The sequence below is a fragment of the Calonectris borealis genome, unplaced genomic scaffold (assembly GCF_964195595.1).
Source record: "Calonectris borealis unplaced genomic scaffold, bCalBor7.hap1.2 HAP1_SCAFFOLD_180, whole genome shotgun sequence".
In the NCBI taxonomy this organism is placed as follows: domain Eukaryota; kingdom Metazoa; phylum Chordata; class Aves; order Procellariiformes; family Procellariidae; genus Calonectris; species Calonectris borealis.
Genome location: NW_027441565.1, coordinates 1 through 68,685, shown reverse-complemented (window position 1 = coordinate 68,685; position 68,685 = coordinate 1). Strand labels below are relative to the sequence as shown.

The window sequence follows — 68,685 nt, the reverse complement described above, 5'->3', positions numbered from 1 at the left end:
GCAAAAGCTGGTCCCAGCCAGCTCGCCTCTGCTCCCCCGGCACCGGGATCGGACCTTTCAGCCCCGTTTCTGCCAGAAGCATCACACAAGCGCTTGCCCTCCCCGGGGGCATCTTTGGGCCTTGAGAACAGGCGCAGCAGCTGGGTTTTTGGGCTCAGAAATGGGTGCCAAGTGAGCTGGTTTGGGGGCCCAAAGCAGAAGCCGGTTTGGCCGTTTGTGCGGGGGGCTGGGAGGGCATTGGGGGCTGCGGGGGAAAGCAGGGGGTGGGCAGGGTGCGTGGACCCTCCCCGGGGGGAGGGGCTCTGGTCCTGCTGGACCCCGAAGTGCGGGAGGCCGGCACGCACCAGGCCCAACTCAACGTCTGCGGTGGTCTCTGGGGGGAAGAGGTGGTCTCTGCTTTTCAGACCCCGCACGCCCTCTTCGAGTCCAGCTCTTGCTTGTCGACTGCTTCGAATAGTTATTAACTGATTAGTCGTACAAACTAATTAATGTTTATACAATGTCCAACTATGATATTTAATCCTAATAGTCGAGTTTTGACGGCGATTGGTTTACGACCTTGTCAAAAGCCCAGGCTGTTGCAAATAGCTGGAGCTTGTAAGGAGAAGGAGCTGAAATCAACGGTGCAGAGCTGGAGCTTCAATTAGCCAGAACCGTCGCAAGCAGGAGCTGGAACGAGACGGAGTGTCCGCTGTCTGGGGCATGCCTTAGCCAGAGGCAAAATTACCAGCAGCTGTAACGAGCGGGAGCTGCGATTCGCTGCAGTGTCTGTTTGCCGGAGCATCCGTCGGCCAGACTGCACTCCCAGCACGGCTGAAGAGCAGCCAGGCGCAGGCAGGGCTGTCCCCGGCAAGGCGCTCCGAGCGGCAGGGAGGCGAGTTGTCCTTCTGCTAGCGGGGAGCCCGGCCTCTTCCCTCAGGGATTAAATCCACGCCACGCGTGGATCCGCTCTCTTTGCGTGGAGGGTCTCTCCCGGTCCCGTTCCCGAGGGCTGAAGCGAGGTCCCCCGGGGGGCAGGCGGCAGCACGAGGCGGCGGTGTCTCCCCGGTACCCGGCAAAGGGGAGCGAAACCGGCCGGCTGGAGCTCCCGGGGTGCACAGCCCGGCCCCGCACGGCAGAATCCTTCCCTGGGTTTTCGCCGTTGGCTGGGTGTGACAAACAGGTTCATTTTGTGCCTCCTCTTTTCCCAGCGTCACCTTCTGCGTCACGTGAAGAAAATCCTGCGTGGTTGACGCCGCTTGCTGCTCAGGTGATGGCACGTGTGGGGCCGGGGGAGCCGGGAGAAACATTGGCGCGTCCAAGGTCGCTGCAGATGCTCCACGTCAAACCCAGGGAAAAGGCAAATTTGCTGCCGGTGCAGAAAAGCTGATGAACAATTGCCGTGAACAGAGCGTGCCTACGTACCCTCGTTAGCGTAACTAACCCTGGGTAGTTACGAGTGTTTTCCTTTCAGGGAAAAGAATGAGCTTTCATCTACGAAAAATTAAGAGCTGCCTGTGTCCTTCTTTAAGTTCAAGTGTTTCTCTTCTGTTTGTTCATACTGATTTTATGGGCAGGTTGGAAATAGCCTTTTATTTTTATAGGCATAACTCAATTTGTAGTACTACGTGGTGTCAGGAGAGTGAATTTTGGAGCACCCAGGTATCACTAGAAACGGAATGAATGAGACACGATGGAAACTGATATTTAAACTTGATTTTTACTTGATATTTTTTTTTTCCTGAGAGTGTTGACGGCACGTTGTCCTGTGGCTCAATCCACGTTCTGTTCAGTGGAGTCTTCAGTCTAGGACTTTTAAGGAAAAAAGTTGGTCCTTCCAAAAAAGGGCTAGTCATTCATAGGCTCGAGGCATAGACTTGGAGAGCCGCTTAAGTACGTGATCAGAATTAAAGCCAAATGTCGCTTCGTGTTGCTGCTGTTGGCCTTCACTTTCGTTAATTTCCCCGCTGCTCCGTCATGGTTGGGAGCTCTGAATCATCATTTTTTTCACTCCCTAACGCATTTTTCTGCCCAAGGAGAGGCTACGTTTAAAAGTTACTTAGTTTCCTCGCAAATGCATCGGTCAATAAAACGGAGTTATGATTATTAAAACCACACAAATGACACCGGTCTTACAGATCTGGACTATTTCTGAACACGTGTTCATCGCGTGCAGATGTCATCGGGATACGGATTACCTGCATTTCATGCTCTGACGAGACAATCTGCTGAGACAGGGACGAGCTCCAAAAGAAAAAAAAGGTACAACGTCAAGGTTTTGTTTTGTTGTTGGTTTTTGTGGGCTTTTTGTGTTTGTGTTATTTTTTGGTTTGTGTTTTTTTTTTTTTTAAAAGAGTGCGATGTTGACTGGTGGCAGCCTGCAGAGCTCTCTTGCTGCCTGACCTCTCCTTTTCTTCTCTATCACTCCTCTTTCGTGGCTGTAATTTTCACTCGGGTAGTTTTAGAAGAGCGATTTAGTTCCTCGCCTGTGTAGATGTGCTGGTAATACCTGGAAGGTAAATGCTTGAACCGGTAGCGAATAACTTGGCTACAAGTAGAATTTCTGAAGGAAGAACAACAACAGCAGGAAGCAAGTAGCGAGTTACCCCAAATCTGTGTGTGTCAAACACATCAAAGTTTTATTGCCAAACATTGTTTGGCAATGTGTTCCAAATGGCTCGTTTTGGTAAACATAAATTTTCAGGAAGTTCAGGGTTGTGTGTGGAAAAACGTGCCCCTCTGTCTAGGTGTCCTGCTACGTAAATAGCCTCAGTCAGTAGCACATCCAGCGGCAGGGCTGCTGTTCCCTGCTCTCGATATTGCCGTAGTAGTGTTGTGATATTTCGACCTAAGAGGCGGGTTTAGGAATGGAAGGAGAATGCCTGCGTCCTGCAAGGGCTACGAATGCCGACCCTTTTCTCTGCCTGCTGCTTTCCTGTGCGTGAGATGAAACTGTATTTTTTTTTTCTCCCTTGTTCCCGGTAGAAATATTTCTGAAGCTGTCGCTGCTGTGGGTTTGCAATGTGCGTTACTGCGTTTTTGTAGAGTTCTAGTTACGGATCGTTTCTGCCGCGGCAAAGTGTCAAGATACGGTTTTCAGTTTAAAGCTTCAGAAGCTGCATTCGCTGAAATCGGCGTAGGTGAAGCTGGTTGTTGTGGTTTAACCCGGCAGGCAGCTAAACACCACGCAGCTGCCCGCTCGCTCCCCCTGCCCCCAAAGTGGGGTGGGGGAGAGAATCGGAAAAAAAAGTGAAGTTCGTGGGGTGAGGTAAAGACAGTTTAATGGGACAGAACAGGAAGGGGAAACAATCGTAACGATAAAAGAATATACAAAATAAGCGGCGCACAATGCGATTGCTCACCGCCCGCCGACTGATGCCCAGCCGGTCCCCGAGCGGCAGTCGCCGCCGCCCGGCCAACTCCCCCAGCTTATGTACTGAGCGTGACGTCATATGGTACGGACTGTCCCTTTGGCCGGTTTGGGTCATCTGTCCTGGCTAAGGTCCCTCCCAGCTTCTCGCTGGCAGGGCATGAGAAGCTGAAAAGTCCCCGACTAGCGTAAGCGCTACTTAGCCACAACTAAAACATCAGCGTGTTATCCACGTTTTTCTCGTCCTAAATCTAAAACACAGCGCTATACCAGTTACCAGGAAGAGAATTAACTCTATCCCAGCCGAAACCAGGACGCTGGTCTTGCGCATGATCCCGCTGTGCTCGCAGGGGTGCTCAGTGGCTCCTCATCAAAACAGCGAGGTGTGTGTGGACGTCCGTAGGGTTGCGCTAGGGGTCTGGGGGCGTTATGTATTTTTGCTGTTGGAAGACGGAATAGAGCGTGTGCCTGTTAAATCTAACGATGGTCGAAGGTTGGGAGGGACCCTGAGCAGGTTTGGTGGCACAACTGCAGTTTTCAAAGATCTTGACCGTTTGGAGAAACGGCCTGGAAAAAAGGATTCCTCTTTTGCAGCGAGTTCGCGAGGACAGACGGGTTGCTGTACTCTTTAACAAAAATACTCAACTTGGGACGTATCGGGTGAGGAAATCGCGGCTCTACTTAGGCTTGAGAAAACGTACGTAGGTGTCTGTGCCTGTCACCTGCGCGTCTCTAGGCAAGTGAGTTCTAAAGCTGCCGATGAGCCAAAAGAAAAGGCACGGTTGTCTAAAACATGCATAAGCTCTAGTGGCCTGTCTCAACAACTGCACCAAAGATGATGCAAAATACTTTCTCCTCCACTCAGTTGTAGTCTTCACAGAAAAGGAAGCTTTGTGCTAAACGTTTTTTTTTTGGTTTTTTTTTTGCCTTTCCTCTCAGCAGAATGTCAACTGCCGTGAAAGTACGAGACGGATGGAAAGGATCCATAGTGGTCTGCAAGTACAAGGTATGCCTGTGATATGTGTCTGCATTTTTCCTAAGATGCTTGTAGTGTGGACTTTACAGTCAACACGAAGAATGTGGCAACTCTCCTTCTATCTGATTTTTTAACATGAAATATTTTAACACAAATACTAAAAATAAAGGTCTGTTCTGGAGCGTGGTACGCCTATTCAAGGCTTGCTTTCCTTCGTCTATTTTCTCTTCCTGAAAGCAGAGTCTTCTGTTTCTGTGTGCTTGCTATTAAAGGGTGCTGTGAAAATAATGTTGGACTAGAAGAGGAAAGGAACCGTTTGTAAGAGTTCGGACGTTCGGGAGAAACAGGCTTTGTTTTCACGATAAAAGCTTTATGCTTTTTCAGTCAGTCAGTGTTTAAAATACCTTACAGGAGCACTCGAAAACCTTACTGAGATACTGGCATCTGTGCTAAAAGCAATCAAGGTCAAAGAAGAGGCGTGGACAACACGGGACAAATCGGCGTCGCTTCGGTGTGTTTTCCAGGCTTTCCCGAGAAGCGGTAGCAGCCTCGTAACTAGCGACAGAGAGTCCTGATGTGTTTTCGGTGAGTTACTGATTCTCTAATGTCCTTTTTCCTAACCTGCAGCGCGTAATTTTGACTTCGGTTGGAAAGAGATTTTCCAGAATGGAAATCTTTTTCATTCAAAGGAGTTGCCTTTTACAAACTTCCCATCAGAATGGATCTTCAGAGATGACGTGCTTGGCAGTAGAAGTCATCCGCAAGGAGACTTTTCACTCTCTCTGGAAAAAAAAAAAGGAGTTAAGTCGATTTCCTTGCAAGGACCCAAGCGCAGCACATCTTCCAGTAGTCGACGTACGGCTGATCTTTGGTTCTCGGGTGTAACGGTCGAGAGATCGTAAAGACGCGTTCCTCCGCACGCTTGGGTACAGCCAACAGCGTTAGCAAACCTGCCAGTCCTTTTTGGTAGCCTGATGTATTGCAGCACCGGGGATTTGATATTCCCCACCGCCCCCCTCCCCCCCCCCCCCCCCCCCCCCAAAAAAGTAAAACCGTATGGGAGATCTCTTATCTCACTGATTTTTCTCTCATAAATGAAATTTTAAAAAGAAAGTTAAAATTGTCTAATTTCCAAACTGACTTGCATTGTTTAAACTGCAGCTGCCAAATAGCTGTAGTGTATAATTTATTAGGTGTGCTTAAGCAGTTGGGTAGTTGCTCTAAACGTTTAAAAAGAGAGGCAACTGAACGTTAGGGGCTTTTTTCCCGATCTTTTGGCAGAGTGCTCTGAAGCACTTTATTTCTGTCTCGCTTTCGACGGCGCGTTTCCCCGGCAGTTCGGTAGCATCGGTCTCGGCGCAGCTGGCCAGGCGTCCCTCCTAGTCATGTCACACACGCAAAACCCCTGGTCAAACGATAGCTGTGTAGCTTGGAGGTAGATAATTTAACGGTATGAATTCACAGCTACGCAATTTCAATGAACGCAAAAGGAAAATCAAATATTTTTATAGTACGAGTCTTCTCATTGTACGTATGTAAGCGTGCGCACGCCTTTTTAGCATAAAATGAATTGCTGAGATTTGTTCTTTCTTTTTCATTTTACTCTTCAAAGTTTTACGCTTCACTTTCAGCTTTATCGGCCAAGCGAGCGAGATGCGCAGCAGCAGCAGCAGCAGCGCAAGGGCTGGAGCTGCGGCGGTGGATCCGTGAGCGTAGATGCTGATTACGGCGCGCCCTTGTCCTGCAGCCTCACGGGGTTATCTCCCGGCAGCGGTGCTGTAAGGAAGGGACGAGGCGTTTTCCGACACCAGCGAGAGCGTTTACTTCTCTGCGAAGGACGCGTTCAGAATCGTGTCAATTAGTCCTCACGCGGATTTTAAGCGTTCGAATCGCTCGAGCTTTTAAAGGCGGCGTTGTATTTCGAGCTGACCCGTTTGCCTGGCACCCTCCTTTAGCTCGACTGCTACCCTCTCCCTTATCCTGACCGAATTCCTCTGGTGCCTTCGGTGCTGTTTTTTTAACGTGCTGAAATATCCGTTGGGATTTTTGTTTTTCAGATGCCTCGCTGTGAGCGTCCCGTGGTGCTCAGGAGAGACCCCCGGCCCAGGTTTGCCTGCCGGTCGTTGGGCGTGCTGAGGGTGAGGGGCCGGCTGGCAGCCTGCGGGACGGGGGCTGGGGGGGGCTGCAAGCATTTGGGGGGGCCGCCCCTCCTTTATCTTTCTAGCAGAGCCCCCCTTTTTGGCGGGGGTGCGTGCGTACATACGTAAACGGCATTATTAAAGTAACGAGCTGCCGGTTGGGGCCGTTTCCCTCGTTTTGTGTCTTTTTGGGGGGGTGAATAAAAAGGGGGGGTTGGGGGGCCTGGAGGGGTGATGTTGTCATTTGGGGCACCCCAGCATCACCACGGGGGTGATGATGCCGTGGAGGAGCAGGTGAGTGGGGAATGGGGGGTCATGGGGGTCCGTGTCCCCCCCTCCCCCCCCCCCCAAAGGGGGTCACAGCCCAAATTGCCTGAAAATTCATGGGGGGGGTTTCAAAAATTTTTAAAAACTGTAAATATATCTGTGAGGCCTCGAAATAGAAAAAAATCTCTCCTTGTTACATATATTGAAAAATAATATTAATTTATACGTACAAAAGGATTTCAAAATAAGGACCTATATCTGCCCTATTATATAAAGGATTTTAGAGTATAAAAAAATTCGAAAGATGTATATAGGGTTTTAAGATACAAAAATAACTCACGTCTCTATAAATCAAAAAATAAAGAACTTCCAAATGCAAAAAGGATGATACATTTTATACATGAAGGAATTTAAAATAGAAAAAGGTCTGAATAGATACCGCTATCTACACTTACTACGTGTTACATAGAGAGTCTACATAGACATTATACGTAATCTAAGAGATTATGTACAAGTGTAAATAGACATCTAAGTCTAAAACCTAAGTCTATAAAGATATAGGTGTAAATATATGTAAGTGTAAATAGAGAAGTCTATAAAGACATTTAAGTGTTCAAAATATGTAAGTCAACAGATCCCTAGTCTGAGCAGGTATTATATATAAGAAGTGGGAAATAGGGGGGTATAAGTGAAACATAAATATATTCACTAAATATATATAGAGAGATATGTGTAAATACATTAAGTGTAAATGTCTCTGATAATAAGGTTTTTAAAATGCAAAGAAACCCTGTTTATAGAAAGGATTTTAAAACTCGACACAACCCCCCCCCCGCCCCAAAACACCTCTCTATTGAAGATACAAAAGCGCTTTCAAAAGCTGCCTCTTCCCTGTTCTCCTTTTCCGCCTGTTCCCATCCTGATTGGGGGCCAGTTCGCCCAACAGGGACTTTCCCCTGCAGGGCTGCGCACGCAGAGCGGGACCTGCCGCCATGGCCTAAAAATACCACAAAACCCCTAATTCGGGGCCTGCAAGGGGTGGGGAAAAAAAAGCCCGCAATTTTGGGGGAAAAATACCCAACTTGGAGCTCCCGGGAAAGCCAAATCCGCCTGGATTTGGGCAGCCGGAAAGCAAAAAAAACCCCATTTTCACGCACAAAACGAAAAAGCAAAAACCACCAATTTTTGTTGTGAAAAAGCGTTGAAAAACCTCCAAATGGTGGAATGTTTTGGAAAAGGAAAAAACCCCAATTTTGATATTATGGAAAAGCAAAAAACCCCCCCATTTGGGGAAGATTTGGGGTGAAACACCAGCCACTTGAGGGGCATCGCTCGTGGTTATCCAGCGAGGGTCAGTCAGTCATCGGGAACGGATTATCTGTTGCGGGTCATCCCAGGCGAGTTTTCTGCTGTGGGTGGTCCCGGGTGGACCCCCTGGCGTAGGTCACCCCCACGCATGTCCCCCCCCGCCCCTCCCGGTGTCCGCCCCGCCTTTCCCGTGCGAGGTTTTTCCCCCCGTGCGAGGTTTTCCCCGTGACGCGCCCCCCGTATCCCCTGCCCTCCTACCTCGTGCCCGCACTGCCCTCCTCTCTCCTCTCCCTCCTCCCACCCCCCGTGTTCCGCACTGCCTCCCCGTAACCCCTCTGCCCCGGACCCCTGGGGTGCTGCCTGCCCCGCCAACCTGCCCGTTGCCCCCCGCCCAAACTCTGGCACCCCCCTCCCGCTCCCCCGCACCCCACTCCCACCCCGCTCTCCCTCCTCCTGCGTTTTGGGTTTGTGCTGCAAACGGCGTCGGTGACGCGGGGCTGCGTGAGTTCCCGCTGCGCAGCGCTTGCACCGCGCCGGGGGCTGTGCTGCTCCTCGCCCCGCCCTGCCGGCGAGCGGGCTGGGGGTGCGCGAGGGCCTGGGAGGGGGCACCGCTGGGAGAGCTGACCCCGGCGGACCCAGGGGGTGTTCCAGGCCCTGTGACGTCAGGAAATAAAACTCGGGGGGCGGTTGGCGGGGGGGCCGCTGCTGGGCTGCGGCTGGCTGGGCATCCGTCGGTTGGCGGTGAGCCGTTGTTTTCATTTGTACCGCTTGTCTGTCTGGGGTTTTTCGCTCTGTTGTTTGGGGTTTTTTTCCCCCCTTTTCCTTACAAGTGGAGTTTTTTCACTTTTGCCCTTCCAGTTCTCTCCCCCCTCCCACTGAGGGGGGAGCGAGTGAGCGGTTGTGTGGTGCTGAGTTGCCAGCTGGGATTAAACCACGGCACAAGGTGAGTTGCAAGCCCTGCTGGCTAAACGCTTTAGGCTCTCCGTGTTATTCCTGCCATCTTGCCCTCCTTGTTCTTTCCTGCTGCTTTCAAGTGCCTTGTGCTCCAGCAGCAGGCTGGGAAGGAGGGTTGTGGCAGGAGCTGCAGCACCCTGTGACTCCTTCTCAGGCTGCTAGCTTCGCCCTTTGTATGGGCTGCCGAGGTCGTCGGCTCCGCAGGGGCCACAGGCAGCCCGCAGAGCTTGAGGCCAAGCCATTCCTTTCCCCTCTGCGCAGCAGCGGTTCTGCCGCTGCTACAGGCAGCCGCTTGCTCGAGGGCGAGGGGCTGGGATGACGACAGGCTGCTGCACGCTTCAGTCGAACTGAGACGCCGTTCTCTGAGGAGCCGGTGCAAGGAGAGCTCAGGTCCGTTCTGTACTGCCGATGGCTCTTCACAAGGGAAGCGTGCTCTGGTTTTAGCAGAAAAAGGTGTCGGTCACAGGCAGCCGCCTATCACTGCGCACAGCTCAGCTATTTGGCAGGGGTCTTGCTTGTTCAAGTAGAGGCGTATTCCTCGCCTTGCAGTCTCGATGGCAAAACAATCGGGGGTTCAAGCTACAAAAGCACAGAGCAAGGATGGAACCTGCCGGGCTCTACGGTCAACTGCTGAGGACGCCTAATACACCAGCAGGCCTCTTGGCTTTCCCTGCCTCATTTCTAATTCCTTTGCACGCTGGAGGGCAGGGTGGTAAGTGACGTCGTGCAGTGTCTCTCCTCCAAGTGGCAAGCCCTGCGTGTGTGCAGGATGAGGAGAGCAGAGTGCTGATAGCACAGAGGCGAGGAAAGGTGCAAACACCGCAACACAGCCCCAGGACCACCAGCGTATCGCTCGTTGTTTGCAGGTCAGCCGCTGGCACCGGGTCTGCTCAGAAGCGCGGTTTCCTGATGGACATAGCTGCCCCTCCCCTGCTCTCAGGGGTGTCACCCGTGTGGCCTTATGTTTTTTAAGTCTCTCTCCAGCATCTGTTGAGTCGCCGCTGTCACTCCCACAACCCCGATGCCACCTGCCGACCGAGACAGCGATCCCTGGGGCTTCCTCCGGGTTAGAAAGAAACCTGTTCCACAGGTTCCCCGTGCTGCTTCTCCTCCCCGGGTAATGGGCTGGGGGGCACGGGCAGAAACAACCACGGGACTTGTAAAGCGGCCAGAGGGAAAGGACTGAAATGCTGGAGCCACCGGGTGCTTTTTGGTACAGAGGCGATGAAGATTAGTGCCCGGGCCGCGAGTGGGAAAAGGGCAGGGAAATCTAAGCCCAGTACCGCCAGTAAGCAGTTACCGTCTTTCGATGGTACGAACTGGGCGGAGAGAAGGGGAAAGGGCCGGTGAGGCGACGGTGGCACCCGGCGGGCGGAATTGGGTACTGCAGCTCTTGAGCCGCGCATGCGCGGTGGGGCGCTCTCCTCTGCTCGCTGCTGCCACCGAGCGATCAAAGCTGGGTACTGCAGCTCTTGAGCCGCGCATGCGCGGTGGCGCGCTTTTCTTTGCTCGCTGCTGCCACCCTGTGACCAAAACTGGGTACTGCAGCTCTTGAGCCGCGCATGCGCAGTGGCGCGCTCTCCTTTGCTCGCTGCTGCCACCGAGCGACCAGAATTCGGTACTGCAGCTCCTGAGCCGCGCATGCGCGGTGGGGCGCTTTTCTTTGCTCGCTGCTGCCACCGAGCGACCAAAGCTGGGTACTGCAGCTCTTGAGCGGCGCATGCGCGGAGGCGCGCCTTTCTTTGCTCGCTGCTGCCACCGAGCGACCAGAATTCGGTACTGCAGCTCTTGAGCCGCGCATGCGCAGTGGCGCGCCTTTCTTTGCTCGCTGCTGCCACCGAGCGACCAGAATTCGGTACTGCAGTGCTTCAGCCGCGCATGCGCAGTGGCGCGCTCTCCTTTGTTCGCTGCTGCCACCGAGCGACCAAAACTGGGTACTGCAGCTCTTGAGCCGCGCATGCGCGGTGGCGCCCCCTTTCTCCGCGCTGCCGTCCGCCGGTAACGGCAATGCCGTACTGTGGTGCCTGCGGGGTGATGCCGCCGCGTTCGTTGGTTCGTTCCGGTAAGGAAACGCCGCTGCCGCCCCACGTGCGCGGTGCCGGCGGGCGCTGGGCCTGCAAAGCGCGGACCTGCAGCGCCGGTGCCGCCCCCGTGCACGCGCCGCCCGGCGGCTGCTCGCTGCTGCCGCCCCGTGGCCGAATCGCGGTACTGCAGCGCCGGCACCGCTCAGGTGCGCAGCAGCGCCGCCGCCGCCGCCGCCTTCGCTGCTGCCGCCCCGAAGCCGAAGCGTGGTCCTGCAGCCCGGCGTTCGCGCGCCGGCTCTGGCCCCTCCATGCGCCGTCCCCATCCCGGTGCCTCCCTCATCCCGGTGCATTCGTCATCCCGGGCGGCAATGGTTAGGGTGCCCCCCCCCCCGCATGCCAGCACCCCCAAGAGTATCGGCGTGTCCCGGTGCTGTCCCCATCCCTGGGGCAGCTCCCCGTCCCCTGTCCCTGCGGCTGGTCGTTGGGCTCTGTGTTCCCCCAATAAAACACGGGGACAGAGGGGACCCCTGAGGACAGGGGGTGGGGACCCCCAGAGAGTAGGCTGTGCTGCCGTCGCTCCTCGGTGCTGGCCCTGCTTGTCCCCTGTCCCCCCGGTGGTGACGAACTCCGGGCCACTGGCGGGGACCCTCACTGTCACCTTCCCCCCATGCCGGTTGCCACCAGCGACAGGGACAGCGACGCACCCCCGGGGGTGTTTGGGGTCCCCAGGGTGGGAGCGGAGGTGCAGGATGCCGGGTCCCCCCTGCCCGAGCCCTGCAGACCCAGGTGGAGCGCAGGCAACCCCGGCCCTGTCCCCAGCCCTGTCTCCGCGTGGCCGTGGGTCGGTGCTGCCATTGCGTGGCCAACGGCTGGGAGGACACAGCTCCCGCCGGCTGGGGCCAGAGGAGCCCGGCAGCCTGGGGACCCCCGGGAAGGGCCGGCTGTCATGGGGACTCGGCGCCCAGGGCCCAGGGCACCCCAGAGACCCTACAACAGGGTGCAGCATGAACTATTTTATTACCTGTGCAGTATCCATGAGTGAGTCCCCATCGTTCCCATCCTGGTCCCCCAGTGGGTCGGGGTCCCAGCTGCCCCTGGGGGTGGCTGCAGGTGTCGGGGGTGGGATCCCTTCTCCCCGCGGTGCCCCCCACCTCCCCAGGGTCATCCCTCCCAGTCTCAACTCCCCACATGGTGTCCTCAATCTCCCGAGAGACACCTCTGTCCCCCAATGTCCCCCTACCTACCCCACTCCCAGGGTCCCTCCCGGACCCCAGGATTCCCCCCCTGCCCCATCCTGAGGCCACCCCCCCCCCCATCCCCATGGTCATGAGACACACACACGCACACACCCTCCAGCACTGGGGAGACACTGGGAAGAGCCGGCACTGCCATCTCGGGGACCTGCTAGCCCTCATCCTCCCTAAAGTCTTGCACCATGCTCTGCTCCGTGGGGGGAGTGCCCACAGTCAGGGGGGTGGGGGCTCCCCTCCTCCCCAGGGAACCCCCCCAACCTGTCCAGGGCACCCTCTGCCACCTCCCCAGGGTCCAATCACCGTAAGAGGGTCTGACCCTGGGATCCCGCTGGTTAACGTCAGGTGCAAGAGAAGGTTCCTCATTACTCCTTGATTAGTTCTTAGGTGCCAGCTCGAGCTGGGTGCCTCCAGAGAGGGACCCCTACCCCGGATCACCCTCCTTGCACACCTGCACCCGTTGCAGGAGGGTCCACGCGCACCATGGGAGCCATGTGGGAACCAGAGGCGGCCTCGAGGCTGCTCAGCAGCAGTTAAAACACCCCAGTGGTTTCAGGCACCGGCTGTTTTGCTCCCGAACCCAAGGGTACTGCCGAGAAAAATAACCACCACTGTCACACGAGGGTCCTGCACAATCCCCACCATCGCACAAGGGTCCCCGTGCACCTGCCCGCCATTGCACGAGGGTCCCCTGCACACCAACCAATTGCATAAGGGTCTTCCTGCACTGCCCCCCCCATTGCATGGGCGTCTCCACACACCGACCCCCCGCTGCGCAAAGGTCCCTGCACAATCCCCACCGTTGCAGGGGGGTCCCTGCGCAGGCACCCGCAGTGCACAAGGCGCCGTGCGCATGCGCACTTCCGGGGCGGGGACTACAACTCCCGGCGTGCCCCCCGCGGGCGGCCCGGAGGAGCCGCGCGCTGATTGGCTGCGGAGGATATTTCAACGGGGCGCGCGGCGGGCTCTGCACCCAGGCGGCGGCGGCGGCGGCGGCGGCGGCGGCGGCGGCGGCGGCGGCGGCGGCGGCGGCGGCGGCGGCGGCGGCGGCGGCGGCGGCAGTCTGAGGTGCCGCGGGCACGGCGGGCTGGCGGGAGGCTGGGGACCCCCCGGGGGACTGAGGAGGGGGGCTGTGCGTCTCGGGGGGACCGGGGAGGGGGGCCGGGGGGGGCTGTGCGTCCCGGAGGGGGCCGGGGGGGGGCTGTGCGTCCCGGAGGGGGCCGGGGAGGGGGGCCGGGGGGGGCTGTGCGTCCCGGAGGGGGCCGGGGAGGGGGGCCGGGGGGGGCTGTGCGTCCCGGAGGGGGCCGGGGAGGGGGGCCGGGGGGGGGCTGTGCGTCCCGGAGGGGGCCGGGGAGGGGGCCGGGGGGGGGCTGTGCGTCCCGGAGGGGGCCGGGGGGGGGGGGCTGGGGGGGGCTGTGCGTCCCGGAGGGGGCCGGGAAGGGGGGGCTGTTCGTCCTAGGGGGGCTGGGGAGTGGGGCTGGGGGCGGGGGCTGCAGTCCCCCAAGGAGCTGGGGAGTGGGGCTGTGGGTCCTGGCGGGGCTTGAGAGTGGGGCTTGGGGCTCCCACGGGGCTGGAAAATGGTGTGGTCGGGTGCTGTGAGCACCGGGGTTCCTGGGGCTGGGAGGCGCTTGCAAACACCGGGGAGGGGCTGCGAGCATGGGGGGCACAAGGGTTGCACCAGGGTCGGTGCACGATCACCTCCATTGTACGGGTGTCGATGTAGAGGCAGCCGGGCTGCACGAGGCGCCGTGCGCATGCGCGGGGCGGGGACTACAACTCCCGGCGTGCCCCGCGCGGGCGGTCCGGTGGAGTCGCGCGCTGATTGGCTGCGGAGGGTATTTCAACGGGGCGCGCGGCGGGCTCTGCACCGAGGCGGCGGCGCAGCGTGAGTGTGAGGGGCCGCGGGCCCGGGGAGCCGAGGAGTGGGGCTGTGGCGGGGGGGCGGGGCGGTCCTGCAGGCTCCGGGGACGGGGGCTGGGGGGGCTCCAGGCGGAGGAGGGGCTGTGAGCATCTGGGGAGTGGGGCTGGGGGGCGGGGCTGTGTGCCCTAGGGGGGCCGCGCAGTGGGGCCGGGGCGGGGGGGCGGGGTGGGCGCTGTGTGCAAACAGACCCTCCCTGCGAGTCCCCACTGTCGCCCCGTGGGGCCGGGCACCCCCCAGCCCTCCCTGCAGGCAGACGGGCAGCCTGTAGGCAATGGAGGCCGCCCGCCCCAGCGAGGTGCTCGAGCCTGGGGGCTTCACGGGCCGAGTCGAGGGAGGAGCTGCTGGAGAGAGGGCTTAGAAACGGCCTTCTGCCCCCGAAACTGCTGGAGCATTTGAAGGGGAGGGACAGGTCCACCCCAGGGCCCCAAGGGGAAGCCCTCGGAGCAGGGACTTGGGGTCGTTCCAGGAGCAAAAGCTGGTCCCAGCCAGCTCGCCTCTGCTCCCCCGGCACCGGGATCGGACCTTTCAGCCCCGTTTCTGCCCGAAGCATCACACAAGCGCTTGCCCTCCCCGGGGGCATCTTTGGGCCTTGAGAACAGGCGCAGCAGCTGGGTTTTTGGGCTCAGAAATGGGTGCCAAGTGAGCTGGTTTGGGGGCCCAAAGCAGAAGCCGGTTTGGCCGTTTGTGCGGGGGGCTGGGAGGGCATTGGGGGCTGCGGGGGAAAGCAGGGGGTGGGCAGGGTGCGTGGACCCTCCCCGGGGGGAGGGGCTCTGGTCCTGCTGGACCCCGAAGTGCGGGAGGCCGGCACGCACCAGGCCCAACTCAACGTCTGCGGTGGTCTCTGGGGGGAAGAGGTGGTCTCTGCTTTTCAGACCCCGCACGCCCTCTTCGAGTCCAGCTCTTGCTTGTCGACTGCTTCGAATAGTTATTAACTGATTAGTCGTACAAACTAATTAATGTTTATACAATGTCCAACTATGATATTTAATCCTAATAGTCGAGTTTTGACGGCGATTGGTTTACGACCTTGTCAAAAGCCCAGGCTGTTGCAAATAGCTGGAGCTTGTAAGGAGAAGGAGCTGAAATCAACGGTGCAGAGCTGGAGCTTCAATTAGCCAGAACCGTCGCAAGCAGGAGCTGGAACGAGACGGGGTGTCCGCTGTCTGGGGCATGCCTTAGCCAGAGGCAAAATTACCAGCAGCTGTAACGAGCGGGAGCTGCGATTCGCTGCAGTGTCTGTTTGCCGGAGCATCCGTCGGCCAGACTGCACTCCCAGCACGGCTGAAGAGCAGCCAGGCGCAGGCAGGGCTGTCCCCGGCAAGGCGCTCCGAGCGGCAGGGAGGCGAGTTGTCCTTCTGCTAGCGGGGAGCCCGGCCTCTTCCCTCAGGGATTAAATCCACGCCACGCGTGGATCCGCTCTCTTTGCGTGGAGGGTCTCTCCCGGTCCCGTTCCCGAGGGCTGAAGCGAGGTCCCCCGGGGGGCAGGCGGCAGCACGAGGCGGCGGTGTCTCCCCGGTACCCGGCAAAGGGGAGCGAAACCGGCCGGCTGGAGCTCCCGGGGTGCACAGCCCGGCCCCGCACGGCAGAATCCTTCCCTGGGTTTTCGCCGTTGGCTGGGTGTGACAAACAGGTTCATTTTGTGCCTCCTCTTTTCCCAGCGTCACCTTCTGCGTCATGTGAAGAAAATCCTGCGTGGTTGACGCCGCTTGCTGCTCAGGTGATGGCACGTGTGGGGCCGGGGGAGCCGGGAGAAACATTGGCGCGTCCAAGGTCGCTGCAGATGCTCCACGTCAAACCCAGGGAAAAGGCAAATTTGCTGCCGGTGCAGAAAAGCTGATGAACAATTGCCATGAACAGAGCGTGCCTACGTACCCTCGTTAGCGTAACTAACCCTGGGTAGTTACGAGTGTTTTCCTTTCAGGGAAAAGAATGAGCTTTCATCTACGAAAAATTAAGAGCTGCCTGTGTCCTTCTTTAAGTTCAAGTGTTTCTCTTCTGTTCATACTGATTTTATGGGCAGGTTGGAAATAGCCTTTTATTTTTATAGGCATAACTCAATTTGTAGTACTACGTGGTGTCAGGAGAGTGAATTTTGGAGCACCCAGGTATCACTAGAAACGGAATGAATGAGACACGATGGAAACTGATATTTAAACTTGATTTTTACTTGATATTTTTTTTTTCCTGAGAGTGTTGACGGCACGTTGTCCTGTGGCTCAATCCACGTTCTGTTCAGTGGAGTCTTCAGTCTAGGACTTTTAAGGAAAAAAGTTGGTCCTTCCAAAAAAGGGCTAGTCATTCATAGGCTCGAGGCATAGACTTGGAGAGCTGCTTAAGTACGTGATCAGAATTAAAGCCAAATGTCGCTTCGTGTTGCTGCTGTTGGCCTTCACTTTCGTTAATTTCCCCGCTGCTCCGTCATGGTTGGGAGCTCTGAATCATCATTTTTTTCACTCCCTAACGCATTTTTCTGCCCAAGGAGAGGCTATGTTTAAAAGTTACTTAGTTTCCTCGCAAATGCATCGGTCAATAAAACGGAGTTATGATTATTAAAACCACACAAATGACACCGGTCTTACAGATCTGGACTATTTCTGAACACGTGTTCATCGCGTGCAGATGTCATCGGGATACGGATCACCTGCATTTCATGCTCTGACGAGACAATCTGCTGAGACAGGGACGAGCTCCAAAAGAAAAAAAAGGTACAACGTCAAGGTTTTGTTTTGTTGTTGGTTTTTGTGGGCTTTTTGTGTTTGTGTTATTTTTTGGTTTGTGTTTTTTTTTTTTTTAAAAGAGTGCGATGTTGACTGGTGGCAGCCTGCAGAGCTCTCTTGCTGCCTGACCTCTCCTTTTCTTCTCTATCACTCCTCTTTCGTGGCTGTAATTTTCACTCGGGTAGTTTTAGAAGAGCGATTTAGTTCCTCGCCTGTGTAGATGTGCTGGTAATACCTGGAAGGTAAATGCTTGAACCGGTAGCGAATAACTTGGCTACAAGTAGAATTTCTGAAGGAAGAACAACAACAGCAGGAAGCAAGTAGCGAGTTACCCCAAATTTGTGTGTGTCAAACACATCAAAGTTTTATTGCCAAACATTGTTTGGCAATGTGTTCCAAATGGCTCGTTTTGGTAAACATAAATTTTCAGGAAGTTCAGGGTTGTGTGTGGAAAAACGTGCCCCTCTGTCTAGGTGTCCTGCTACGTAAATAGCCTCAGTCAGTAGCACATCCAGCGGCAGGGCTGCTGTTCCCTGCTCTCGATATTGCCGTAGTAGTGTTGTGATATTTCGACCTAAGAGGCGGGTTTAGGAATGGAAGGAGAATGCCTGCGTCCTGCAAGGGCTACGAATGCCGACCCTTTTCTCTGCCTGCTGCTTTCCTGTGCGTGAGATGAAACTGTATTTTTTTTTTCTCCCTTGTTCCCGGTAGAAATATTTCTGAAGCTGTCGCTGCTGTGGGTTTGCAATGTGCGTTACTGCGTTTTTGTAGAGTTCTAGTTACGGATCGTTTCTGCCGCGGCAAAGTGTCAAGATACGGTTTTCAGTTTAAAGCTTCAGAAGCTGCATTCGCTGAAATCGGCGTAGGTGAAGCTGGTTGTTGTGGTTTAACCCGGCAGGCAGCTAAACACCACGCAGCTGCCCGCTCGCTCCCCCTGCCCCCAAAGTGGGGTGGGGGAGAGAATCGGAAAAAAAAGTGAAGTTCGTGGGGTGAGGTAAAGACAGTTTAATGGGACAGAACAGGAAGGGGAAACAATCGTAACGATAAAAGAATATACAAAATAAGCGGCGCACAATGCGATTGCTCACCGCCCGCCGACTGATGCCCAGCCGGTCCCCGAGCGGCAGTCGCCGCCGCCCGGCCAACTCCCCCAGCTTATGTACTGAGCGTGACGTCATATGGTACGGACTGTCCCTTTGGCCGGTTTGGGTCATCTGTCCTGGCTAAGGTCCCTCCCAGCTTCTCGCTGGCAGGGCATGAGAAGCTGAAAAGTCCCCGACTAGCGTAAGCGCTACTTAGCCACAACTAAAACATCAGCGTGTTATCCACGTTTTTCTCGTCCTAAATCTAAAACACAGCGCTATACCAGTTACCAGGAAGAGAATTAACTCTATCCCAGCCGAAACCAGGACGCTGGTCTTGCGCATGATCCCGCTGTGCTCGCAGGGGTGCTCAGTGGCTCCTCATCAAAACAGCGAGGTGTGTGTGGACGTCCGTAGGGTTGCGCTAGGGGTCTGGGGGCGTTATGTATTTTTGCTGTTGGAAGACGGAATAGAGCGTGTGCCTGTTAAATCTAACGATGGTCGAAGGTTGGGAGGGACCCTGAGCAGGTTTGGTGGCACAACTGCAGTTTTCAAAGATCTCGACCGTTTGGAGAAACGGCCTGGAAAAAAGGATTCCTCTTTTGCAGCGAGTTCGCGAGGACAGACGGGTTGCCGTACTCTTTAACAAAAATACTCAACTTGGGACGTATCGGGTGAGGAAATCGCGGCTCTACTTAGGCTTGAGAAAACGTACGTAGGTGTCTGTGCCTGTCACCTGCGCGTCTCTAGGCAAGTGAGTTCTAAAGCTGCCGATGAGCCAAAAGAAAAGGCACGGTTGTCTAAAACATGCATAAGCTCTAGTGGCCTGTCTCAACAACTGCACCAAAGATGATGCAAAATACTTTCTCCTCCACTCAGTTGTAGTCTTCACAGAAAAGGAAGCTTTGTGCTAAACGTTTTTTTTTTGGTTTTTTTTTTGCCTTTCCTCTCAGCAGAATGTCAACTGCCGTGAAAGTACGAGACGGATGGAAAGGATCCATAGTGGTCTGCAAGTACAAGGTATGCCTGTGATATGTGTCTGCATTTTTCCTAAGATGCTTGTAGTGTGGACTTTACAGTCAACACGAAGAATGTGGCAACTCTCCTTCTATCTGATTTTTTAACATGAAATATTTTAACACAAATACTAAAAATAAAGGTCTGTTCTGGAGCGTGGTACGCCTATTCAAGGCTTGCTTTCCTTCGTCTATTTTCTCTTCCTGAAAGCAGAGTCTTCTGTTTCTGTGTGCTTGCTATTAAAGGGTGCTGTGAAAATAATGTTGGACTAGAAGAGGAAAGGAACCGTTTGTAAGAGTTCGGATGTTCGGGAGAAACAGGCTTTGTTTTCACGATAAAAGCTTTATGCTTTTTCAGTCAGTCAGTGTTTAAAATGCCTTACAGGAGCACTCGAACACCTTAGTGAGATACTAGCATCTGTGCTAAAAGCAATCAAGGTCAAAGAAGAGGCGTGGACAACACGGGACAAATCGGCGTCGCTTCGGTGTGTTTTCCAGGCTTTCCCGAGAAGCGGTAGCAGCCTCGTAACTAGCGACAGAGAGTCCTGATGTGTTTTCGGTGAGTTACTGATTCTCTAATGTCCTTTTTCCTAACCTGCAGCGCGTAATTTTGACTTCGGTTGGAAAGAGATTTTCCAGAATGGAAATCTTTTTCATTCAAAGGAGTTGCCTTTTACAAACTTCCCATCAGAATGGATCTTCAGAGATGACGTGCTTGGCAGTAGAAGTCATCCGCAAGGAGACTTTTCACTCTCTCTGGAAAAAAAAAAAGGAGTTAAGTCGATTTCCTTGCAAGGACCCAAGCGCAGCACATCTTCCAGTAGTCGACGTACGGCTGATCTTTGGTTCTCGGGTGTAACGGTCGAGAGATCGTAAAGACGCGTTCCTCCGCACGCTTGGGTACAGCCAACAGCGTTAGCAAACCTGCCAGTCCTTTGATATTCCCCACCGCCCCCCTCCCCCCCCCCCCCCCCCCCCCCCCCAAAAAAGTAAAACCGTATGGGAGATCTCTTATCTCACTGATTTTTCTCTCATAAATGAAATTTTAAAAAGAAAGTTAAAATTGTCTAATTTCCAAACTGACTTGCATTGTTTAAACTGCAGCTGCCAAATAGCTGTAGTGTATAATTTATTAGGTGTGCTTAAGCAGTTGGGTAGTTGCTCTAAACGTTTAAAAAGAGAGGCAACTGAACGTTAGGGGCTTTTTTCCCGATCTTTTGGCAGAGTGCTCTGAAGCACTTTATTTCTGTCTCGCTTTCGACGGCGCGTTTCCCCGGCAGTTCGGTAGCATCGGTCTCGGCGCAGCTGGCCAGGCGTCCCTCCTAGTCATGTCACACACGCAAAACCCCTGGTCAAACGATAGCTGTGTAGCTTGGAGGTAGATAATTTAACGGTATGAATTCACAGCTACGCAATTTCAATGAACGCAAAAGGAAAATCAAATATTTTTATAGTACGAGTCTTCTCATTGTACGTATGTAAGCGTGCGCACGCCTTTTTAGCATAAAATGAATTGCTGAGATTTGTTCTTTCTTTTTCATTTTACTCTTCAAAGTTTTACGCTTCACTTTCAGCTTTATCGGCCAAGCGAGCGAGATGCGCAGCAGCAGCAGCAGCAGCGCAAGGGCTGGAGCTGTGGCGGTGGATCCGAGAGCGTAGATGCTGATTACGGCGCGCCCTTGTCCTGCAGCCTCACGGGGTTATCTCCCGGCAGCGGTGCTGTAAGGAAGGGACGAGGCGTTTTCCGACACCAGCGAGAGCGTTTACTTCTCTGCGAAGGACGCGTTCAGAATCGTGTCAATTAGTCCTCACGCGGATTTTAAGCGTTCGAATCGCTCGAGCTTTTAAAGGCGGCGTTGTATTTCGAGCTGACCCGTTTGCCTGGCACCCTCCTTTAGCTCGACTGCTACCCTCTCCCTTATCCTGACCGAATTCCTCTGGTGCCTTCGGTGCTGTTTTTTTAACGTGCTGAAATATCCGTTGGGATTTTTGTTTTTCAGATGCCTCGCTGTGAGCGTCCCGTGGTGCTCAGGAGAGACCCCCGGCCCAGGTTTGCCTGCCGGTCGTTGGGCGTGCTGAGGGTGAGGGGCCGGCTGGCAGCCTGCGGGACGGGGGCTGGGGGGGGCTGCAAGCATTTGGGGGGGCCGCCCCTCCTTTATCTTTCTAGCAGAGCCCCCCTTTTTGGCGGGGGTGCGTGCGTACATACGTAAACGGCATTATTAAAGTAACGAGCTGCCGGTTGGGGCCGTTTCCCTCGTTTTGTGTCTTTTTGGGGGGGTGAATAAAAAGGGGGGGTTGGGGGGCCTGGAGGGGTGATGTTGTCATTTGGGGCACCCCAGCATCACCACGGGGGTGATGATGCCGTGGAGGAGCAGGTGAGTGGGGAATGGGGGGTCATGGGGGTCCGTGTCCCCCCCTCCCCCCCCCCCCAAAGGGGGTCACAGCCCAAATTGCCTGAAAATTCATGGGGGGGGTTTCAAAAATTTTTAAAAACTGTAAATATATCTGTGAGGCCTCGAAATAGAAAAAAATCTCTCCTTGTTACATATATTGAAAAATAATATTAATTTATACGTACAAAAGGATTTCAAAATAAGGACCTATATCTGCCCTATTATATAAAGGATTTTAGAGTATAAAAAAATTCGAAAGATGTATATAGGGTTTTAAGATACAAAAATAACTCACGTCTCTATAAATCAAAAAATAAAGAACTTCCAAATGCAAAAAGGATGATACATTTTATACATGAAGGAATTTAAAATAGAAAAAGGTCTGAATAGATACCGCTATCTACACTTACTACGTGTTACATAGAGAGTCTACATAGACATTATACGTAATCTAAGAGATTATGTACAAGTGTAAATAGACATCTAAGTCTAAAACCTAAGTCTATAAAGATATAGGTGTAAATATATGTAAGTGTAAATAGAGAAGTCTATAAAGACATTTAAGTGTTCAAAATATGTAAGTCAACAGATCCATAGTCTGAGCAGGTATTATATATAAGAAGTGGGAAATAGGGGGGTATAAGTGAAACATAAATATATTCACTAAATATATATAGAGAGATATGTGTAAATACATTAAGTGTAAATGTCTCTGATAATAAGGTTTTTAAAATGCAAAGAAACCCTGTTTATAGAAAGGATTTTAAAACTCGACACAACCCCCCCCCCGCCCCAAAACACCTCTCTATTGAAGATACAAAAGCGCTTTCAAAAGCTGCCTCTTCCCTGTTCTCCTTTTCCGCCTGTTCCCATCCTGATTGGGGGCCAGTTCCCCCAACAGGGACTTTCCCCTGCAGGGCTGCGCACGCAGAGCGGGACCTGCCGCCATGGCCTAAAAATACCACAAAACCCCTAATTCGGGGCCTGCAAGGGGTGGGGAAAAAAAAGCCCGCAATTTTGGGGGAAAAATACCCAACTTGGAGCTCCCGGGAAAGCCAAATCCGCCTGGATTTGGGCAGCCGGAAAGCAAAAAAAACCCCATTTTCACGCACAAAACGAAAAAGCAAAAACCACCAATTTTTGTTGTGAAAAAGCGTTGAAAAACCTCCAAATGGTGGAATGTTTTGGAAAAGGAAAAAACCCCAATTTTGATATTATGGAAAAGCAAAAAACCCCCCCATTTGGGGAAGATTTGGGGTGAAACACCAGCCACTTGAGGGGCATCGCTCGTGGTTATCCAGCGAGGGTCAGTCATCGGGAACGGATTATCTGTTGCGGGTCATCCCAGGTGAGTTTTCTGCTGTGGGTGGTCCCAGGTGGACCCCCTGGCGTAGGTCACCCCCACGCATGTCCCCCCCCGCCCCTCCCGGTGTCCGCCCGTCTTTCCCGTGCGAGGTTTTCCCCGTGACGCGCCCCCCGTATCCCCTGCCCTCCTACCTCGTGCCCGCACTGCCCTCCTCTCTCCTCTCCCTCCTCCCACCCCCCGTGTTCCGCACTGCCTCCCCGTAGCCCCTCTGCCCCGGACCCCTGGGGTGCTGCCTGCCCCGCCAACCTGCCCGTTGCCCCCTGCCCAAACTCTGGCACCCCCCTCCCGCTCCCCCGCACCCCACTCCCACCCCGCTCTCCCTCCTCCTGCGTTTTGGGTTTGTGCTGCAAACGGCGTCGGTGATGCGGGGCTGCGTGAGTTCCCGCTGCGCAGCGCTTGCACCGCGCCGGGGGCTGTGCTGCTCCTCGCCCCGCCCTGCCGGCGAGCGGGCTGGGGGTGCGCGAGGGCCTGGGAGGGGGCACCGCTGGGAGAGCTGACCCCGGCGGACCCAGGGGGTGTTCCAGGCCCTGTGACGTCAGGAAATAAAACTCGGGGGGCGGTTGGCGGGGGGGCCGCTGCTGGGCTGCGGCTGGCTGGGCATTGGGCGGTTGGCGGTGAGCCGTTGTTTTCATTTGTACCGCTTGTCTGTCTGGGGTTTTTCGCTCTGTTGTTTGGGGGTTTTTTCCCCCCTTTTCCTTACAAGTGGAGTTTTTTCACTTTTGCCCTTCCAGTTCTCTCCCCCCTCCCACTGAGGGGGGAGCGAGTGAGCGGTTGTGTGGTGCTGAGTTGCCAGCTGGGATTAAACCACGGCACAAGGTGAGTTGCAAGCCCTGCTGGCTAAACGCTTTAGGCTCTCCGTGTTATTCCTGCCATCTTGCCCTCCTTGTTCTTTCCTGCTGCTTTCAAGTGCCTTGTGCTCCAGCAGCAGGCTGGGAAGGAGGGTTGTGGCAGGAGCTGCAGCACCCTGTGACTCCTTCTCAGGCTGCTAGCTTCGCCCTTTGTATGGGCTGCCGAGGTCGTCGGCTCCGCAGGGGCCACAGGCAGCCCGCAGAGCTTGAGGCCAAGCCATTCCTTTCCCCTCTGCGCAGCAGCGGTTCTGCCGCTGCTACAGGCAGCCGCTTGCTCGAGGGCGAGGGGCTGGGATGACGACAGGCTGCTGCACGCTTCAGTCGAACTGAGACGCCGTTCTCTGAGGAGCCGGTGCAAGGAGAGCTCAGGTCCGTTCTGTACTGCCGATGGCTCTTCACAAGGGAAGCGTGCTCTGGTTTTAGCAGAAAAAGGTGTCGGTCACAGGCAGCCGCCTATCACTGCGCACAGCTCAGCTATTTGGCAGGGGTCTTGCTTGTTCAAGTAGAGGCGTATTCCTCGCCTTGCAGTCTCGATGGCAAAACAATCGGGGGTTCAAGCTACAAAAGCACAGAGCAAGGATGGAACCTGCCGGGCTCTACGGTCAACTGCTGAGGACGCCTAATACACCAGCAGGCCTCTTGGCTTTCCCTGCCTCATTTCTAATTCCTTTGCACGCTGGAGGGCAGGGTGGTAAGTGACGTCGTGCAGTGTCTCTCCTCCAAGTGGCAAGCCCTGCGCGTGTGCAGGATGAGGAGAGCAGAGTGCTGATAGCACAGAGGCGAGGAAAGGTGCAAACACCGCAACAAAGCCCCAGGACCACCAGCGTATCGCTCGTTGTTTGCAGGTCAGCCGCTGGCACCGGGTCTGCTCAGAAGCGCGGTTTCCTGATGGACATAGCTGCCCCTCCCCTGCTCTCAGGGTGTCACCCGTGTGGCCTTATTTTTTTTAAATCTCTCTCCAGCATCTGTTGAGTCGCCGCTGTCACTCCCACAACCCCGATGCCACCTGCAGACCGAGACAGCGATCCCTGGGGCTTCCTCCGGGTTAGAAAGAAACCTGTTCCACAGGTTCCCTGTGCTGCTTCTCCTCCCCGGGTAATGGGCTGGGGGGCACGGGCAGAAACCACCACGGGACTTGTAAAGCGGCCAGAGGGAAAGGACTGAAATGCTGGAGCCACCGGGTGCTTTTTGGTACAGAGGCGATGAAGATTAGTGCCCGGGCCGCGAGTGGGAAAAGGGCAGGGAAATCTAAGCCCAGTACCGCCAGTAAGCAGTTACCGTCTTTCGATGGTACGAACTGGGCGGAGAGAAGGGGAAAGGGCCGGTGAGGCGACGGTGGCACCCGGCGGGCGGAATTGGGTACTGCAGCTCTTGAGCCGCGCATGCGCGGTGGCGCGCTCGCCTTTGCTCGCTGCTGCCACCGAGCGATCAAAGCTGGGTACTGCGGCTCTTGAGCGGCGCATGCGCGGTGGCGCGCTCTCCTTTGCTCGCTGCTGCCACCGAGCGACCAAAACTGGGTACTGCAGCTCTTGAGCCGCGCATGCGCGGTGGCGCCCCCTTTCTCCGCGCTGCCGTCCGCCGGTAACGGCAATGCCGTACTGTGGTGCCTGCGGGGTGATGCCGCCGCGTTCGTTGGTTCGTCCCGGTAAGGAAACGCCGCTGCCGCCCCACGTGCGCGGTGCCGGCGGGCGCTGGGCCTGCAAAGCGTGGACCTGCAGCGCCGGTGCCGCCCCCGTGCACGCGCCGCCCGGCGGCTGCTCGCTGCTGCCGCCCCGTGGCCGAATCGCGGTACTGCAGCGCCGGCACCGCTCAGGTGCGCAGCAGCGCCGCCGCCGCCGCCGCCTTCGCTGCTGCCGCCCCGAAGCCGAAGCGTGGTCCTGCAGCCCGGCGTTCGCGCGCCGGCTCTGGCCCCTCCATGCGCCGTCCCCGTCCCGGTGCCTCCCTCATCCCGGTGCATTCGTCATCCCGGGCGGCAATGGTTAGGGTGCCCCCCCCCCGCATGCCAGCACCCCCAAGAGTATCGGCGTGTCCCGGTGCTGTCCCCATCCCTGGGGCAGCTCCCCGTCCCCTGTCCCTGCGGCTGGTCGTTGGGCTCTGTGTTCCCCCAATAAACCACGGGGACGGAGGGGACCCCTGGGGACAGGGGGTGGGGACCCCCAGAGAGTAGGCTTGTCACCGAAATCGGGAAGGAACCTCGTAACACCAATGTAGTGTTAAAAGGCAGGCATTCTTTATTAGCAGCGCTGGGGACACGGGGGATCGCTCCACCACAGCGTGTCCAATTTGTTGCACCTTTTACCACAAATTTATACAACAAAATCATAAATATACATAGCATTACATCATTTACTAATACATATGCATGACTAGTCTTCGCTTCGTATTAAAATGAGCTCTCCTCCCATTTGCGCCTGCGCACTGTTGCTTGGTGGTGGTCGTCAGGGGTCTTGGAGATGAAGGCTAGTGACTCCTCTTCGTCACTGTTGGCTGACCCTTTTACTTTGCGCAGACGCAGTGGCCTTTTGGCTTCTATCCGACCTAGGTGATTTGCTTCAACTGGTTTCTTCTAAGCATCAGTTGCTTCTTACAATAGTATGCTAAATTATCTTCTAATATTTAACAAACCAACAGTCCCTCATGTTCCTAAACTTATTTGTACATCAAAGACTGTACTATAGAAACATGAACAGAACACTCTACCTGAATTTATAATAACTATTTGTTTCAAACATCTACTCCTAGCAACTAGTGATTTCTTTTGATCATTAATTTGATTGGAATTTAACCCAATCATGGTTTGGGGCTTTACAGAGAAATTTAAAGTAGCATAGCAGCACTGCTTTGTAACTGTGTGGTAACATTTCCCCCCTTTGGAAGTCTTGAAATTTTATTTCATTTCAATACTTCCACAATATTAACTATTTACAAAAGCAGGATTCGTGTTTGCTAGATTGTAATTGTCACCACTATTTCCTACTAGTGCGAGAGTGATCTTTCGATCAACGGCAGCCTTCCTTGTGAATTCTCTTTTCAAGCAATAATAAATAAGCAATATTACTAGGGAAATAATTAACAAACACAATACAGTACTAATTAAAGATTTTACCCAGGAACTTAGGTTCCATCCCAGTCCACTAAAGATTTTGTCAAACCAATTTTCTTGCATGTCTGTTTGAATTTCTTGAGTGTTCTTTTCTATCTGTCCTAACAAATCCAAATCATGTTCTACATCTTGTGTAACATTTGGGATATGTATGCAACAATGATCAATTCTATCTTTCAAATATCCACAAACTCCATGTTCTTTTAACAGAAGCATATCTAGAGCCATTCTATTTTGCAAAGTTATTTTTGAGGTGGCTTGGAGTTGTAAATTTAATTGTTTAAACCCTTTTCTTGTCACATTAGCTAATTTTTTTACTTGCCCTGTTAATTTATATAACCAAGCCCTATTCCTATACGTTGATAGGGGAGCTAACAAGGACTTTAAGGCCCAGCCAATTTTCACTCCTACTGAGGGTTCATTCCATCTTTCTTCCTCAACTTGTGACCTCTTTGCACGAACCAATCTTAAATTTTCAAGAGCACCTTTAAAAGGAGCCTTTTTCCAAATTGGGCATAATGTTGGCATTCCTAAAGTAATTTGCCTCACCTTTTTATCCATGGATAAATGGGTGGTCCAGGTTCCATCACTCATTGCCCAAACTAAATGTCCTGGACTTTGAATAGTGGATTTCTTGCAACTAAAAACTGCATCTCTTTCAAGCTTATATGGATCATTAAGAATCAAATCATTTTTAAGACCTCTACACCAACACCCATATTTCAATGCAGCTACCAAAGGGGGAATATTTTGAATTGTTTTGTCTATTGTACTACAATTATATATTTTTTTACAACTCCACCAAGATACTATATTTTCCTTTTCTCGGGAAGCGGCTTCTTTATCAATCCTATCATTAGATTTTCTTCCGGAGTCCTTTTGGGAATGTGTATCAATTGCTCTGATGAATCTTCAATTTCTGTTTTGTTCATTTGATTTCCTTCTTCTCCAAATAAAGTTCCCACCAATATTAATTGCCAGATTAACATACATTTTCTTACAATCAGACACATTTTAGAGTCAACTTTACAGTTTCTGGATCCCTATTAATAATTTTCCACGACGGGGCCTTCTTTACTCGAGTGTAATGTATCCACGGCTCCACTCCTTCTACTTTGATTGCAGTGTAAGTTGTTAACAGTACCTGGAAGGGTCCCTTCCACTTCTCCTGCAGTGGTTCAGAGTTCCAGGTTCTTACATATGCAAGATCACCTGGCTGATACTGATGTACAGGCGTATCCAAGGCAAGTGATCTAGTCAATACCACATATCTTCGGAGTGCTCCAAGGACTTTCCCTAAAGAAATCAAATATCTTTTCAAATCAGTTTCCCCAGTTACCTTCATATCCCCTGGGATTAAAGGAATTTGGTATGCTTTACCATACAAAATTTCATATGGACTTACACCGTCTTTGGCTTTGTTGGTGCGGCAAGGAAAGGCCTCCGGCCATCCAGAAAATGTGTCAATCAACACTAACAAATATCTACACCCATTTTGCCTGGGTAACTCAGAAAAATTTGCCAATAATCTCCAGGAGAATTTCCTTGCTTTATTACTCCTAACGGTGGCTTCTTTTGGTTCAAAGGATTATTCTTATGACAAATTAGACACTTAGCTACTATTAATTTAACTATTCCTGTCATTCCCACGCAAACTGCAAATGTTTTCAAATTAGATATCATTGCATCTATTCCCCAATGTGTCTGCTCATGCTTTTCTTTTGCAAGTTCTATCATAACCTGCGGGGTCACTATTACTTGTTTTTCCGGTGTTACCCACCATCCTTCGGCATTTTGGGATGCCTTTAATTGCTCTGCCAATTGGTTATCCAATTTACTATATTTTGGTTTTGAATCAGGGAGTTTTATGTGTTTTACTGGTACTAGTGCAAGGATGCCTTGTTTTGCTGCCTCTTTCGCAGCTTTATCTGCCAATCGATTACCTATGTTTACTACTGTTTGACCAAATTGGTGGGCTTTGACTTCTTTCGGTTTCTGTACGTCTTCTAGAAGTTGGAGAATTTCTTCCTTGTATTTTATAGATGTTCCTTGAGCTGATAACAATCCTCTCTCTTTCCAAATAGCTCCATGAGCATGGATCACACCAAACGCATATTTAGAATCAGTCCAAATGTTTACCCTTTTTCCCTCGGCAATTTGCAGAGCTCGCCTTAATGCAACCAGTTCTGCTTTCTGTGCTGAGGTATTTGTAGGCAGCATCCTTGATTCCAGTACCTCGGTGGTGGTGACAACAGCATACCCGGCCATTCGCTTTCCTTCCTGGACAAAGCTGCTTCCATCAGTAAACAGTTCCAAGTCAGGATGTTCCAGAGGTTCATCTCTCAAATCCAATCTACTGGAATAGACTTGTTCAATGGTTAGCAAACAATCATGTTCTAAACTTCCTGCTGGATTCTCTGCTGTTAGAAATATTGCTGGATTGACAATTGGTGTGGTTTTCAATTCCACATCATCTTGTTCCAATAGGACAACCTGGTATTTTAGCATTCTGCTAGGGGACAACCAATGACCCCCCTTTTGCTCTAGAACAGTTATCACCATGTGTGGGGCATATACCACCATCTTCTGTCCCATAGTCAACTTTCGAGCCTCTTGGATCAACAACACTGTTGCTGCTACAGCGCGCAAACATCCCGGCCATCCTTTACTCACATTATCAAGTTGTTTGGAGAAATACCCAACCGGTCTTTTCCAGGATCCCAGTCTTTGTGTCAGCACTCCCAGAGCCAGATGTTGTCTTTCGTGCACAAACAGCTCGAACGGCTTAGTCACATCAGGTAGTCCTAAAGCAGGAGCCATCATCAATGCTTTCTTTAGTTCTTTAAATGACTTTCGGCATTCGGGTGTCCAGGTCAAATACCGATCTTTGGATTCTTTCAAAGCCTCGTATAGTGGCTTTACATATAGTCCATAGTCCACAATCCAAAGTCGGCACCATCCAACCATTCCCAAAAAGGCTCTCAATTCCTTTGGGCTATTGGGTTCAGGGGTCTGACAAATTGCTTCCTTTCTTTCATTCCCCAATTGTCTTTGTCCCTGGGATACTTCAGAACCCAGGTAAATCACAGTTTCTTTTCCTATTTGGGCCTTAGTCTTAGAGACTCTATATCCACCTTGGCCCAGGAAGTTCAATAAACTAATAGTACTCTCGAGGCACTCCTTTTTGTTTTCTGCCGCTATCAAGATGTCATCCACATACTGTAACAATGTGCCTTTCCCTTGATTCTGTCTCTTCCATATTTCCAATTCTTTTGCCAATTGGTTTCCAAATATTGTAGGGCTATTTTTAAACCCTTGTGGAAGTACAGTCCATGTCAATTGTGTCTTCCGTCCTGTGGTAGGGCTTTCCCATTCAAAAGCAAATATGCTTTGGCTTTTTGCATCCAGGGGTATGCAAAAGAAGGCATCCTTTAAATCCAGTACCGTAAACCATTTATGTTCCTCTTTTAGAGAGGTCAATAAAGTATATGGGTTAGCTACAACTGGATGCATATCTTGCACTATTTGATTTATAGCTCTCAAATCTTGAACTAATCGATATTCTTTTCCTCCAGATTTCTTTACTGGCAATATGGGAGTGTTATATTCTGATTCACATTCTACCAAGAGCCCATATTCTAAAAATTTTGTAATCAATTCTTCTAATCCTTTCCGAGCCTCCCACTTAATGGGGTATTGTTTTTGTCTTACCGGCTTGGCTCCAGGTTTCAGGTTTACTTTTACCGGTTCTGCCAACTTAGATCGTCCTGGTTTTCCACTCGCCCAAACCAATGGAATTACTGCATTTTCCACTTCTTCTGGAATTTGTTCTTCCTTGGGGAAATCCTGCAACATAAACGCCTTTGCCTCTATAATTTTTAACTCCGGTACTAACAATTTAATTTCCCCATCTCTAAAAGTTATCTGTGCATTTAACTTACTCAACAAATCTCGCCCTAATAAGGGCAATGGGCATTCTGGCATATATAAAAACTGATGAGTTACCCACCGCTTTCCCAATTTAAACTTTAATGGTTCTAAAAAGGGTCGGTTCTCTCTTTGCCCTGTCGCACCAACAACATTAATTGATTTACTACTAAGTCCCCCCTTACACATATTTAGTACTGAATAGGTAGCTCCTGTATCTACTAAAAATTCTATTTCTTCATCCCTTTATCAGTATCATCAAGCAAAGCATCCAATATCACTTGTAAGTCACTCCAATCTGGATCCTGGGTTCTAATTATTGTTCCGATCACTTTAGCCACTCTTTCAGGATCCTCTCGATAAGTACCCGCAAGCTCTTTCCATGATCTCAATTCAGTGATAGAAAATGGAACTTTAACCAAAACCGGTCCTTCATTTCCTACTGCTTCTCGAAGAGGAGCTTGGAGGGAAGTAGGTCTTACTCCTCCTTGTTTTCCCCGTGTTCTTCCCGAAATTGGGCTGAATCCCCCTATCCCTCCTTCTACTGGAGGAACAGGGAGTTCATCATCTTCTAAATCCTGATCTTCCCCATCCCTCCTTCGGTGGGGAGCGATCATTAATTCAATGTCTTCTCCCTCAGTTCCATTTTCTATCCTTTTCTTTTTACCACTTTTGTTTGATTCCTTCTTACTTTCCTCATCACTCAATACCATCATAGAATGATATGATCGCATTCCACATCGTTTCTGCCACTCCGGATGGTTTCGCAATGCAAAAAAACAAATCAACATATGCCATTTCATCCCATTTACCTTCCCTCTTACAAAATAACATCAGCTGTAGGATGGTATTATACTGCAATGTTCCATTCTCTGGCCATTTTTCCCCATCTTCCAATTTATACATGGGCCACCAATTATTACAATATTCAATTAGCTGTTTCCGAGTCAAAGGATCACCCCCCAAATCTTTCCAATGCTTCAAAATACATCCCAAGGGTGTTCTTTGTGGGACTGCTTTCTTGCTCGGAAAAGTACCCATCCTCCAAAGACTAGTCGAGTGTGATTGTGCACTATCACCAGTCACTAGTCAGAGGGACCCCAACCCCTGGTGGAGCTCCCTCTCCGGGGCCTCTTACCCCTTCCTTTACCCGGGTCTCTAGCCCAACCCTGCGAAGCTTTCACCGCGACTTATGGGCAGGCGTTATTACTAGGTACCTCTCAGCCCAACTCTGCGTAGCTTTCGCCGCGCCTTACGAGCAGACCGCGGGGACTCTACCCCTTTCCTTTTTAGAAAAGAATGCCTTTTTACCTGTTCCAGGGGACTTGCTTTGAATTCTTCGGTCCGGGGATCAGAGGTTCTCCCCGAGAATCCCTCGGTGCCGGCTGGAGGTCCTGTGATCCCACGGATCCGTCGAGATTCACAAGCAGAGTCCCATCTGGGTCGCCAAAACTGTCACCGAAATCGGGAAGGAACCTCGTAACACCAATGTAGTGTTAAAAGGCAGGCATTCTTTATTAGCAGCGCTGGGGACACGGGGGATCGCTCCACCACAGCGTGTCCAATTTGTTGCACCTTTTACCACAAATTTATACAACAAAATCATAAATATACATAGCATTACATCATTTACTAATACATATGCATGACTAGTCTTCGCTTCGTATTAAAATGAGCTCTCCTCCCATTTGCGCCTGCGCACTGTTGCTTGGTGGTGGTCGTCAGGGGTCTTGGAGATGAAGGCTAGTGACTCCTCTTCGTCACTGTTGGCTGACCCTTTTACTTTGCGCAGACGCAGTGGCCTTTTGGCTTCTATCCGACCTAGGTGATTTGCTTCAACTGGTTTCTTCTAAGCATCAGTTGCTTCTTACAATAGTATGCTAAATTATCTTCTAATATTTAACAAACCAACAGTCCCTCATGTTCCTAAACTTATTTGTACATCAAAGACTGTACTATAGAAACATGAACAGAACACTCTACCTGAATTTATAATAACTATTTGTTTCAAACATCTACTCCTAGCAACTAGTGATTTCTTTTGATCATTAATTTGATTGGAATTTAACCCAATCATGGTTTGGGGCTTTACAGAGAAATTTAAAGTAGCATAGCAGCACTGCTTTGTAACTGTGTGGTAACAGGCTGTGCTGCCGTCGCTCCTCGGTGCTGGCCCTGCTTGTCCCCTGTCCCCCCAGCGGTGACGAACTCCGGGCCACTGGCGGGGACCCTCACTGTCACCTTCCCCCCATGCCGGTTGCCACCAGCGACAGGGACAGCGACGCACCCCCGGGGGTGTTTGGGGTCCCCAGGGTGGGAGCGGAGGTGCAGGATGCCGGGTCCCCCCTGCCCGAGCCCTGCAGACCCAGGTGGAGCGCAGGCAACCCCGGCCCTGTCCCCAGCCCTGTCTCCGCGTGGCCGTGGGTCGGTGCTGCCATTGCGTGGCCAACGGCTGGGAGGATACAGCTCCCGCCGGCTGGGGCCAGAGGAACCCGGCAGCCTGGGGACCCCCGGGAAGGGCCGGCTGTCATGGGGACTCGGCGCCCAGGGCACCCCAGAGACCCTACAACAGGGTGCAGCATGAACTATTTTATTACCTGTGCAGTATCCATGAGTGAGTCCCCATCGTTCCCATCCTGGTCCCCCAGCGGGTCGGGGTCCCAGCTGCCCCTGGGGGTGGCTGCAGGTGTCGGGGGTGGGATCCCTTCTCCCCGCGGTGCCCCCCACCTCCCCAGGGTCATCCCTCCCAGTCTCAACTCCCCACATGGTGTCCTCAATCTCCCGAGAAACACCTCTGTCCCCCAATGTCCCCCTACCTACCCCACTCCCAGGGTCCCTCCCGGACCCCAGGATTCCCCCCCTGCCCCATCCTGAGGCCACCCCCCCCCCCATCCCCATGGTCATGAGACACACACACGCACACACCCTCCAGCACTGGGGAGACACTGGGAAGAGCCGGCACTGCCATCTCGGGGACCTGCTAGCCCTCATCCTCCCTAAAGTCTTGCACCATGCTCTGCTCCGTGGGGGGAGTGCCCACAGTCAGGGGGGTGGGGGCTCCCCTCCTCCCCAGGGAACCCCCCCAACCTGTCCAGGGCACCCTCTGCCACCTCCCCAGGGTCCAATCACCGTAAGAGGGTCTGACCCTGGGATCCCGCTGGTTAACGTCAGGTGCAAGAGAAGGTTCCTCATTACTCCTTGATTAGTTCTTAGGTGCCAGCTCGAGCTGGGTGCCTCCAGAGAGGGACCCCTACCCCGGATCACCCTCCTTGCACACCTGCACCCGTTGCAGGAGGGTCCACGCGCACCATGGGAGCCATGTGGGAACCAGAGGCGGCCTCGAGGCTGCTCAGCAGCAGTTAAAACACCCCAGTGGTTTCAGGCACCGGCTGTTTTGCTCCCGAACCCAAGGGTACTGCCGAGAAAAATAACCACCACTGTCACACGAGGGTCCTGCACAATCCCCACCATCGCACAAGGGTCCCCGTGCACCTGCCCGCCATTGCACGAGGGTCCCCTGCACACCAACCAATTGCATAAGGGTCTTCCTGCACTGCTCCCCCCATTGCATGGGCGTCTCCACACACCGACCCCCCGCTGCGCAAAGGTCCCTGCACAATCCCCACCGTTGCAGGGGGGTCCCTGCGCAGGCACCCGCAGTGCACAAGGCGCCGTGCGCATGCGCACTTCCGGGGCGGGGACTACAACTCCCGGCGTGCCCCCCGCGGGCGGCCCGGAGGAGCCGCGCGCTGATTGGCTGCGGAGGATATTTCAACGGGGCGCGCGGCGGGCTCTGCACCCAGGCGGCGGCGGCGGCGGCGGCGGCGGCGGCGGCGGCGGCGGCGGCGGCGGCGGCGGCGGCGGCGGCGGCAGTCTGAGGTGCCGCGGGCACGGCGGGCTGGCGGGAGGCTGGGGACCCCCCGGGGGACTGAGGAGGGGGGCTGTGCGTCTCGGGGGGACCGGGGAGGGGGGCCGGGGGGGGCTGTGCGTCCCGGAGGGGGCCGGGGGGGGGCTGTGCGTCCCGGAGGGGGCCGGGGAGGGGGGCCGGGGGGGGCTGTGCGTCCCGGAGGGGGCCGGGGAGGGGGGCCGGGGGGGGCTGTGCGTCCCGGAGGGGGCCGGGGAGGGGGCCGGGGGGGGGCTGTGCGTCCCGGAGGGGGCCGGGGAGGGGGCCGGGGGGGGGCTGTGCGTCCCGGAGGGGGCCGGGGAGGGGGGCTGGGGGGGGCTGTGCGTCCCGGAGGGGGGCTGGGGGGGGGCTGTGCGTCCCGGGGGGGCCGGGGAGGGGGGCTGGGGGGGGCTGTGCGTCCCGGAGGGGGCCGGGGAGGGGGGGCTGTTCGTCCTAGGGGGGCTGGGGAGTGGGGCTGGGGGCGGGGGCTGCAGTCCCCCAAGGAGCTGGGGAGTGGGGCTGTGGGTCCTGGCGGGGCTTGAGAGTGGGGCTTGGGGCTCCCACGGGGCTGGAAAATGGTGTGGTCGGGTGCTGTGAGCACCGGGGTTCCTGGGGCTGGGAGGCGCTTGCAAACACCGGGGAGGGGCTGCGAGCATGGGGGGGCACAAGGGTTGCACCAGGGTCGGTGCAGGATCACCTCCATTGTACGGGTGTCGATGTAGAGGCAACCGGGCTGCACGAGGCGCCGTGCGCATGCGCGGTCCCGGGGCGGGGACTACAACTCCCGGCGTGCCCCGCGCGGGCGGTCCGGTGGAGCCGCGCGCTGATTGGCTGCGGAGGGTATTTCAACGGGGCGCGCGGCGGGCTCTGCACCGAGGCGGCGGCGCAGCGTGAGTGTGAGGGGCCGCGGGCCTGGGGAGCCGAGGAGTGGGGCTGTGGCGGGGGGGGGGGCGGTCCTGCAGGCTCCGGGGACGGGGGCTGGGGGGGCTCCAGGCGGAGGAGGGGCTGTGAGCATCTGGGGAGTGGGGCTGGGAGGCGGGGCTGCGTGCCCTAGGGGGGCCGCGCAGTGGGGCCGGGGCGGGGGGGCGGGGTGGGCGCTGTGTGCAAACAGACCCTCCCTGCGAGTCCCCACTGTCGCCCCGTGGGGCCGGGCACCCCCCAGCCCTCCCTGCAGGCAGACGGGCAGCCTGTAGGCAATGGAGGCCGCCCGCCCCAGCGAGGTGCTCGAGTCTGGGGGCTTCACGGGCCGAGTCGAGGGAGGAGCTGCTGGAGAGAGGGCTTAGAAACGGCCTTCTGCCCCCGAAACTGCTGGAGCATTTGAAGGGGAGGGACAGGTCCACCCCAGGGCCCCAAGGGGAAGCCCTCGGAGCAGGGACTTGGGGTCGTTCCAGGAGCAAAAGCTGGTCCCAGCCAGCTCGCCTCTGCTCCCCCGGCACCGGGATCGGACCTTTCAGCCCCGTTTCTGCCCGAAGCATCACACAAGCGCTTGCCCTCCCCGGGGGCATCTTTGGGCCTTGAGAACAGGCGCAGCAGCTGGGTTTTTGGGCTCAGAAATGGGTGCCAAGTGAGCTGGTTTGGGGGCCCAAAGCAGAAGCCGGTTTGGCCGTTTGTGCGGGGGGCTGGGAGGGCATTGGGGGCTGCGGGGGAAAGCAGGGGGTGGGCAGGGTGCGTGGACCCTCCCCGGGGGGAGGGGCTCTGGTCCTGCTGGACCCCGAAGTGCGGGAGGCCGGCACGCACCAGGCCCAACTCAACGTCTGCGGTGGTCTCTGGGGGGAAGAGGTGGTCTCTGCTTTTCAGACCCCGCACGCCCTCTTCGAGTCCAGCTCTTGCTTGTCGACTGCTTCGAATAGTTATTAACTGATTAGTCGTACAAACTAATTAATGTTTATACAATGTCCAACTATGATATTTAATCCTAATAGTCGAGTTTTGACGGCGATTGGTTTACGACCTTGTCAAAAGCCCAGGCTGTTGCAAATAGCTGGAGCTTGTAAGGAGAAGGAGCTGAAATCAACGGTGCAGAGCTGGAGCTTCAATTAGCCAGAACCGTCGCAAGCAGGAGCTGGAACGAGACGGAGTGTCCGCTGTCTGGGGCATGCCTTAGCCAGAGGCAAAATTACCAGCAGCTGTAACGAGCGGGAGCTGTGATTCGCTGCAGTGTCTGTTTGCCGGAGCATCCGTCGGCCAGACTGCACTCCCAGCACGGCTGAAGAGCAGCCAGGCGCAGGCAGGGCTGTCCCCGGCAAGGCGCTCCGAGCGGCAGGGAGGCGAGTTGTCCTTCTGCCAGCGGGGAGCCCGGCCTCTTCCCTCGGGGATTAAATCCACGCCACGTGTGGATCCGCTCTCTTTGCGTGGAGGGTCTCTCCCGGACCCGTTCCCGAGGGCTGAAGTGAGGTGGGGGTCCCCCGGCTCTCCCCGGGGGGCAGGCGGCAGCACGAGGCGGCGGTGTCTCCCCGGTACCCGGCAAAGGGGAGCGAAACAGGCCGGCTGGAGCTCCCGGGGTGCACAGCCCGGCCCCGCACGGCAGAATCCTTCCCTGGGTTTTCACCTTTGGCTGGGTGTGACAAACAGGTTCATTTTGTGCCTCCTCTTTTCCCAGCGTCACCTTCCGCGTCACGTGAAGAAAATCCTGCGTGGTTGACGCCGCTTGCTGCTCAGGTAATGGCACGTGTGGGGCCGGGGGAGCCGGGAGAAACATTGGCGTGTCCAAGGTCGCTGCAGATGCTCCACGTCAAACCCAGGGAAAAGGCAAATTTGCTGCCGGTGCAGAAAAGCTGATGAACAATTGCCGTGAACAGAGCGTGCCTACGTACCCTCGTTAGCGTAACTAACCCTGGGTAGTTACGAGTGTTTTCCTTTCAGGGAAAAGAATGAGCTTTCATCTGTGAAAAATTAAGAGCTGCCTGTGTCCTTCTTTAAGTTCAAGTGTTTCTCTTCTGTTTGTTCATACTGATTTTATGGGCAGGTTGGAAATAGCCTTTTATTTTTATAGGCGTAACTCAATTTGTAGTACTACGTGGTGTCAGGAGAGTGAATTTTTGAGCACCCAGGTATCACTAGAAACGGAATGAATGAGACACGATGGAAACTGATATTTAAACTTGATTTTTACTTGATTTTTTTTTTCCTGAGAGTGTTGATGGCACGTTGTCCTGTGGCTCAATCCACGTTCTGTTCAGTGGAGTCTTCAGTCTAGGACTTTTAAGGAAAAAAGTTGGTCCTTCCAAAAAAGGGCTAGTCGTTCATAGGCTCGAGGCATAGACTTGGCGAGCCGCTTAAGTACGTGATCAGAATTAAAGCCAAATGTCGCTTCGTGTTGCTGCTGTTGGCCTTCACTTTCGTTAATTTCCCCGCTGCTCCGTCATGGTTGGGAGCTCTGAATCATCTTTTTTTTCACTCCCTAACGCATTTTTCTGCCCAAGGAGAGGCTACGTTTAAAAGTTACTTAGTTTCCTCGCAAATGCATCGGTCAATAAAACGGAGTTATGATTATTAAAACCACACAAATGACACCGGTCTTACAGATCTGGACTATTTCTGAACACGTGTTCATCGCGTGCAGATGTCATCGGGATACGGATCACCTGCATTTCATGCTCTGACGAGACAATCTGCTGAGACAGGGACGAGCTCCAAAAGAAAAAAAAGGTACAACGTCAAGGTTTTGTTTTGTTGTTGGTTTTTGTGGGCTTTTTGTGTTTGTGTTATTTTTTGGTTTGTGTGTGTTTTTTTTTTTTTTTTTTTTAAAAAGAGTGCGATGTTGACTGGTGGCAGCCTGCAGAGCTCTCTTGCTGCCTGACCTCTCCTTTTCTTCTCTGTCACTCCTCTTTCGTGGCTGTAATTTTCACTCGGGTAGTTTTAGAAGAGCGATTTAGTTCCTCGCCTGTGTAGATGTGCTGGTAATACCTGGAAGGTAAATGCTTGAACCGGTAGCGAATAACTTGGCTACAAGTAGAATTTCTGAAGGAAGAACAACAACAGCAGGAAGCAAGTAGCGAGTTACCCCAAATTTGTGTGTGTCAAACACATCGAAGTTTTATTGCCAAACATTGTTTGGCAATGTGTTCCAAATGGCTCGTTTTGGTAAACATAAATTTTCAGGAAGTTCAGGGTTGTGTGTGGAAAAACGTGCCCCTCTGTCTAGGTGTCCTGCTACGTAAATAGCCTCAGTCAGTAGCACATCCAGCGGCAGGGCTGCTGTTCCCTGCTCTCGATATTGCCGTAGTAGTGTTGTGATATTTCGACCTAAGAGGCGGGTTTAGGAATGGAAGGAGAATGCCTGCGTCCTGCAAGGGCTACGAATGCCGACCCTTTTCTCTGCCTGCTGCTTTCCTGTGCGTGAGATGAAACTGTATTTTTTTTTTCTCCCTTGTTCCCGGTAGAAATATTTCTGAAGCTGTCGCTGCTGTGGGTTTGCAATGTGCGTTACTGCGTTTTTGTAGAGTTCTAGTTACGGATCGTTTCTGCCGCGGCAAAGTGTCAAGATACGGTTTTCAGTTTAAAGCTTCAGAAGCTGCATTCGCTGAAATCGGCGTAGGTGAAGCTGGTTGTTGTGGTTTAACCCGGCAGGCAGCTAAACACCACGCAGCTGCCCGCTCGCTCCCCCTGCCCCCAAAGTGGGGTGGGGGAGAGAATCGGAAAAAAAAGTGAAGTTCGTGGGGTGAGGTAAAGACAGTTTAATGGGACAGAACAGGAAGGGGAAACAATCGTAACGATAAAAGAATATACAAAATAAGCGGCGCACAATGCGATTGCTCACCGCCCGCCGACTGATGCCCAGCCGGTCCCCGAGCGGCAGTCGCCGCCGCCCGGCCAACTCCCCCAGCTTATGTACTGAGCGTGACGTCATATGGTACGGACTGTCCCTTTGGCCGGTTTGGGTCATCTGTCCTGGCTAAGGTCCCTCCCAGCTTCTCGCTGGCAGGGCATGAGAAGCTGAAAAGTCCCCGACTAGCGTAAGCGCTACTTAGCCACAACTAAAACATCAGCGTGTTATCCACGTTTTTCTCGTCCTAAATCTAAAACACAGCGCTATACCAGTTACCAGGAAGAGAATTAACTCTATCCCAGCCGAAACCAGGACGCTGGTCTTGCGCATGATCCCGCTGTGCTCGCAGGGGTGCTCAGTGGCTCCTCATCAAAACAGCGAGGTGTGTGTGGACGTCCGTAGGGTTGCGCTAGGGGTCTGGGGGCGTTATGTATTTTTGCTGTTGGAAGACGGAATAGAGCGTGTGCCTGTTAAATCTAACGATGGTCGAAGGTTGGGAGGGACCCTGAGCAGGTTTGGTGGCACAACTGCAGTTTTCAAAGATCTCGACCGTTTGGAGAAACGGCCTGGAAAAAAGGATTCCTCTTTTGCAGCGAGTTCGCGAGGACAGACGGGTTGCCGTACTCTTTAACAAAAATACTCAACTTGGGACGTATCGGGTGAGGAAATCGCGGCTCTACTTAGGCTTGAGAAAACGTACGTAGGTGTCTGTGCCTGTCACCTGCGCGTCTCTAGGCAAGTGAGTTCTAAAGCTGCCGATGAGCCAAAAGAAAAGGCACGGTTGTCTAAAACATGCATAAGCTCTAGTGGCCTGTCTCAACAACTGCACCAAAGATGATGCAAAATACTTTCTCCTCCACTCAGTTGTAGTCTTCACAGAAAAGGAAGCTTTGTGCTAAACGTTTTTTTTTTGGTTTTTTTTTTGCCTTTCCTCTCAGCAGAATGTCAACTGCCGTGAAAGTACGAGACGGATGGAAAGGATCCATAGTGGTCTGCAAGTACAAGGTATGCCTGTGATATGTGTCTGCATTTTTCCTAAGATGCTTGTAGTGTGGACTTTACAGTCAACACGAAGAATGTGGCAACTCTCCTTCTATCTGATTTTTTAACATGAAATATTTTAACACAAATACTAAAAATAAAGGTCTGTTCTGGAGCGTGGTACGCCTATTCAAGGCTTGCTTTCCTTCGTCTATTTTCTCTTCCTGAAAGCAGAGTCTTCTGTTTCTGTGTGCTTGCTATTAAAGGGTGCTGTGAAAATAATGTTGGACTAGAAGAGGAAAGGAACCGTTTGTAAGAGTTCGGATGTTCGGGAGAAACAGGCTTTGTTTTCACGATAAAAGCTTTATGCTTTTTCAGTCAGTCAGTGTTTAAAATGCCTTACAGGAGCACTCGAACACCTTAGTGAGATACTAGCATCTGTGCTAAAAGCAATCAAGGTCAAAGAAGAGGCGTGGACAACACGGGACAAATCGGCGTCGCTTCGGTGTGTTTTCCAGGCTTTCCCGAGAAGCGGTAGCAGCCTCGTAACTAGCGACAGAGAGTCCTGATGTGTTTTCGGCGAGTTACTGATTCTCTAATGTCCTTTTTCCTAACCTGCAGCGCGTAATTTTGACTTCGGTTGGAAAGAGATTTTCCAGAATGGAAATCTTTTTCATTCAAAGGAGTTGCCTTTTACAAACTTCCCATCAGAATGGATCTTCAGAGATGACGTGCTTGGCAGTAGAAGTCATCCGCAAGGAGACTTTTCACTCTCTCTGGAAAAAAAAAAAGGAGTTAAGTCGATTTCCTTGCAAGGACCCAAGCGCAGCACATCTTCCAGTAGTCGACGTACGGCTGATCTTTGGTTCTCGGGTGTAACGGTCGAGAGATCGTAAAGACGCGTTCCTCCGCACGCTTGGGTACAGCCAACAGCGTTAGCAAACCTGCCAGTCCTTTGATATTCCCCACCGCCCCCCTCCCCCCCCCCCCCCCCCCCCCCCCCAAAAAAGTAAAACCGTATGGGAGATCTCTTATCTCACTGATTTTTCTCTCATAAATGAAATTTTAAAAAGAAAGTTAAAATTGTCTAATTTCCAAACTGACTTGCATTGTTTAAACTGCAGCTGCCAAATAGCTGTAGTGTATAATTTATTAGGTGTGCTTAAGCAGTTGGGTAGTTGCTCTAAACGTTTAAAAAGAGAGGCAACTGAACGTTAGGGGCTTTTTTCCCGATCTTTTGGCAGAGTGCTCTGAAGCACTTTATTTCTGTCTCGCTTTCGACGGCGCGTTTCCCCGGCAGTTCGGTAGCATCGGTCTCGGCGCAGCTGGCCAGGCGTCCCTCCTAGTCATGTCACACACGCAAAACCCCTGGTCAAACGATAGCTGTGTAGCTTGGAGGTAGATAATTTAACGGTATGAATTCACAGCTACGCAATTTCAATGAACGCAAAAGGAAAATCAAATATTTTTATAGTACGAGTCTTCTCATTGTACGTATGTAAGCGTGCGCACGCCTTTTTAGCATAAAATGAATTGCTGAGATTTGTTCTTTCTTTTTCATTTTACTCTTCAAAGTTTTACGCTTCACTTTCAGCTTTATCGGCCAAGCGAGCGAGATGCGCAGCAGCAGCAGCAGCAGCGCAAGGGCTGGAGCTGTGGCGGTGGATCCGTGAGCGTAGATGCTGATTACGGCGCGCCCTTGTCCTGCAGCCTCACGGGGTTATCTCCCGGCAGCGGTGCTGTAAGGAAGGGACGAGGCGTTTTCCGACACCAGCGAGAGCGTTTACTTCTCTGCGAAGGACGCGTTCAGAATCGTGTCAATTAGTCCTCACGCGGATTTTAAGCGTTCGAATCGCTCGAGCTTTTAAAGGCGGCGTTGTATTTCGAGCTGACCCGTTTGCCTGGCACCCTCCTTTAGCTCGACTGCTACCCTCTCCCTTATCCTGACCGAATTCCTCTGGTGCCTTCGGTGCTGTTTTTTTAACGTGCTGAAATATCCGTTGGGATTTTTGTTTTTCAGATGCCTCGCTGTGAGCGTCCCGTGGTGCTCAGGAGAGACCCCCGGCCCAGGTTTGCCTGCCGGTCGTTGGGCGTGCTGAGGGTGAGGGGCCGGCTGGCAGCCTGCGGGACGGGGGCTGGGGGGGGCTGCAAGCATTTGGGGGGGCCGCCCCTCCTTTATCTTTCTAGCAGAGCCCCCCTTTTTGGCGGGGGTGCGTGCGTACATACGTAAACGGCATTATTAAAGTAACGAGCTGCCGGTTGGGGCCGTTTCCCTCGTTTTGTGTCTTTTTGGGGGGGTGAATAAAAAGGGGGGGTTGGGGGGCCTGGAGGGGTGATGTTGTCATTTGGGGCACCCCAGCATCACCACGGGGGTGATGATGCCGTGGAGGAGCAGGTGAGTGGGGAATGGGGGGTCATGGGGGTCCGTGTCCCCCCCTCCCCCCCCCCCCAAAGGGGGTCACAGCCCAAATTGCCTGAAAATTCATGGGGGGGGTTTCAAAAATTTTTAAAAACTGTAAATATATCTGTGAGGCCTCGAAATAGAAAAAAATCTCTCCTTGTTACATATATTGAAAAATAATATTAATTTATACGTACAAAAGGATTTCAAAATAAGGACCTATATCTGCCCTATTATATAAAGGATTTTAGAGTATAAAAAAATTCGAAAGATGTATATAGGGTTTTAAGATACAAAAATAACTCACGTCTCTATAAATCAAAAAATAAAGAACTTCCAAATGCAAAAAGGATGATACATTTTATACATGAAGGAATTTAAAATAGAAAAAGGTCTGAATAGATACCGCTATCTACACTTACTACGTGTTACATAGAGAGTCTACATAGACATTATACGTAATCTAAGAGATTATGTACAAGTGTAAATAGACATCTAAGTCTAAAACCTAAGTCTATAAAGATATAGGTGTAAATATATGTAAGTGTAAATAGAGAAGTCTATAAAGACATTTAAGTGTTCAAAATATGTAAGTCAACAGATCCATAGTCTGAGCAGGTATTATATATAAGAAGTGGGAAATAGGGGGGTATAAGTGAAACATAAATATATTCACTAAATATATATAGAGAGATATGTGTAAATACATTAAGTGTAAATGTCTCTGATAATAAGGTTTTTAAAATGCAAAGAAACCCTGTTTATAGAAAGGATTTTAAAACTCGACACAACCCCCCCCCCGCCCCAAAACACCTCTCTATTGAAGATACAAAAGCGCTTTCAAAAGCTGCCTCTTCCCTGTTCTCCTTTTCCGCCTGTTCCCATCCTGATTGGGGGCCAGTTCCCCCAACAGGGACTTTCCCCTGCAGGGCTGCGCACGCAGAGCGGGACCTGCCGCCATGGCCTAAAAATACCACAAAACCCCTAATTCGGGGCCTGCAAGGGGTGGGGAAAAAAAAGCCCGCAATTTTGGGGGAAAAATACCCAACTTGGAGCTCCCGGGAAAGCCAAATCCGCCTGGATTTGGGCAGCCGGAAAGCAAAAAAAACCCCATTTTCACGCACAAAACGAAAAAGCAAAAACCACCAATTTTTGTTGTGAAAAAGCGTTGAAAAACCTCCAAATGGTGGAATGTTTTGGAAAAGGAAAAAACCCCAATTTTGATATTATGGAAAAGCAAAAAACCCCCCCATTTGGGGAAGATTTGGGGTGAAACACCAGCCACTTGAGGGGCATCGCTCGTGGTTATCCAGCGAGGGTCAGTCATCGGGAACGGATTATCTGTTGCGGGTCATCCCAGGTGAGTTTTCTGCTGTGGGTGGTCCCAGGTGGACCCCCTGGCGTAGGTCACCCCCACGCATGTCCCCCCCCGCCCCTCCCGGTGTCCGCCCGTCTTTCCCGTGCGAGGTTTTCCCCGTGACGCGCCCCCCGTATCCCCTGCCCTCCTACCTCGTGCCCGCACTGCCCTCCTCTCTCCTCTCCCTCCTCCCACCCCCCGTGTTCCGCACTGCCTCCCCGTAGCCCCTCTGCCCCGGACCCCTGGGGTGCTGCCTGCCCCGCCAACCTGCCCGTTGCCCCCTGCCCAAACTCTGGCACCCCCCTCCCGCTCCCCCGCACCCCACTCCCACCCCGCTCTCCCTCCTCCTGCGTTTTGGGTTTGTGCTGCAAACGGCGTCGGTGATGCGGGGCTGCGTGAGTTCCCGCTGCGCAGCGCTTGCACCGCGCCGGGGGCTGTGCTGCTCCTCGCCCCGCCCTGCCGGCGAGCGGGCTGGGGGTGCGCGAGGGCCTGGGAGGGGGCACCGCTGGGAGAGCTGACCCCGGCGGACCCAGGGGGTGTTCCAGGCCCTGTGACGTCAGGAAATAAAACTCGGGGGGCGGTTGGCGGGGGGGCCGCTGCTGGGCTGCGGCTGGCTGGGCATTGGGCGGTTGGCGGTGAGCCGTTGTTTTCATTTGTACCGCTTGTCTGTCTGGGGTTTTTCGCTCTGTTGTTTGGGGGTTTTTTCCCCCCTTTTCCTTACAAGTGGAGTTTTTTCACTTTTGCCCTTCCAGTTCTCTCCCCCCTCCCACTGAGGGGGGAGCGAGTGAGCGGTTGTGTGGTGCTGAGTTGCCAGCTGGGATTAAACCACGGCACAAGGTGAGTTGCAAGCCCTGCTGGCTAAACGCTTTAGGCTCTCCGTGTTATTCCTGCCATCTTGCCCTCCTTGTTCTTTCCTGCTGCTTTCAAGTGCCTTGTGCTCCAGCAGCAGGCTGGGAAGGAGGGTTGTGGCAGGAGCTGCAGCACCCTGTGACTCCTTCTCAGGCTGCTAGCTTCGCCCTTTGTATGGGCTGCCGAGGTCGTCGGCTCCGCAGGGGCCACAGGCAGCCCGCAGAGCTTGAGGCCAAGCCATTCCTTTCCCCTCTGCGCAGCAGCGGTTCTGCCGCTGCTACAGGCAGCTGCTTGCTCGAGGGCGAGGGGCTGGGATGACGACAGGCTGCTGCACGCTTCAGTCGAACTGAGACGCCGTTCTCTGAGGAGCCGGTGCAAGGAGAGCTCAGGTCCGTTCTGTACTGCCGATGGCTCTTCACAAGGGAAGCGTGCTCTGGTTTTAGCAGAAAAAGGTGTCGGTCACAGGCAGCCGCCTATCACTGCGCACAGCTCAGCTATTTGGCAGGGGTCTTGCTTGTTCAAGTAGAGGCGTATTCCTCGCCTTGCAGTCTTGATGGCAAAACAATCGGGGGTTCAAGCTACAAAAGCACAGAGCAAGGATGGAACCTGCCGGGCTCTACGGTCAACTGCTGAGGACGCCTAATACACCAGCAGGCCTCTTGGCTTTCCCTGCCTCATTTCTAATTCCTTTGCACGCTGGAGGGCAGGGTGGTAAGTGACGTCGTGCAGTGTCTCTCCTCCAAGTGGCAAGCCCTGCGCGTGTGCAGGATGAGGAGAGCAGAGTGCTGATAGCACAGAGGCGAGGAAAGGTGCAAACACCGCAACAAAGCCCCAGGACCACCAGCGTATCGCTCGTTGTTTGCAGGTCAGCCGCTGGCACCGGGTCTGCTCAGAAGCGCGGTTTCCTGATGGACATAGCTGCCCCTCCCCTGCTCTCAGGGTGTCACCCGTGTGGCCTTATTTTTTTTAAATCTCTCTCCAGCATCTGTTGAGTCGCCGCTGTCACTCCCACAACCCCGATGCCACCTGCAGACCGAGACAGCGATCCCTGGGGCTTCCTCCGGGTTAGAAAGAAACCTGTTCCACAGGTTCCCTGTGCTGCTTCTCCTCCCCGGGTAATGGGCTGGGGGGCACGGGCAGAAACCACCACGGGACTTGTAAAGCGGCCAGAGGGAAAGGACTGAAATGCTGGAGCCACCGGGTGCTTTTTGGTACAGAGGCGATGAAGATTAGTGCCCGGGCCGCGAGTGGGAAAAGGGCAGGGAAATCTAAGCCCAGTACCGCCAGTAAGCAGTTACCGTCTTTCGATGGTACGAACTGGGCGGAGAGAAGGGGAAAGGGCCGGTGAGGCGACGGTGGCACCCGGCGGGCGGAATTGGGTACTGCAGCTCTTGAGCCGCGCATGCGCGGTGGCGCGCTCGCCTTTGCTCGCTGCTGCCACCGAGCGATCAAAGCTGGGTACTGCGGCTCTTGAGCGGCGCATGCGCGGTGGCGCGCTCTCCTTTGCTCGCTGCTGCCACCGAGCGACCAAAACTGGGTACTGCAGCTCTTGAGCCGCGCATGCGCGGTGGCGCCCCCTTTCTCCGCGCTGCCGTCCGCCGGTAACGGCAATGCCGTACTGTGGTGCCTGCGGGGTGATGCCGCCGCGTTCGTTGGTTCGTCCCGGTAAGGAAACGCCGCTGCCGCCCCACGTGCGCGGTGCCGGCGGGCGCTGGGCCTGCAAAGCGTGGACCTGCAGCGCCGGTGCCGCCCCCGTGCACGCGCCGCCCGGCGGCTGCTCGCTGCTGCCGCCCCGTGGCCGAATCGCGGTACTGCAGCGCCGGCACCGCTCAGGTGCGCAGCAGCGCCGCCGCCGCCGCCGCCTTCGCTGCTGCCGCCCCGAAGCCGAAGCGTGGTCCTGCAGCCCGGCGTTCGCGCGCCGGCTCTGGCCCCTCCATGCGCCGTCCCCATCCCGGTGCCTCCCTCATCCCGGTGCATTCGTCATCCCGGGCGGCAATGGTTAGGGTGCCCCCCCCCCGCATGCCAGCACCCCCAAGAGTATCGGCGTGTCCCGGTGCTGTCCCCATCCCTGGGGCAGCTCCCCGTCCCCTGTCCCTGCGGCTGGTCGTTGGGCTCTGTGTTCCCCCAATAAACCACGGGGACGGAGGGGACCCCTGGGGACAGGGGGTGGGGACCCCCAGAGAGTAGGCTGTGCTGCCGTCGCTCCTCGGTGCTGGCCCTGCTTGTCCCCTGTCCCCCCAGCGGTGACGAACTCCGGGCCACTGGCGGGGACCCTCACTGTCACCTTCCCCCCATGCCGGTTGCCACCAGCGACAGGGACAGCGACGCACCCCCGGGGGTGTTTGGGGTCCCCAGGGTGGGAGCGGAGGTGCAGGATGCCGGGTCCCCCCTGCCCGAGCCCTGCAGACCCAGGTGGAGCGCAGGCAACCCCGGCCCTGTCCCCAGCCCTGTCTCCGCGTGGCCGTGGGTCGGTGCTGCCATTGCGTGGCCAACGGCTGGGAGGATACAGCTCCCGCCGGCTGGGGCCAGAGGAACCCGGCAGCCTGGGGACCCCCGGGAAGGGCCGGCTGTCATGGGGACTCGGCGCCCAGGGCACCCCAGAGACCCTACAACAGGGTGCAGCATGAACTATTTTATTACCTGTGCAGTATCCATGAGTGAGTCCCCATCGTTCCCATCCTGGTCCCCCAGCGGGTCGGGGTCCCAGCTGCCCCTGGGGGTGGCTGCAGGTGTCGGGGGTGGGATCCCTTCTCCCCGCGGTGCCCCCCACCTCCCCAGGGTCATCCCTCCCAGTCTCAACTCCCCACATGGTGTCCTCAATCTCCCGAGAAACACCTCTGTCCCCCAATGTCCCCCTACCTACCCCACTCCCAGGGTCCCTCCCGGACCCCAGGATTCCCCCCCTGCCCCATCCTGAGGCCACCCCCCCCCCCATCCCCATGGTCATGAGACACACACACGCACACACCCTCCAGCACTGGGGAGACACTGGGAAGAGCCGGCACTGCCATCTCGGGGACCTGCTAGCCCTCATCCTCCCTAAAGTCTTGCACCATGCTCTGCTCCGTGGGGGGAGTGCCCACAGTCAGGGGGGTGGGGGCTCCCCTCCTCCCCAGGGAACCCCCCCAACCTGTCCAGGGCACCCTCTGCCACCTCCCCAGGGTCCAATCACCGTAAGAGGGTCTGACCCTGGGATCCCGCTGGTTAACGTCAGGTGCAAGAGAAGGTTCCTCATTACTCCTTGATTAGTTCTTAGGTGCCAGCTCGAGCTGGGTGCCTCCAGAGAGGGACCCCTACCCCGGATCACCCTCCTTGCACACCTGCACCCGTTGCAGGAGGGTCCACGCGCACCATGGGAGCCATGTGGGAACCAAAGGCGGCCTCGAGGCTGCTCAGCAGCAGTTAAAACACCCCAGTGGTTTCAGGCACCGGCTGTTTTGCTCCCGAACCCAAGGGTACTGCCGAGAAAAATAACCACCACTGTCACACGAGGGTCCTGCACAATCCCCACCATCGCACAAGGGTCCCCGTGCACCTGCCCGCCATTGCACGAGGGTCCCCTGCACACCAACCAATTGCATAAGGGTCTTCCTGCACTGCCCCCCCCATTGCATGGGTGTCTCCACACACCGACCCCCCGCTGCGCAAAGGTCCCTGCACAATCCCCACCGTTGCAGGGGGGTCCCTGCGCAGGCACCCGCAGTGCACAAGGCGCCGTGCGCATGCGCACTTCCGGGGCGGGGACTACAACTCCCGGCGTGCCCCCCGCGGGCGGCCCGGAGGAGCCGCGCGCTGATTGGCTGCGGAGGATATTTCAACGGGGCGCGCGGCGGGCTCTGCACCCAGGCGGCGGCGGCGGCGGCGGCAGTCTGAGGTGCCGCGGGCACGGCGGGCTGGCGGGAGGCTGGGGACCCCCCGGGGGACTGAGGAGGGGGGCTGTGCGTCTCGGGGGGACCGGGGAGGGGGGCCGGGGGGGGGCTGTGCGTCCCGGAGGGGGCCGGGGGGGGGCTGTGCGTCCCGGAGGGGGCCGGGGAGGGGGGCCGGGGGGGGCTGTGCGTCCCGGAGGGGGCCGGGGAGGGGGGCCGGGGGGGGCTGTGCGTCCCGGAGGGGGCCGGGGAGGGGGCCGGGGGGGGGCTGTGCGTCCCGGAGGGGGCCGGGGAGGGGGGCTGGGGGGGGCTGTGCGTCCCGGAGGGGGGCTGGGGGGGGGCTGTGCGTCCCGGGGGGGCCGGGGAGGGGGGCTGGGGGGGGCTGTGCGTCCCGGAGGGGGCCGGGGAGGGGGGGCTGTTCGTCCTAGGGGGGCTGGGGAGTGGGGCTGGGGGCGGGGGCTGCAGTCCCCCAAGGAGCTGGGGAGTGGGGCTGTGGGTCCTGGCGGGGCTTGAGAGTGGGGCTTGGGGCTCCCACGGGGCTGGAAAATGGTGTGGTCGGGTGCTGTGAGCACCGGGGTTCCTGGGGCTGGGAGGCGCTTGCAAACACCGGGGAGGGGCTGCGAGCATGGGGGGGCACAAGGGTTGCACCAGGGTCGGTGCAGGATCACCTCCATTGTACGGGTGTCGATGTAGAGGCAACCGGGCTGCACGAGGCGCCGTGCGCATGCGCGGTCCCGGGGCGGGGACTACAACTCCCGGCGTGCCCCGCGCGGGCGGTCCGGTGGAGCCGCGCGCTGATTGGCTGCGGAGGGTATTTCAACGGGGCGCGCGGCGGGCTCTGCACCGAGGCGGCGGCGCAGCGTGAGTGTGAGGGGCCGCGGGCCTGGGGAGCCGAGGAGTGGGGCTGTGGCGGGGGGGGGGGGCGGTCCTGCAGGCTCCGGGGACGGGGGCTGGGGGGGCTCCAGGCGGAGGAGGGGCTGTGAGCATCTGGGGAGTGGGGCTGGGAGGCGGGGCTGCGTGCCCTAGGGGGGCCGCGCAGTGGGGCCGGGGCGGGGGGGCGGGGTGGGCGCTGTGTGCAAACAGACCCTCCCTGCGAGTCCCCACTGTCGCCCCGTGGGGCCGGGCACCCCCCAGCCCTCCCTGCAGGCAGACGGGCAGCCTGTAGGCAATGGAGGCCGCCCGCCCCAGCGAGGTGCTCGAGTCTGGGGGCTTCACGGGCCGAGTCGAGGGAGGAGCTGCTGGAGAGAGGGCTTAGAAACGGCCTTCTGCCCCCGAAACTGCTGGAGCATTTGAAGGGGAGGGACAGGTCCACCCCAGGGCCCCAAGGGGAAGCCCTCGGAGCAGGGACTTGGGGTCGTTCCAGGAGCAAAAGCTGGTCCCAGCCAGCTCGCCTCTGCTCCCCCGGCACCGGGATCGGACCTTTCAGCCCCGTTTCTGCCCGAAGCATCACACAAGCGCTTGCCCTCCCCGGGGGCATCTTTGGGCCTTGAGAACAGGCGCAGCAGCTGGGTTTTTGGGCTCAGAAATGGGTGCCAAGTGAGCTGGTTTGGGGGCCCAAAGCAGAAGCCGGTTTGGCCGTTTGTGCGGGGGGCTGGGAGGGCATTGGGGGCTGCGGGGGAAAGCAGGGGGTGGGCAGGGTGCGTGGACCCTCCCCGGGGGGAGGGGCTCTGGTCCTGCTGGACCCCGAAGTGCGGGAGGCCGGCACGCACCAGGCCCAACTCAACGTCTGCGGTGGTCTCTGGGGGGAAGAGGTGGTCTCTGCTTTTCAGACCCCGCACGCCCTCTTCGAGTCCAGCTCTTGCTTGTCGACTGCTTCGAATAGTTATTAACTGATTAGTCGTACAAACTAATTAATGTTTATACAATGTCCAACTATGATATTTAATCCTAATAGTCGAGTTTTGACGGCGATTGGTTTACGACCTTGTCAAAAGCCCAGGCTGTTGCAAATAGCTGGAGCTTGTAAGGAGAAGGAGCTGAAATCAACGGTGCAGAGCTGGAGCTTCAATTAGCCAGAACCGTCGCAAGCAGGAGCTGGAACGAGACGGAGTGTCCGCTGTCTGGGGCATGCCTTAGCCAGAGGCAAAATTACCAGCAGCTGTAACGAGCGGGAGCTGTGATTCGCTGCAGTGTCTGTTTGCCGGAGCATCCGTCGGCCAGACTGCACTCCCAGCACGGCTGAAGAGCAGCCAGGCGCAGGCAGGGCTGTCCCCGGCAAGGCGCTCCGAGCGGCAGGGAGGCGAGTTGTCCTTCTGCCAGCGGGGAGCCCGGCCTCTTCCCTCGGGGATTAAATCCACGCCACGTGTGGATCCGCTCTCTTTGCGTGGAGGGTCTCTCCCGGACCCGTTCCCGAGGGCTGAAGTGAGGTGGGGGTCCCCCGGCTCTCCCCGGGGGGCAGGCGGCAGCACGAGGCGGCGGTGTCTCCCCGGTACCCGGCAAAGGGGAGCGAAACAGGCCGGCTGGAGCTCCCGGGGTGCACAGCCCGGCCCCGCACGGCAGAATCCTTCCCTGGGTTTTCACCTTTGGCTGGGTGTGACAAACAGGTTCATTTTGTGCCTCCTCTTTTCCCAGCGTCACCTTCCGCGTCACGTGAAGAAAATCCTGCGTGGTTGACGCCGCTTGCTGCTCAGGTAATGGCACGTGTGGGGCCGGGGGAGCCGGGAGAAACATTGGCGTGTCCAAGGTCGCTGCAGATGCTCCACGTCAAACCCAGGGAAAAGGCAAATTTGCTGCCGGTGCAGAAAAGCTGATGAACAATTGCCGTGAACAGAGCGTGCCTACGTACCCTCGTTAGCGTAACTAACCCTGGGTAGTTACGAGTGTTTTCCTTTCAGGGAAAAGAATGAGCTTTCATCTGTGAAAAATTAAGAGCTGCCTGTGTCCTTCTTTAAGTTCAAGTGTTTCTCTTCTGTTTGTTCATACTGATTTTATGGGCAGGTTGGAAATAGCCTTTTATTTTTATAGGCGTAACTCAATTTGTAGTACTACGTGGTGTCAGGAGAGTGAATTTTTGAGCACCCAGGTATCACTAGAAACGGAATGAATGAGACACGATGGAAACTGATATTTAAACTTGATTTTTACTTGATTTTTTTTTTCCTGAGAGTGTTGATGGCACGTTGTCCTGTGGCTCAATCCACGTTCTGTTCAGTGGAGTCTTCAGTCTAGGACTTTTAAGGAAAAAAGTTGGTCCTTCCAAAAAAGGGCTAGTCGTTCATAGGCTCGAGGCATAGACTTGGCGAGCCGCTTAAGTACGTGATCAGAATTAAAGCCAAATGTCGCTTCGTGTTGCTGCTGTTGGCCTTCACTTTCGTTAATTTCCCCGCTGCTCCGTCATGGTTGGGAGCTCTGAATCATCTTTTTTTTCACTCCCTAACGCATTTTTCTGCCCAAGGAGAGGCTACGTTTAAAAGTTACTTAGTTTCCTCGCAAATGCATCGGTCAATAAAACGGAGTTATGATTATTAAAACCACACAAATGACACCGGTCTTACAGATCTGGACTATTTCTGAACACGTGTTCATCGCGTGCAGATGTCATCGGGATACGGATCACCTGCATTTCATGCTCTGACGAGACAATCTGCTGAGACAGGGACGAGCTCCAAAAGAAAAAAAAGGTACAACGTCAAGGTTTTGTTTTGTTGTTGGTTTTTGTGGGCTTTTTGTGTTTGTGTTATTTTTTGGTTTGTGTGTGTTTTTTTTTTTTTTTTTTTTAAAAAGAGTGCGATGTTGACTGGTGGCAGCCTGCAGAGCTCTCTTGCTGCCTGACCTCTCCTTTTCTTCTCTGTCACTCCTCTTTCGTGGCTGTAATTTTCACTCGGGTAGTTTTAGAAGAGCGATTTAGTTCCTCGCCTGTGTAGATGTGCTGGTAATACCTGGAAGGTAAATGCTTGAACCGGTAGCGAATAACTTGGCTACAAGTAGAATTTCTGAAGGAAGAACAACAACAGCAGGAAGCAAGTAGCGAGTTACCCCAAATTTGTGTGTGTCAAACACATCGAAGTTTTATTGCCAAACATTGTTTGGCAATGTGTTCCAAATGGCTCGTTTTGGTAAACATAAATTTTCAGGAAGTTCAGGGTTGTGTGTGGAAAAACGTGCCCCTCTGTCTAGGTGTCCTGCTACGTAAATAGCATCAGTCAGTAGCACATCCAGTGGCAGGGCTGCTGTTCCCTGCTCTCGATATTGCCATAGTAGTGTTGTGATATTTCGACCTAAGAGGCGGGTTTAGGAATGGAAGGAGAATGCCTGCGTTCTGCAAGGGCTACGAATGCCGACCCTTTTCTCTGCCTGCTGCTTTCCTGTGCGTGAGATGAAACTGTATTGTTTTTCTCCCTTGTTCCCGGTAGAAATATTTCTGAAGCTGTCGCTGCTGTGGGTTTGCAATGTGCGTTACTGCGTTTTTGTAGAGTTCTAGTTACGGATCGTTTCTGCCGCGGCAAAGTGTCAAGATACGGTTTTCAGTTTAAAGCTTCAGAAGCTGCATTCGCTGAAATCGGCGTAGGTGAAGCTGGTTGTTGTGGTTTAACCCGGCAGGCAGCTAAACACCACGCAGCTGCTCGCTCGCTCCCCCTGCCCCCAAAGTGGGGTGGGGGAGAGAATCGGAAAAAAAAGTGAAGTTCGTGGGGTGAAGTAAAGACAGTTTAATGGGACAGAACAGGAAGGGGAAACAATCGTAACGATAAAAGAATATACAAAATAAGCGGCGCACAATGCGATTGCTCACCGCCCGCCGACTGATGCCCAGCCGGTCCCCGAGCGGCAGTCGCCGCCGCCCGGCCAACTCCCCCAGCTTATGTACTGAGCGTGACGTCATATGGTACGGACTGTCCCTTTGGCCGGTTTGGGTCATCTGTCCTGGCTAAGGTCCCTCCCAGCTTCTCGCTGGCAGGGCATGAGAAGCTGAAAAGTCCCCGACTAGCGTAAGCGCTACTTAGCCACAACTAAAACATCAGCGTGTTATCCACGTTTTTCTCGTCCTAAATCTAAAACACAGCGCTATACCAGTTACCAGGAAGAGAATTAACTCTATCCCAGCCGAAACCAGGACGCTGGTCTTGCGCATGATCCCGCTGTGCTCGCAGGGGTGCTCAGTGGCTCCTCATCAAAACAGCGAGGTGTGTGTGGACGTCCGTAGGGTTGCGCTAGGGGTCTGGGGGCGTTATGTATTTTTGCTGTTGGAAGACGGAATAGAGCGTGTGCCTGTTAAATCTAACGATGGTCGAAGGTTGGGAGGGACCCTGAGCAGGTTTGGTGGCACAACTGCAGTTTTCAAAGATCTCAACCGTTTGGAGAAACGGCCTGGAAAAAAGGATTCCTCTTTTGCAGCGAGTTCGCGAGGACAGACGGGTTGCCGTACTCTTTAACAAAAATACTCAACTTGGGACGTATCGGGTGAGGAAATCGCGGCTCTACTTAGGCTTGAGAAAACGTACGTAGGTGTCTGTGCCTGTCACCTGCGTGTCTCTAGGCAAGTGAGTTCTAGCGAAACTAAAGCTGCCGATGAGCCAAAAGAAAAGGCACGGTTGTCTAAAACATGCAGAAGCTCTAGTGGCCTGTCTCAACAACTGCACCAAAGATGATGCAAAATACTTTCTCCTCCACTCAGTTGTAGTCTTCACAGAAAAGGAAGCTTTGTGCTAAACGTGTTTGTTTTTTTTTTTTTTTTTTTCCTTTCCTCTCAGCAGAATGTCAACTGCCGTGAAAGTACGAGACGGATGGAAAGGATCCATAGTGGTCTGCAGGTACAAGGTATGCCTGTGATATGTGTCTGCATTTTTCCTAAGGTGCTTGTAGTGTGGACTTTACAGTCAACACGAAGAATGTGGCAACTCTCATTCTATCTGATTTTTTAACATGAAATATTTTAACACAAATACTAAAAATAAAGGTCTGTTCTGGAGCGTGGTACGCCTATTCAAGGCTTGCTTTCCTTCGTCTATTTTCTCTTCCTGAAAGCAGAGTCTTCTGTTTCTGTGTGCTTGCTATTAAAGGGTGCTGTGAAAATAATGTTGGACTAGAAGAGGAAAGGAACCGTTTGTAAGAGTTCGGATGTTCGGGAGAAACAGGCTTTGTTTTCACGATAAAAGCTTTATGCTTTTTCAGTCAGTCAGTGTTTAAAATACCTTACAGGAGCACTCGAAAACCTTACTGAGATACTAGCATCTGTGCTAAAAGCAATCAAGGTCAAAGAAGAGGCGTGGACAACACGGGACAAATCGGCGTCGCTTCGGTGTGTTTTCCAGGCTTTCCCGAGAAGCGGTAGCAGCCTCGTAACTAGCGACAGAGAGTCCTGATGTGTTTTCGGTGAGTTACTGATTCTCTAATGTCCTTTTTCCTAACCTGCAGCGCGTAATTTTGACTTCGGTTGGAAAGAGATTTTCCAGAATGGAAATCTTTTTCATTCAAAGGAGTTGCCTTTTACAAACTTCCCATCAGAATGGATCTTCAGAGATGACGTGCTTGGCAGTAGAAGTCATCCGCAAGGAGACTTTTCACTCTCTCTGGAAAAAAAAAAGGAGTTAAGTTGATTTCCTTGCAAGGACCCAAGCGCAGCACATCTTCCAATAGTCGACGTACGGCTGATCTTTGGTTCTCGGGTGTAACGGTCGAGAGATCGTAAAGACGCGTTCCTCCGCACGCTTGGGTACAGCCAACAGCGTTAGCAAACCTGCCAGTCCTTTTTGGTAGCCTGATGTATTGCAGCACTGGGGATTTGATATTCCCCACCGCCCCCCTCCCGCCCCCCCCCCCCAAAAAAGTAAAACCGTATGGGAGATCTCTTATCTCACTGATTTTTCTATCATAAATGAAATTTTAAAAAGAAAGTTAAAATTGTCTAATTTCCAAACTGACTTGCGTTGTTTAAACTGCAACTGCCAAATAGCTGTAGTGTATAATTTATTAGGTGTGCTTAAGCAGTTGGGTAGTTGCTCTAAACGTTTAAAAAGAGAGGCAACTGAACGTTAGGGGCTTTTTTCCCGATCTTTTGGCAGAGTGCTCTGAAGCACTTTATTTCTGTCTCGCTTTCGACGGCGCGTTTCCCCGGCAGTTCGGTAGCATCGGTCTCGGCGCAGCTGGCCAGGCGTCCCTCCTAGTCCTGTCACACACGCAAAACCCCTGGTCAAACGATAGCTGTGTAGCTTGGAGGTAGATAATTTAACGGTATGAATTCACAGCTACGCAATTTCAATGAACGCAAAAGGAAAATCAAATATTTTTATATATATATAAGCCTTCTCATTGTACGTCTGTAAGCGTACGCACGCCTTTTTAGCATAAAATGAATTGCTGAGATTTGTTCTTTCTTTTTCATTTTACTCTTCAAAGTTTTACACTTCACTTTCAGCTTTATCGGCCAAGCGAGCGAGATGCGCAGCAGCAGCAGCAGCAGCAGCGCAAGGGCTGGAGCTGCGGCGGTGGATCCGTGAGCGTAGATGCTGATTACGGCGCGCCCTTGTCCTGCAGCCTCACGGGGTTATCTCCCTGCAGCGGTGCTGTAAGGAAGGGACGAGGCGTTTTCCGACACCAGCGAGAGCGTTTACTTGTCTGCTAAGGGCGTGTTCAGAATCGCGTCAATTAGTCCTCACGCGGATTTTAAGCGTTCGAATTGCTCGAGCTTTTAAAGGCCGCGTTGTATTTCGAGCTGACCCGTTGTCGTGGTTTAACCTGGCAGGCAGCCAAATGCCACGCAGCCGCTCACTCACTCCCCCCGCCCCCAGCGGGACGGGGAGAGAATCGGAAGGGTGAGAGTGAGGAAAAACTCGTGGGTTGAGATAAAGACAGTTTAATAGAACAGGGAAAAAAAGGGAAAATGATAATGATAAAATATACAAAATGAGTGATGCACAATGCAATTGCTCACCACCCGCGCTGACCGATTACCAAGTAGCGATCGGTACTTCCTGGATCACGCCTACCCTTCATATACTGAGCATGATGTCACATGGTATGCAATACCCCATTGGCCAGCTGGGCTGGCTGTCCTGATTATGTTCCCTCCCATCTTGTGTACCTAGCTCAGTCAGTAGGCACGGGAGCTGTCCTTGGACTAGGAGGGCACTTAGCAACAACTGAAAACATCAGTGTGTTATCAACATTCTCCTCATACTAAATCCAAAACACAGCACTAGGAAGAAATTTAACCCTATCCCAGCCGAGACCAGGACACCCGTTTGCCTGGCACCCTCCTTTAGCTCGACTGCTACCCTCTCCCTTGTCCTGACCGAATTCCTCTGCTGCCTTCGGTGCTGTTTTTTTTAACGTGCTGAAATATCCGTTGGGATTTTTGTTTTTCAGATGCCTCGCTGTGACCTCGGAGCAGAGACCTCGGAGCAGGGACCTGGGGTTGTTCCAGGAGCAAAAGCTGGTCCGAGCCAGCTCGCCTCTGCTCCCCCAGCACCGGGATCAGACCTTTCACCCCCGTTTCTGCCCGAAGCATCACGCAAGCGCTTGCCCTCCCCGGGGGCACCTTTGGGACTCGAGAAGAGGCGCAGCAGCTGGGTTTTTGGGCTAAGAAGTGGGCGCTAAGTGAGCTGATTTGGGGGCCCAAAGCAGAAGCTGGTTTGGCTGTTTGTGCGGGGGGGTGGGAGGGCATTGGGGGCTGCAGGGGAAAGCAGGGGGTGGGCAGGGTGCGTGGACCCTCTCCGGGGGGAGGGGCGGGTCTGGTCCTGCTGGACCCCGAAGTGCGGGAGGCCGGCACGCACCAGGCCCAACTCAACGTCTGCGGTGGTCTCTGGGGGGAAGAGGTGGTCTCTGCTTTTCAGACCCCGCACGCCCTCTTCGAGTCCAGCTCTTGCTTGTTGACTGCTTCGAATAGTTATTAACTGATTAGTCGTACAAACTGATTAATGTTTATACAATGTCCAACTATGATATTTAATCCTAATAGTCGAGTTTTGACGGCGATTGGTTTAGGACCTTGTCAAAAGCCCAGGCTGTTGCAAATAGCTGGAGCTTGTGAGGAGAAGGAGCTGAAATCAACGGTGCGGAGCTGGAGCTTCAATTAGCCAGAACCGTAGCAAGCAGGAGCTGGAATGAGACGGAGTGTCCGCTGTCTGGGGCATGCCTTAGCCAGAGGCAAAATTACCAGCAGCTGTAACGAGCGGGAGCTGCGATTCGCTGCAGTGTCTGTTTGCCGGAGCATCTGTCGGCCAGACTGCACTCCCAGCACGGCTGAAGAGCAGCCAGGCGCAGGCAGGGCTGTCCCCGGCAAGGCGCTCCGAGCGGCAGGGAGGCGAGTTGTCCTTCTGCCAGCGGGGAGCCCGGCCTCTTCCCTCGGGGATTAAATCCACGCCACGCGTGGATCCGCTCTCTTTGTGTGGAGGGTCTCTCCCGGACCCGTTCCCGAGGGCTGAAGTGAGGTGGGGGTCCCCCGGCTCTCCCCGGGGGGCAGGCGGCAGCACGAGGCGGCGGTGTCTCCCCGGTACCCGGCAAAGGGGAGCGAAACCGGCCGGCTGGAGCTCCCGGGGTGCACAGCCCGGCCCCGCACGGCAGAATCCTTCCCTGGGTTTTCACCTTTGGCTGGGTGTGACAAACAGGTTCATTTTGTGCCTGCTCTTTTCCCAGCGTCACCTTCTGCGTCACGTGAAGAAAATCCTGCGTGGCTGACGCCGCTTGCTGCTCAGGTAATGGCACGTGTGGGGCCGGGGGAGCCGGGAGAAACATTGGCGCGTCCAAGGTCGCTGCAGATGCTCCACGTCAAACCCAGGGAAAAGGCAAATTTGCTGCCGGTGCAGAAAAGCTGATGAACAATTGCCGTGAACAGAGTGTGCGTGCCTCGTTCCCGCATCGGTCCCTGGGTAGTTACGAGTGTTTTCCTTTCAGGGAAAAGAATGAGCTTTCATCTACGAAAAATTAAGAGCTGCCTGTGACCTTCTTTAGGGTCAAGTGTTTCTCTTCTGTTTGTTCATACTGATTTTACGGGCAGGTTGGAAAGAGCCTTTTATTTTTACACACGTAACTCAATTTGTAGTACTACGTGGTGTCAGGAGAGTGAATTTTGGAGCACCCAGGTACTACTAGAAACGTAATGAATGAGACACGATGGAAACTGATATTTAAACTTGATTTTTACTTGATTTTTTTTTCATTAGAGTGTTGATGGCACGTTGTCCTGTGGCTCAATCCACATTCTGTTCAGTGGAGTCTTCAATCTAGGACTTTGAAGGACAAAAGTTGGTCCTTCCAAAAAAGGGCTAGTCATTCATAGGATCGAGGTATAGACTTGGCGAGCCGCTTAAGTACGTGATCAGAATTAAAGCCAAATGCTGCTTCGTGTTGCTGCTGTTGGTCTTCACTTTCATTAGTTTTCCCACTGCTCCGTCATGGTTGGGAGCTTTGAATCATCCTTTTTTTCACTCCGTAACGCATTTTTCTCCCCAAGGAGAGGCTACATTTAAAAGCTACTTAGTTTCCTCACAAATGCATTGGTCAGTAAAATGGAGTTATGATGCTTGGAACCACACAAATGACACCAGTCTTACAGATCTGGACTATTTCTGAACATGTGTTCATCGTGTGCAGATGTCATCGGGATACGGATCATCTGCACCTCGTGCTCTGACGAGACGATCAGCTGAGACAGGGACGAGCTCTAAAAGAAAAAAAAGGTACAACGTCAAAGTTTTGTTTTGTTGTTGGTTTTTGTGGTACGCCTATGCAAAGCTTGCTTCCCTCCGTCTGTTTTCTCTTCCTGCAAGCACAGTCTTCTGTTTCTGTGCGCTTGCTGTGAAAGGGTGCTGTGAAAATAATGTTGGACTAGAAGAGGAAAGGAACCGTTTGTAAGAGTTGGGATGTTCGGGAGAAACAGGCTTTGTTTTCACGATAAAAGCTTTATGCTTTTTCAGTCAGTCAGTGTTTAAAATGCCTTACAGGAGCACTCGAACACCTTAGTGAGATACTAGCATCTGTGCTAAAAGCAATCAAGGTCAAAGAAACGGCGTGGATAACACGGGACAAATCGGCGTCGCTTCGGTGCGTTTTCCAGGCTTTCCTGAGAAGCGGTAGCAGCCTCGTAACTAGCGACAGAGAGTCCTGATGTGGTTTTGGTGAGTTACTGCTTTTATCACGTCCTTTTTCCTTAACCTGCAGTGCGGCGGCGGGTCAGGGCCGAGGTCATCGGTGAGGCGAGCGAGTCCCCTCGGCGGATGGGGCGGTGTCTCCTGCCCGCTGGCCGCTCGGGGGTGGCGGGACGGGAAGCTTCAAACTGCTCGCTGCGGCAGGCTCCCGGTCTGCTGGAGCCCTGTAGCCCCAGGTCACCCCCAAGCCCAGTCGGCAAGCTGGCCTTTGATGTGTCTCCAGAAGCCCCTGCAGAAGGAGAGGATGCGGCCAGGGGCAAGCTACGGTACTATCGGTCGCTGCTTTTTCTTTCTCTCTTCCAGAGGCTGCACTGAGGATGCGGTTGTCTGTTCCTGCCTTGGGGATGCCGTTGATGGCACCCGCTTCAGGCTTGCGTGGGTTGTCTCTGCCCGGCTTCGCTTTCCTCGCAGCGTTGGGGCAAAAAGGGTCTGGTGGAGCACTTACTGGATGTGGACAGGGGCTGCCGCGGCTGAAGCTGGAGAGGCCGGAGAAAGGTAAAGAAAATGACATTGAAGGCCACGTGGCCAGCAGCTGCCTCCTGCTGCAGGCGAGAAAGAGCTTGCTTTTCCAGGTGAGGAAGGATCCCTCTTCGTAGTCCGCAGCAGGCCAGGCCGCCAACACGGACCGCAGGGTCTGTGTGCGTCATCAATGGCGCGGTACGGCCACGTAGTGCACGAGCGAGCGAGGCTACTTGTGTAGGAAGCCTCGTCTCGTCAGAGCTGTGAGATACCCACGTATTCTTTTAGGTGGAGGACAGCAAAGCGACCGGAGTTACAGAAGAGGAAGGGAGGAGAGAAGGAGAAAGAAGCGTCTGAACTGTCAAATTCTCCCGGCAGCGCCGAGAGCGAGAGCTGAGGTGAGTCCCAGGCGCTCAGGGCACTGTCTTCCCTCTTATGCATCCTGGGCCCTCCCAGCCTCTCCCCTGGTCACCTCTGTTTCCCACGCTGCAGTGTTTTTCTTTGTTTTGTTCCCCTGTACCTCTTCCTCTATTCTTGTGTCCTGCTCCGTCTCCCTCTTTTTTTTCATTCTCTGTCTCTGTTCTGTAGCCCATCGCGGTTTTTTCCTTTTCTATCTCTTTGTCCTGATCTGCATTTGTTTCTTTTTTCCCCACAATTTCTCTGGTCTGTTCTCTGGCTTTCTTTTGCTCTCTGCGCCTGTACGTGCAGCGCCGTGTCCCTGCCTTCCTTCCTCTATCTCTCCTTTCCTGCCTCCCTATCTCTTTCTGTCCTTCTGTCTCTTTCTCTCTCCTTCGTCCTGTCCTTCCTTCCCCCTGCCCCCCCGCCTCTGTCCTGCTGTTTGTCACTGGTTTTTCTTTCTGCCACTCTCTGCCTGGGTTTTGTCACTCTCTCTCTCTCTTTCTTTCAACCTGTTTTTTCCTGTCTCTATTCGTCTGCCTCTAATGCTTCTTTCTCTATCTTTTAGTCCTGCTCTGTTCTGCTGCCCATCTCTGTCCAGTTCCCTTTCTGTTTTTTTTCCTCTCTTGGTTACTCTGCTTTTCTTCCTGTCCCTATTTTTTTTCTCTCTCTATTCCTCTGTCCTGCTCTGTGTTCCCTCCCTCTCACTCCCGCAGTGTCCTGGTAATATGCAGTCCTCCTGTGTGTTACCAGACCTTCTCCCTGTTCATTTTTTCCTCTTGCTCTATTGCTCTGTCCTGCTCCCTAGAAGTATTTTTTTAATTCTCTGTATTTTTGTTCTTCGGCCCATCACTATTTTTTTGTTCTCCATCTCTCTGTCTCCTGCTCCCCATTCTCCTCTTTCTCTCTCTCATTCTTTTCTTTTCCCTGTACCTATGCTTTCTTTTATCCTTGCATCCCACTCCTTCCCCCCCTCCGTCTCCCTCTGTCACGCTGTCTCGCTCCCTATCCCTCTTTTTTTATTTCTACTCTTGTGACGTGTGTGTCCCCCAACCCTTCCTTTTACGTGTCCCGGTCTTTCTCTCTACATCCTTCTATCATTCTCCTTCTCTTGCTGTTCTTGCTCTTTTTCTTACTTTTTCTCTAACCTGCTGCCCATCACTATTTTTCCACCTGCATCCCTTTGTCCTGCTCCCTGTACTTGTCAGTCTTTCCCTTTGTTCTGCCTCCAGTCTTTCTCTGTTTTCTCCATCTCTGTCCTTTTCCCTGTACCTTTTTCCGTCTGCTTCTCAGTTCTTCTCTGTCATCTTATTTTTCTCTTTCTGCCATCCCTCTCTTTTTCTCTGTGACCCTCTGTGCTGTTCCCTTTCTTTTCTTTCTCCAATTATCTGCTGCCTTACCTGTCCCTCTCTCTCTGTCTCTCTTCCTCTGTCCTGCTCCCTGGCCCTATTTTTTATTGCTTCACTTCTCTGTCCCGTTCTCTGTCTTTTTTCTGTTATCTCTTTGTCATCCATCCTCCCCCTAACTTTTTGTCTGTATATGTCCATACCACTGCCTGTTTGCATCGTTTCTCGCTATATACCCCTGCCCAGCATGATTCTCCTTTGTCCTGCTTCCTGGCCTTTTTTCTCATCCTGCAGCGCTGGTTTTTCTTTCTCCCTCTCTTTATCCTGATCTCTCTCTCTCTCTTTTCCCCTCAGTCCTTCTGGTGTGTTCACTATGTTTTTTCCTCTCTCTCTCTTTCCTTATTTCTATAATTCAATTTTTCTCTCAAGCCGTCTGTTCTGCACCCTGCTCATAATTTTCTTCCTGTTTTCCTCTGTCCTACTCCTGCGTGTAGCGCGCGAGCGAGGCTACGCGTCTAGGAAGCTTTGTCTCGTAAGACCTGTGAGACACCCATGTATTCTCTTAGGTGGAGGACAGCCAAGCGACCGAAGTTACAGAAAAGGAAAGGAGGAGAGAAGGAGAAGGAAGCGTCTGAACTGTCAAATTCTCCCGGCAGCACTGACAGCGAGAGCTGCAGTGAGTCCTGGTTCCTCCGCGCCCCTTACCTGGTCCCCTCCCTTTCCCACTGTGCTGCGATTTTTTTTTTTTGCTCCCCTGTACCTCCTTTTTCCATCTCGTTCTGAGCGGCTCCCTGTTCCCATGTTTTAGGTCCTCCCTCTCTCTGCCCTGTAGCCTGTGGCTATTTTTTCCTTCTCCGTCTCTCTCTGTCTGGCTCCCGGCCACTATTTTTGCGTTCTTCCCTATTTGTCCTGTAGTTAGTGTGTCGGTATTGTTGCTGTCTGTGTCTCTCTCTGTCCAGCTCCCTGTCCCTCGGGCGCTTCTTTCCTTTCTCCGTCCCTCTCTGTTCGTCTCGCTGTCCCCACTTTTAAACTCTCCTCTCCTTTGCCCGGTAGCCCACTGCCGTTTTTTTCTTTCTCTGTCTGTCTGTCCCACTCCCTGTCTGTAATTTTTAATGCCTCCTTCTCTCTCTGGAAGTCTGTCAGGAGTTTTCCTTTTCTCAGTCTCTCTGTCCTGTTCCCTCTCCCTGTTTTTTAATTCCTTCCTCTCTGCCCTGTTACCCATCACCATTTTCATTTTCTCTGTCTCTCTCGGTCCGCTCAAGATCCTGATTTTCTAAATTCCTCGCTTTCTGCCCTGTAGCCCGTCACTTGTGAAGTTCCCTTTCTCCGCCTCTTTCCGTCCGGGTCCCGGCCCCTCTTTTGTACTTCGTCTGTCTGTACCCTGTGGCCTGTTGCGTTCTCCCTCTTATTTCTCAGTCTCTCTTTCTGGCTCCCCACCCCTGTTTTTTCATTCCTCCCTCTCTGCCCTAGAGCCCATCGGTCTCTTTTCTTTCTCTGTCTCTCTCTTTCCAGTTCCCAGGACCTGTTTTTCAATTTTGTCCTTCCTGGCTCTGTGCCACGTTGCGATTTCATTTCTTTTGCCGTCTCTCCCCGTCCAGCTCCCGTCCAGGATTTTTTAATTTCTCCCTATCTGTCTTGTAGCCCATTGCTGTTTTTAATTTGTCTGTGTCTCTCTGTCCGGCTTCCTGTCTTTATTTTTTTTTTTTTAAATTCATCCCTCTCTGTCCTGTACGTTTTGCTTGTTCAATTTTTGTTTCCCGACGTCTTTCTGTAGATAGCTTCCGGTCCTGTTTTTTAAAAATTCCTCCCTGTCTGTCCTGTGGCCTATAGCGGTTTGTTCTTACTTTGTCTCTCGTCATTCTGGCTCTTGGTCCCTATTTTTCAGTTTCTCCCTCTCGGCCCTGTAGCACAATGCTATTATTTGCCTTTCCTCATCTCTCTGTGTCTGGCTTCCTGTCCCCGTTTTGTAATTCCTCCCTCTCTGCCCTGCAGCCCGTCACTATTTTTCCGTTCTCTGTCCCGCTCCCTGTCCCGAGTTGTTAATCGCTCCCTGTCTGCCCTATAGCCTGTCGCATTTTTTTTTCTTTCTCCATCGCTCTCTGTCTGGCTCCCTGTCCCTACTTTTTAGTTCTTCCCTCGCTGCCCTGCGGCCCGTCGCTATCTTCTCTTTCTCCGTCTCTCTCTGTACGACTCCCGGTCCCTTCTTTTTTGAAATCCATCCCTCTCCGTCTTGGAGCCCATCACGGTATTTCCTTTCTCTGTCTCTCTCTGGTTGGCTCCTGCTCCCTATTTTTCAATTTCTTCTTTCTCCATCTCTCTCTCTGGCTCTGGATCCCAATTTTTTAATTCCTCCTTCTCTTCCCTGTAGGCTGTCTGGTTTTTTTCCCCTCTCTTTATCTTCCCTCCACCTCTGGCTCTCCATCCCTATGTTATAATTCCTCCCTCTCTGCCCCCTAGCTGTTGCTATACTTCCTGTGTGCATCATGCCGCGTCCGGGTCCTCGTCCCTCTCTTAATTTTTCCCTCTTCTCCCTGTAGCCCATCGCTATCATTTTCTTTCTGTTTGGCTCCGGATCCCTGTTTTTTCCTTTCTACCTTTCTCTGCCCTGTTGGCCCCTGATTATTTTTTTTTCCTCCTTCTTGCTCTGCCCGGCTCCGGCTCCCTATTTTTTCATTCCTCTCTCTCTGTTACGTAGTCCGTTGGTATTTTTTCTTTCTCTGGCTCTTTTTCTCTGGCTCCCTGTCCCAGTTCTTCGGTTTCTTCTTTCACGGCCCTGTAGCACATTGTGTTTCTATTTCTTTCTCCACCTCTTCTTTCCCAGCTCCCCGTCCCTCAGTTTTAATGCCCCGCCGCTTCCTCCACCTCACTCTTTCTTGCTTCCCGTCCCTGTTTTTTAATTCCTCCCTCTCTGCCGCGTACCCTGTCGCTTTTTTCTTTTCTCCATCTCTCTATATCTATCTTGCTGCGCCCCATTTTAAATTCTTCTTCTCTGCCCTGTACCCTGTCACTATTTTTGCATTACTCTGTCTCTGTCTGGCTCCCTGTCCCTATTTATTAATACCTCACTCGTCTTCCTGCACCCACCGCTATTCCCTGCGATCTCCCTCTCTCTCTGTCTGGCTCCCTGTCCCCAGATTTTAATTCCTCCGTCTGCCCCGTGTAGCCTGTCTGGATTTTTTCCTCGGTCCCTCTCTGTGTCCGGCTCCCTCCCTCCGTGTTTTAGTTCCACATTCTCTGTCCCGTAGCCCCATGCTATTTGTCTTTCTCCATCTCTCTCTGTCCAACTCCCTACTGCTAGTTTTTATTTTTTCCCTATCCATATTGTAGCCATTGCTGTTTTTTTTCTTTCTCTCTCCGTGTCTCTCTGTCCAGCTCCCCGTCCCTGTTCTTTAATTCCTACCTCTTCCCTGTAGCCTGCTGCTGGTTTTTTCTATTCTACATTGTGTTCTGTCTGGTCCCCTGTTTATCAGTTCCTCTCTCTCTCTGCCCTGTGGCCTGTCACTTGTCCCCATTTTATTTCTGCCTCTCTCTCTGTCCAGCTCCCTGTTCATGGTTTTTGAATTCTTCCCTCTGTGCACTGTCAGCCGTCCAATCTTTTGCCTTTCTCCATCTCTCTCTGGCCAGTTTTCTGTCGCTATTCATTAATTCTGCCCTCTCTGCCTTGTAGCCTGTCGCTTTTGTCCTCTCTCCTTCTCACTATCTCTGGCTTCCCGATGACCCTATTTTAGAATTTCCCCCCTCTTCTTTCTGTACGTGTTGCTATTCTTCTTGCTTTCCATCTGTTTGTTTTTTTTTTCCAGCTCGCTGTTCCTAATTCTTAATTCTTCCCTCCCTGCTACGTAGCATGTAGCTGTGTGGTTTGTTTTGTGTTGTTCCCCCCATACGGGCCCTTCCCTCCATCATTCGCTGTGCCGGCTCCCTGTCCCTGTTTCATTCCTTCCTCTTTGACCTGTTCTTGTCGCTTTTTAATCTTTCTCCATGTGTCTCGGTCTGGCTTCCTGCCCATATTCTTTCCCTTCCTTCCTCCCTTTCTGTCGTGCTGCCCATCCCAGGTTTTTCCTGCATCTCCATCCTGCTCCCTGTCCTTCTTTGTCAGTCTCTGTCCTGCTCTGTCTCCCTCTTTTTGCTGCTTCCCTTCCTCTCTTCCTGCTGCTTCTTTCTTCACCTCTGTCGGGCTCCCTGTCCCCATCCTTCTCTCGCTGTCCTGTTCCCTGCCTCACGCTTTCTCGCTACACCCTCCCGTCTAGCCTGCTGCGGCTTTTTTCTTCTCGTGTCCTGCGCCCCGCTCCACGTTTTTGGCAGCCTCCACCTCTGCCCAGCAGCCCATTGGTCCAGGAGCCAGCCGACCGACCGTCCGTTCCCTGCCGAACCGACAAGCGTGGCTCCGGGAACGATTGCCGAGGTGTCCCATGGGCTGGGGGAGCGTCGGGGACCCCGAGCCCCGGAGCAGACTCGCTCCCGGGACTTGTTACGTGCGTGACTAAATAAACACTCGCCGTCTCCTTTGCCCTCACGGCTGCATTTGCACTCCCTTTGCACCAGGAGAGGGGCTGTGACAGAGCCCAGGGGAGGAGGTGATGCTGAGCGGGGGTTGGCCGATGGCCCTCTGTTCCTGCTGGGCTCCAGCTGCGGGCCGGGGCTGGAGGAGCCCCAGGTGCGGACAGTGAGGCTGATGGCGACGGCCCCTCCCTGTAAAGGGGTGGCTGCCTGGGGAGGGGCTGGTGCTCGTGCTGGTGCTGCCCTGCCCCGGCTGGCCAGTGTGAATCACGGGAGGAGGAGCGCGGTCGCCGAGCTGCGGCTACACCGGGGGCGAAGGTGGGCGGGGGCCGGGCGATCACTCGGCGGTTCCCGGGAAAAACCCCAGGAGGGCGGCGGTGCTTGTGGGGGGCCGGCTGGGCCGGTGGGGTCCGTGTCGGAGGCACGGAGCGGCGGCGGCGGCGGCACGGGTGCGAGGGTGCCGCGCCGTGTCGGAGCCAGCGGCGAGGACTGTCGGGAGCCGGGCGGAGGGGCGCGCCCTGTCGGAGTCGGCGGCGGGGGCTGCTCGGGGTTGCGCTGGGGTCTCCGGGTGCGTTGGCGCGGGAGGGAACGGTGTCCCCGCAGGGTCAGAAGGCAGGGAAGGCTGCTTCGCGGCATGCCGGGAGCTGTAGTCCTGGGGTGCGGGGCTTCTGGTCGGACATGTTTGTTCCCCGGAGCATGCCGGAAGGTGTAGTCTTCCGGCACTTGGCTTCCGGGCGGCCAGGCTGTGTTTACCAGTGCATGCCGGGAGGTGTAGTTTTTGCGGACTTGGCTGCCTGGTAGCCGCCTTGCTCTCGAGCGCGTGCGGCGCGGTGTTGTCGTTGCTACCGCCGCGGCCCCCGTGGCGCAGCACGATGTGTAGTTTTGTTGCTGGTTTCTTGTGGTTTTCTGCGGGCTTCCAGCTTTGGCCGCTCCCCGACAAGCGGTGCAGCCGCCCGTCACGAGCGCATGCGCGGTGGCGCGCGGCTCAGCGTCCGAATAGCGATACTGCCGTTTTTTCCCTTTCCATCTCTTTGTCCTGATCTGCACCTGTGTCTTTTTTCCCTGTGCAATTTCTCTGGCCTGTTTCCTGGCTTTCTTTTCCTTTCTGCGCCTGTACGTGCTGCTCTGTGTCCCTGCCTTCCTATCTCTCTCCTTCCTTCCTTTTCTTTCTATCCCTTTGTTTTGGTCACTGTTGCTGTTTTTTTTAATTCTGTTTCTCATTGTCCCTGTCCTCCTTCCTGTTCATCTCTTACTCTTTGTGACCCCTTCTGCTGCTCTCTTTCCCTCTTATTTATTGCCCCACCTGCCTATCCCTGTTTTTTCTCGTGTTCCCCGTCCCTTTCTGTTTCACGGTATCCCACTTTGTGGCTCCCTGTCTTCATCTGTTTTCTATATCCCTCTGCCCTTCCTCCTTTCTTTCCTTGTTCCTCTGGCCTACTACCCATCACTGCTTTCTCTTTCTTTCTCCATCTCTCTGTCTCAGTCCTGTTGCACTCCTTCTCTCTCTGTCTCTAATGGTTCTTTCTCCATCTCTGCCCCGCTCCCTGTCCTTTTCCTCTTATTCTCTCTGTTCTCCATCCTCCCCCTAACTTTTTGTCTGTATATCTCTATACCACTGCTTGTCACGTCGTTTCTTGCTATATCCCCCTGCCGAGCTTGCTGTCCCATTATTCCCCTTTGTTCTGCTCCCTGGCCTTTTTTGTCATCCTGCAGCCCAGCTGTCGCCTTCGTGAGGCGTGGCGACCTGGTTCAGGAACGGCACGGCGACCCCCCTCCCCGGGGCGCTCGGGCCATTGACTCGCAGACACCAATGTGGTGGACGGCAAATGGCGTTTATTGGTAGATAACACGATGTTATATACCTTGGGTTTACGACGTCACTTCCGCCTGCTTACTTCACACCTAAATGCTACTGGCTATTAGGGGAGGGGGTTCTATCTTTCCGTACAGCGCGATATCTTCCGGCCGCCTGATCCTAACTACCCACACCCAGCGTCAGTTTTTCATTCTCCCTCTCTTTGTCCTGATATGTTTGTCTCTTTCCCCCCCCTCAGTTCCTGTGGTTTGTTTCTTAACTTTCCCCCCCTCTCTCTCTCCTTCCTTATTTCGTTCATTCCATTTCTCTCTCGATCCATCTGTTCTGCTCCGCGCTCATAATTTTC

The 68,685-nt window shown here is 54.0% G+C and overlaps 5 long non-coding RNA genes across 9 annotated transcripts; all 5 read left to right on the top strand.

Moving 5' to 3' along the window:
• The first annotated feature begins 1,436 nt into the window (after positions 1 to 1,436).
• Positions 1,437 to 6,481, top strand: LOC142077226 (uncharacterized). The gene is made up of 6 exons (XR_012671640.1): positions 1,437 to 2,241; positions 4,292 to 4,355; positions 4,737 to 4,910; positions 5,015 to 5,251; positions 5,607 to 5,760; positions 5,957 to 6,481. It is a non-coding gene; the product is annotated as an uncharacterized LOC142077226 (long non-coding RNA).
• Positions 6,482 to 19,413: 12,932 nt separating this feature from the next.
• On the top strand, positions 19,414 to 20,733 carry LOC142077227 (uncharacterized). Its single transcript, XR_012671641.1, has 4 exons — positions 19,414 to 19,561; positions 19,666 to 19,902; positions 20,227 to 20,380; positions 20,577 to 20,733. It is a non-coding gene; the product is annotated as an uncharacterized LOC142077227 (long non-coding RNA).
• Positions 20,734 to 40,959: 20,226 nt separating this feature from the next.
• Positions 40,960 to 42,022, top strand: LOC142077228 (uncharacterized). The gene is made up of 3 exons (XR_012671642.1): positions 40,960 to 41,191; positions 41,516 to 41,669; positions 41,866 to 42,022. It is a non-coding gene; the product is annotated as an uncharacterized LOC142077228 (long non-coding RNA).
• Positions 42,023 to 51,593: 9,571 nt separating this feature from the next.
• On the top strand, positions 51,594 to 54,986 carry LOC142077225 (uncharacterized). 2 transcript variants are annotated; one of them, XR_012671638.1, is made up of 3 exons: positions 51,594 to 52,364; positions 54,435 to 54,498; positions 54,880 to 54,986. It is a non-coding gene; the product is annotated as an uncharacterized LOC142077225 (long non-coding RNA). The 2 variants fall into 2 exon arrangements; XR_012671639.1 differs by having other exon boundaries at positions 54,432 to 54,498.
• Positions 54,987 to 57,789: 2,803 nt separating this feature from the next.
• On the top strand, positions 57,790 to 66,534 carry LOC142077224 (uncharacterized). 4 transcript variants are annotated; one of them, XR_012671634.1, is made up of 5 exons: positions 57,790 to 58,373; positions 59,272 to 59,357; positions 59,622 to 59,795; positions 60,129 to 60,397; positions 60,573 to 66,534. It is a non-coding gene; the product is annotated as an uncharacterized LOC142077224 (long non-coding RNA). The 4 variants fall into 4 exon arrangements; XR_012671635.1 differs by lacking the exons at positions 57,790 to 58,373; positions 59,272 to 59,357; positions 59,622 to 59,795 and having other exon boundaries at positions 60,083 to 60,320; XR_012671637.1 differs by lacking the exons at positions 57,790 to 58,373; positions 59,272 to 59,357; positions 59,622 to 59,795; positions 60,129 to 60,397 and adding an exon at positions 60,413 to 60,457.
• Positions 66,535 to 68,685: the final 2,151 nt, after the last annotated feature.